General features: G+C 34.6%; 2 protein-coding genes across 2 annotated transcripts; both read right to left on the bottom strand.

The window, feature by feature from the left end:
- Window positions 1–723: 723 nt before the first annotated feature.
- On the bottom strand, window positions 724–41,585 carry LOC137387688 (uncharacterized). The gene is made up of 4 exons (XM_068074175.1): window positions 41,390–41,585; window positions 22,474–22,645; window positions 4,515–4,632; window positions 724–1,380 (listed from the first exon to the last, which is right to left on the bottom strand). The coding sequence occupies exons 1-4, from the start codon at window positions 41,455–41,457 to the stop codon at window positions 1,169–1,171; spliced, it is 570 nt and encodes a 189-aa protein (XP_067930276.1). The 5' UTR covers window positions 41,458–41,585; the 3' UTR covers window positions 724–1,168.
- A 2,364-nt stretch (window positions 41,586–43,949) lies between these two features.
- On the bottom strand, window positions 43,950–45,064 carry LOC137388461 (uncharacterized). The gene is made up of 3 exons (XM_068074947.1): window positions 45,057–45,064; window positions 44,678–44,946; window positions 43,950–44,587 (listed from the first exon to the last, which is right to left on the bottom strand). Exons 1-3 carry the CDS (start codon window positions 45,062–45,064, stop codon window positions 43,950–43,952), a joined length of 915 nt encoding a protein of 304 aa, XP_067931048.1.
- Window positions 45,065–60,948: the final 15,884 nt, after the last annotated feature.

Here is a 60,948-nt window from a genome sequence, read left to right as displayed (position 1 = left end):
AGTTTGACCAAAACACAGACACACATTACCTTACATAAAAATGTGTTAGCCCAAAATACAGTACCATTGGTGCAGTGTTGAAGGATATCATTAGCAGAAATATGTATAGGTTGCCGTTCACAATATTTCTTTCATTCATCATAAACTGAGAATTAAAAAAATTTGAAACTAAGATTTTATGCTGTGTTTTGTGACGAGTAAAAGTAAAACTATGCAACTGGTTCATTTTTAGCACAATGATAGCCTAGCTTTCTAAACTTATTGTGGCGAAGTTTTGGATGGATCTGATGACACTGCGATCCATGATCCTTGCTTTTGTATAAGCATAAAGGTGAGTTGTTTTAAAGGCTTTTTGATAGAATGAACAATATTTACGAGCAGATATAAAGTATATAAATCACCTTATTGTTAGTGCACAGGCAAATCATAAAGCTGGTGGGCAATGTATAATATTGACCAATAAAATATTCCCAGTGATATCAGTCTTTTAGAAATGGATATGAGTGGCAACATGGGACTGCACTGACATCTTCATTTTGGCGCACATCAAGTAACATATTATGTTATTTAGGACATCACTGCCCGTGATATTTTTTCTGTCAATGCATCACATGTAATTATAAAAGAAAGGTTTTGCTTATTGAAAATATAGAATCGAGTGAATTCTTTTATGACGACAGTGAAGACTCGATTCACTTCAATTATTTTTCAATTCCTACTCAAGCAAATGTGTTATCTCGGCTCATCTCTGAAGTAAGCTATTATACTCCCACTACTAATAATAAAGATATAGCTGGCAACCTGAATTGTACAAAGGTAAATGTGAAACAGCTTTATATATGTATTATTGCATTATATTGTATATATGTACTATATATGTATTTAATTTTAGCTTTCTGATGACTATATTGGTGAAATATTATCAGCAAGCGTACACCACTTCTCAAGATCGTTAAAATCTATTCCTGGCAATTTACCAACTATTTCATAAATGCTATTATGTGTCACATCTGACTTGACTTAACCGGGTCAAGGTCACTATAACATTTGACAAGCACTAGTATACACTGTATAAGTAGTTCACGCTAAGGAGGAATAGTGGCAACACTGTAATCACATCTATTACAGTGTTAAAGTGTCAGTAATGTGAGATAATTGGCGGGAAAGTTTAAACATCTGGTAGGCGCTTGTAAAGATGCTCTCTTGATCTGTTGAGGTTGTGGAGTAGAGTCATTAGAGACTGGAGTGTTGGGTCAAGCTGACCGTCATTCTCTAGGCATTCGTTAGCCAGCTCGTAGAGGTTCTTGCTCTCATCCACTGACCTCTTCTCTCGTAGTTTTGTGTGCACACAACTCTTGCTGATGTCTACTGTAGTAGGACCTGAAATAGTTTATAATAAATATTTACGATTTCTAACGTTACTGTTATCGGGTTGCACACAACCTTGTTGGAGTTTGAAATTTTTGGTTGTTTCAATTTAAGGCAGGCATAAGAAAAACTTTTAACAGGGGACAAATTTTATTTTGAGAACCAAAATAAAAATGTATAGATTCGCATATGGTAGCCTGCCATTTTTTCATTGATTCAATCAAGAAATGCCTTCTGCATACTTTTACCGCTTTCTATTTAACAGTTCATACTGAAAATAAACTTTTGTTAAAGGTTGACTTGCAACAAAATTTACATTACAGTTATTTGGTATCAAAAGATTCACCATGTCTTACTCTGTTGTGTTGTAGGTGCCAAATATGTGGAAATGTGATTACAAGCTCTTAAAAGCTCAAAAACGAAAAGCCGCCATAGATTGGAATCTGTTTATTTCTCTGATGTTGTCATTACATTTTGGTTATTGCCTTGTCACGTGATGTTCTCACGTGAATTGAAAGGCCAATAAAAAGCTCAATATAAAACTTATCGTAGCACTTAGTTTATGACAAACACTTCGGGTTTTACCGAAGACTCTGTATCAAATATAGATGCTCGCTACTTTACAGTTTTGTTTCGGCTTGATCTAATCGTCAAGTCGTAATCTGATGATGTGACCCAATACTCTGTAAATAATTTTTGCAGCACTTTTCGATTATCACAGGTGACCAACAGGCTCGTCTTGATTATCAGACAATGATATGTACTCCTTCGAGGTAAGGTTAAAAAATTAAATGAATTTTTACGGTAAGTTATAAGATATTACTACTAAAAGTGATAGCATTACAATGACGATAAAATAGATGCGTAAGAACAATAGACATGGTTTTATTGAATGTGTGAAGTATATTTGTGAAAATATTTCGACGAATAAAGTTGCATGAAAGTGTAAACAGAAACCATCTCCCACAACTACATCACATTTGAGCAGCTTTGGAAAGAGAATCCAAACTGCAGCGGTCTCGTGTGGCTGCGATTAACTGGTCGGTTTTTAGCTTTTAACAGCTTGTAATCACATTCCCACATATTTTGCACCTACAAAACAACAGAAAAAGACATGGTGAATCTTTTGATATCAAATAAATATAATGTGAATTTTGTTGCAAATCAACCTTTAAGTTTTTTTATCTTACAACAAAATAGAATGAAAAATCTTTATTTTTTTTGTCAAATATTGAGTCATGTAATGTTTACAGCAAGGACCCAAATTAAGCCGTTATTCATACCAGGAGGCGGCGGGATCGTGCCCAAGACAGTCAGTCCAAAGATTTTAAACCCGGATGATTTTGTAACCATTGTCGGGAGTTAGAATCACGCTTATTGCCAAAGCATCGCAATTCTTCACAAAACTATTCAAGATTGTCACAATTTTTTCAGATTTTAGCTTGATGTTGCAAGTTGCTCTTGCAGTTTTTCACTGTGAAATCAAATATAACAACATTTAATACTGAAGTTGATGAAATCGACAATGATGATTCTAATTCAGGCATTGTGGTCTGTAGCCTATATATATGATTGGATTTGCAGATATATTTACATATAGCATAGAAAACTCAAATAGAAACTTAAACATGTGCTATAAGCATGCGAAGGTTTTGCACTCTATTGTTAGCTGTATTTAGAGACTAATTTATTAGCATACCCTAGGACACTTATGTATTCGCCTCATCTAACTTTCGCGGAGTCGTCCTCTTGCGAAAATTTCATGAGCGAAACTAAACTATCATAACGAACGAGCGAAAACGTGGAATTAAATAGCTTTGTTCATTAATAGTCCAAGAAACAAATGGCAGCAAGCAATCAAATTGCATTATCAATCTCGGCCACACAATTCTACCTGCGGTTTACAATTACAAACTAGTCCCAAATTGAAAAAATTTTTCTTACTGGTGAACTGAACCTGAGGAATCTAATTATGTTTGTTCCACTGCATTTATTTTCACATCACTATATTTTCGCACTCATCAGAGCTGCGAAATTAAGTTGCAGCGAAATTTTACTTTGTATGCTACTCACGAAACTAAATACTAGCGAAATATAAGTGTCCTAGGGTATGTGTTCCTCTTCAAATAATACAGTCCGCAAAAATGCATGACAAAACAACTTTCACAAAATATGACTCCTCGAATAATGTTGTCCTGAAGGGTATAACAATCTATTGTAATCAACTAATACAGTCACATCTCGACATCAGAGCTAAATGCTTTTTATGACTGAGCTCGTATGTCAAATTTAGCTATGTTATCAGTTATTTCAAAGCAATATTTCTTATATAAAATAACTAAATACAAATTATTCATTCCATATGATGAAAAACCACTTTAAAACGGGATATTATGATAGAAAATGTGTATTTAATTGTTGTAATTCACTACCTATACTCACAAGTTAACATATAGGTACCTATTTAGTGGTTATGATCTGCAATAAAATGTCACAATACTATGTACAGTCCTGTGTGGAGTTCTTACCTTTGTGACAAACTGTGACTAACTGCGGTTCGAGAGAGACTTGATAGCAACTCATTTGGTACACTAGACTTTTGTGACGATACGTAGCATAACATAAACCATGAATTTAGTTTACTCCAAATGCATTTAAAAATAAGTTTTAATCTTTTGATTAATCAAACTCTAATTTTGTCTTCATTCAATTTTGTTATGAGCTTTTTCTGGTTTGGCACTTTTTGCTTCGCTTTCACGGTAATTTTTAGCCGGCTTTTTTAAAACTTTTTTAAATTGATTTGACACGAAAGACCAAATGATAATGTTCTCGTAAGCGGTCGCTCACATACTTGACCACGTAATGGACATTGAGAATCGGCTCATATCTCAAAGTTTGCTCATGTCTCCAGACAGAAACTTTCTCGAAGTTCTGCTCGATCACTATTTTTTTATAGGTTGAGCACTCGAATATCGAGGTATGACCGTAGTTTATAACCTGAGGCCACTTAGAATATTTGTTTAAAAGTATGTAAAAAAATTAAGGTACTTCTGGATTGCGATGGAGCTCAAATGTATTTCTGAGTAGGTCTATAAAAGTGAGCTACTAATCAGATACAAAAAAGAAATTCACTGGCTTTCACTTACCTTCATGAGTGCAGCCCTTATGAACAACATCCTCCAGATATCCCTGGACCTTTTTACTGAGTTTAGGATAATCAACAAGACAGCTGTCCAACACTTCCCCCATGCATGTCTTGTGCGACTGAAATATTCATTGACTAACATGAACTGCCGAAGCGAATTAGAGGATGTTGAAGATTAATAGTACTAAAGATAAACCTACTGATTTGTTTTGAGCTCTCGCACAAGTACTTACATGTACTTGTTGAAAGATTAATATCTTTAACAGGAAAATGATGGACATTTCACAGCTACTAAAGGAACAAAAATACTGGCATAGGAGTTGGTGAATATCCTAGAATGATTTGATGAAGTTGATAAACACAAAATTACATGCGTAACTTTGGTGTGATTGTGTAGATGACAGTAGAAACAACAAATGGCTTTTAAAGAGGATGACAATAAGTGAGCAACTTGACAAAAAGCAAACCCTTATTCAAGTAGTATACATCAACAAAATTTGTATTTAAACATGTTCAAGTGTTAGCTGATAACTGTAACTATTATGTCAGTATATTGATCATAAGTTATTTCACTTACTAAGAACTAAAAAGTTTGACAATGAACTGTAGCTGTGATAAGTTCCAGCTAAATCTGCTGGTTGGTCAATCACAAGCAAGTATAAGAGACTACTGATCGAAGCCATATAAAAACACTAAAGACAGCAAATGAACTAACATAACATGATGTTAGTATGGCAGCCTTCTTTTGCTAATTGTTACACCCCAGTATTTGTACATTTTTGGTTTTAGCTAATTTTTTAATTTTTTTTAAAAATAATCTAGCCATTCTATATTTTAAAATTACAACCAGTTACTTAATTATTGAATTGTAACAATTGTATGCAAACACCTAACAGATGTTCATATAGTTTTATACAACTATATCCAACTCAGTATGCAGGAGATTGTAACATACATCTGCCTCTTTACAAACAGATATGCACGAATGATGAATTTCTATGCCACTAATGAACCACTATTTTGCTCTAACTTTGTGTATTGCTAAACCATACTATCTACGCTTATTAATCTGAACTAAGCCACAGGAAACTGTTATGACTCAATGATTTCATGGCGACTCCACCCAGTTTCCCTGACTACCCTGGCATTACAATGAGCAATGCTAGTTGAAGGTAGCTTCTACTTGCTCAACCGCTGTGGTGACAGACTAGTAGCTTTGTTACATCTAAGATTGCAAATCAACATCGATTTAAAGCTTTGACAAGTTACTGCGGGTAGCAGCAAAAGCCAAATTATTAATTTACGAAGTAAAGAAAGTTGAAAAGAAAGCTTTTAGCTGGTAAAACTGTGTACAGAGTGTCTTCGACCTATGATGTTGATCTGTTCTTAAAACACGATGTAACTCAAACTTCCGTGTAAGTCAAAAGATCCTGAATAAATTACGCTGTACTCTTATTACAATCTAGTTTCACTTTCATAGCGATGGACTTTAGTTCCTTTGATGCACCACCCTTATGTTTGCCTTGGGCTTTGGAATCACAATGAAAGTTAAAAATAAAATAACTCAAACAGGCGACAGAGCGAGAACTGTCAGGCACAACCAACATGGTGTATCACTGAAAGTAAGTGATGCACTGAAGTTGTCTTCCTCCGCCACAAGCTCAATAAAGTATGTCATAAGCGATGCTTAAATAAATCTACATTAAATATTATTTTAGATTTTATTAGATTTTATTTTAGATTTTATTAGATTTTATTTTAGATTTTATTTTCATGGGGCCTGTTCGTAAGCTCGAAACAGTGTAAATTGAAATTGCTGTAACTCGAGGACTCCCTATACCTGTTTTGTGTCCAACTATATATATTTATGTATACAAATATATATATATATAAATATGCACTGATGAACTACATAAAGCTGCACTACATAAATATGCACTACATAAAGCCGCACTGATGAGGCTTCAATAGCCGAAACAGTACTGTCTGTAGCATGAGTATATATATATATATATATATATATATATATATAAATATATATATTTATATATAATATATATATATTTGCATCTAGAAAACTAATTGTTTAAATGTTGTAGATGATCTGAAGATTTTTTCATGCTCCAAGAACTTAATCTTTGAAAAGTTTCTTGACAAAGAAATTTGGTTTTTGTACATGTGAGTAAAACCTACTAAGCAGACAGAAAACCGTAATGTGACTCTTTTTAATGGATAGTTAGCACAATCAAGTAGTGCTTAATAGTTTTTAGCCTTCTGACTTGGGCAAGTACAGAGAAAACATATCATAGATTTTTATGGGCTGTCTCAACCTTGTAAATTATAAACACAGTAATGACTAGATATTCATAGATGTTTCAATCTACTTATTCTATGAAGTTTCAATTAACCTTTGGTAGTTGATCAATACTTTATCTGTTTTACTCTATGTATTGCTCTATGGATTACTCACCCCATGGATTGCTCTATCATTAATAAAATTTTATGAGCTAGTGCTTTTACATGATCAAGACCATCAAACAAAAATATTTTTTTTTACGAGGACATAATTAAATGTTCAGTAAAACCTGATATTTGCCAATGAGGCAATATAGGTTGTCCTATGTTTTGAATCTCAAAGTCTATGAAAAAGATTTTAGTACCAGATTAATCAGCATAAAATTTTACATCAGATAATGCAATACAAACAAGTCTGTAAATGCGTTGCGGAATGAGCTAGGACATTTCTTCAGCCCTTCCCTTACTACCATGAGTCATAATTTCAGTGTATTCCAAGTCGGAAGGGTTATCGCTATTACTATAGCTAACAATATTATTATTGTTGTTAAAAATAATCAGTGTTTCTAGAATTATAGGCAATAGATAATCTCCAGAAGTCAATTTATTTACAATTTGTGAAGTTTTGATTGCTATAGCGCGTCCGACACCAGTGGTCATTACGAAAAATAAATTACGATAAAAAATTAACGCGTTTGCATGATGAAACTCAGTTTCATACCCCATGTTTACAACCCAGGCTGTAAAAATATTTTTTATTGGCTCAACACATGCAGAAAATTATTTTCTTTCATTCAAGTACAGACTTGATAGGCTAATTAACTAACAATTAATTAATCAGAAATGTTTTGTACAAAGCGTACTGTAGCTGCATTAAGGTCCGGCCACACGTAACGAATTATTTGTTCAATCTGACCGAATTCACGAATTTCACAGAATTCACAGATTTATTCGGCCGAATACCACAGAATCGTCTGAGCTGTGCATGCACACCGAATTCGTCAACGAAACGCTTTTGATTGGCTAACCAATTTTTTTAGCGAGCACGACTCTAGTAGCTTTGACAGGTGGTATAGTCCAAGACACGTACGACGACACACAATAAAAGTATCACCGCGATATGACTTGATACATACGATGCAACTGCCTATATGCGCTAGAGATAGCGACTGTTTTTGCGACGGAGCTTTTGCTGCATAAAAAGAAATTATTATTATTGAAAAAGAAACAATTTATAGCTACTAAAACATAAGAAAATACTGGATACACGATGAGAAGTTCCTGCCATGGTGAACCAACGAGAAAGAACCAACAATAGCACATATAGGCAGTCGCATCGTATGTATCAAGTCATATCGCGGTGATACTTTTATTGTGTGTCGTCGTACGTGTCTTGGACTATACCACTTGTCAAAGCTACTAGAATCGTGCTCGCTAAAAAAATTGGTTAGCCAATTAAAAGCGTTTCGTTGACGAATTCGGTGTGCATGCACAGCTCAGACGATTTTGTGATATTCGGCCGAACAAATCTGTGAATTCTGTGAAATTCGTGAATTCGGTCAGATTGAACGAATAATTCGTTACGTGTGGCCGGACCTTTACACGGTTCTTGACCATACACAAACACATACACAACTCATGGTATGCAATGAGTTGATGATAAATATTTCTGACCGTGTAACTAAACCTGTTTGTAAAACATTTGGAAAACCTAACTGCATTGGTATTTTCCGGAAGCAATTCGTCAAGTCACTGAAATTGACATTCTGTTGATCTCAAATAATAAATGACAGTTTAAACAACTTCAAATGTTATGCATCATGGGCAAACAATGAGCTGAGAGAGCCGCTTGCGTAGGTCAAATATTACTTATACAAAAAATTATTTTAACAATTTGTGGGAGACTTCACCCATGTGTCAATAAGCTAGCCAAGTGAAATTTTCTCATGAAATTTGCACAACCATTTAACAATCAAATGTGCAACATCAATAGTTGCACTTCCTTTCAAGTTTGAAAATAATTCCTGAAGTGATCTGAAAATACAATATAACAAACGTTTAATGGTGTTGAAAGTGTGTTAATAAAAATCTGACTTCAAGCGAATGGCACTTTTTATGGTTTACATTATCTTTAATGCGCGATTAATGCAAAGGTGTATTATTTTATTATTATTATCATTATTGTTATTATTGTTATATGATTATTACTTTTATAATAATTGTATTTTGTGTGCATTTACTGAACTCTATCTGTGTTGTGTAACTTGTGTTGCTACGAAACCAAAGCAAAAACCTAACATGTACATTTATATTCTTTTATTTTGCTATAAAGTTGCAGACTTGCATAGTTGACCAAAATAAGCTTTCCCATTTTCAGGACACTAATGAACTTGACTTAGTACAGCGAATGCTTTTTGTATTGTTTCTATGTCTTTTAAAATTGCAAGCACTGTACTGAAAAATTGTACTGAAAAAACTGCTGAACAGCACATTCAACTAAAAATAGAGATTATACACTTAACATAGGAGAGCAGAAAAAACAGTAAATGTATATAATATATCCTTCATTTTCTTGTGACGTCATTCTATCGTTGTCTGCCATCTTTATGGACAACTTTTATTGTTAAAAACACAAAGCTTCTGCAATTATTTATTGCATACAATGCTTTTGTTTGCAGTTTTTTTATTTTAGTATCAAAACAACACCAAAATACTATTAATCAAGAGAATGACGATTGTTTTCTACAAAGATGGCGGCTTTTCGTGGACGAGCGCCAATGGGGTCATGACGTCAAAAAAAGATAGATTATATATAAAATTTACTTAATTTATTTTATCAATATATTAATATAAATATATAAGCAAATCTCAGAGTTTGTTTGTCCCTTCATCTGTCATTGCTGTGACCAGTTATAGCGATTAAAATCTAGCAACGGAAAATCCACTTGGCGCTGGAATTGAACTCCCTACAATTACATTCGCATGTACGCACACCTAACCACAAGGCTAAGCCGTTCTTATCATGCTGGATTCTTTTTTTGTGGTATCCTTATTGCACTAAATACGCACTTTTTACTATTAATTAATATTACATTTTGCGTTTTTTATTTTTTAGAAATTCTTTTGAAAGCTTGGTTTTTTACCGTTACCTATTGTTTTAATTTGTAATTTTCAAAAGTGACGTTTCATATTCAAATGTCTTGTTACCAGCTTCTATTTTTGGTTTTCCTCATGATCATCGCTAATAACTATTCAATAGAAAACTTTTACACGTGGACTGTTGTATTATCTTGAGTCGGAAATGCATCTACATCTTATCTTCATTCGGTCAGACAAAGTATCCGACAAAAACAGTCCGATATTTCATTTTTACATTTTTACTAGTATCTACTAGAATTCTCAATGTCGTATATGTTAAATAAAAATCAATTTTCTATTCAAATAACTTTTTATTACTCAATATATTATATTGAAATACTAACTGAATGCCTGGTGTTGCTCGAGCCATAAAAAAGTCTTTGGACAGACAATTTGCTTTTTTATTGTATATATATATAATGTAAGTATACTATAACAATTTAGTAATATATTTTAGTAAGTATATATATTTATATTATATATTACTTTTATTCGGCAGTCCATAGTTCCAGTTTTATTGAAAGAATTTTTACATATGGTGCCACAAAAATAAAAAGAAAGGTATTACAATATGGTGAAATGAATGCAAAAATGAAAATATATCCAAGGAAGACTTGAAACTACTGAGCTTATGCATAAATTTGCTCTCTTTTGATAAAAGATTGGAAAACTTTGAAATACAATTGTTGAGTGATTGTTTGGTGAGATTTGCAGTTGGAGTTATTTTACCTCTTTATTGGTTAGTCAAAACTAGGCAGACACCAGAGCAGCTACTTGCATTTACATTAGATATGCTTTGATATTTGCCAATTACTGACGCTCTGACTTTTTTTAGATATCCAAGGTCTAAAAAACCCAATGAGTGGGCAACTCCTGCTTAACCATCTAGTGCATTTGGCATTTAACCAGGTTGGCAAATAGTCCAGTGCATGTGATGATGCTGAATTGTAAAATATCAGAAAACGGCCAGCAGAAGTTTTTTTGATCATTTAAAATGGTTAATGTAGCATAAATTAACTAAAATAAAGTTTTTGGAATCTGAAAACTTGCCATTTCTAGTAGAAATGTTACAAAATGTAGTTGCACTATTTCACAACGCGCAGTCATGATTTTATAATTACTACGCCATGTTAAACAATGCGCTTTACTATGAGTAATCCGGTTTGTTATTATTAAAGAAAGTAGTGCGTAAGCCGCATGCATGTTTGCAAGTTGAAATGGAGAAAAAGGCTGCTAAATCATCAGCTTTTCACTGACTGAAATCAGAAAATGACAACTGTAACGTGATTGTTTTATCATCAAAGCGACTCGCCACTGCTGAGTCATATGCTCAGCAATATATTAACTATTATCTTGAGCCACAAAGGCGTTTATCCAGACTCTATTTGCAACGATCTTCTAAGGGACTAAGAGCATCGTCATCTTCTACCACTACCAACACCTCTCAAGATATCACTATCAGCTGCCATGAGAAATGCTACAGCTATTTCACTCACAAGAAAACATTACAATCAACTCAAAGGAGAACTGAGGTGATTTGAGTAATGCTATCTCAAACAACAATCTCCTTTGCTTATAGCCTTTGGAAGACACCATGAGAGTAAAATAAAGTTGTGTCACTCTGGGAAAACATTCAGAAAGCAGAAACAAAAGCAGAAACAAGCTACAAACAAAATTTCCAATTTTATTTAAATACATTTTTATTTTGGATTTTTCGTTCATTCAGTATTATAAAAACGATCGTTTTTGTTTTTCAAAACGGCTTTTTTTTGTTGCTAGCAGAGACCAATCTATTGTAGTTTACTATTAGTAAAAAATTAAATGAAAAAACAATAAGCTAACCAGAAATCAGTTTATAAAAAACGTTCGCGTGGTGACATAGTAGTCGCTCTGCCCACCAGCGTCAGTACCGCAAAAGGGTTAAGGCTTATGTATATATGAGATGCAAATGTCAAAAGTACAAAATGTTGTTCAAATGTACAAAAGTCTAGTGTGTATAAGTAAAATGGTCTGACTCAGTGTTATCAAGTTACCTGGTTGAGAACGCGCCACCCTAGCTTAGCCTTTCATTCCATCATAATATAAACCTATTCTTTGCAAAAATGAAAGTAAGTTTGCACATTTTGCGTAATATCACCACAGCCAGAGACAGACCCAGCTGTCAATATTAATGAATCTCAATTGGAAAATGAGAGTATAGGGGAGACACCTAGGCCTGCTAAGAAAAAATGAGTGGCAAACCAGCGACCAATCTTACCTCCAATATGTATTCTGTGTCAGAAGGAACGCAAGTACAAGACTGGATGTGTAACCACTACTATTGATAAACTCTGAACAACCCAGTCCAAAACTGCAGGTATGTCAGTGAAGAATGTTTAAATAACCTGTGATGGCTGATTTGATCTAGTTGGTTTGATGGCATAGTATTATTATGGCGATATCATCCGATTTTGACCTACTAAAGGTAACCTGTGATTTATGGTATATGTTTGAGTTGTGCATCTGGTTGTGCTATTTTTCAAAGGTAAACTCCAGGACTGTGCAGAGATCCTTGGAGATGAACGTCTGCAAGCTGAAGCTATCCTTGAAGCTGGTCTGCTTAATGTATAACACCAAGTGTCTTGCTGCCAATGATGCTCGCTACCACCTATTCAAAAGCAGAAGTGCTGAACAAATGCTACCAACAAATGATGATTGTTTTCAACAGCACATCAAGAGGGCCTGCTACCAAGCTGCAATACGGCTCCGCTGCCTAGATGCCAAGCCCAACATTCCTCCACCTCAAGGTAATGGCTGGCACATGACTAAAGAAGACACACTAGAAATAACTTGGTATCAGAAATCTGTCATACCACCACAAGTTCTGAAGACGGTACATTGCAAGTGCAACAAAAATGGCTGCCACCAAAGATGCTCATGTAAGATGGCCAACTGACCATGCTGCGACCTTTGTGGCTGTACCAATTATACAGAATGCACTAACAGGGGTGTGGAAGAGGATGAGGAGGATGATGATGAGGAAGATGAGAGCTAAATCCTATTATTAAGTTATTAATATGTATTGTTATTTATCAAATCTCAATAAAAACCAAAATTATTTGTTGAAGTTGTCTCCCTTGTGTCTGTAGAAAATACATTTAATAGCATAATGCATTTATTCACTTGTGTAATAGTTCAGCGACTAGGTATGAAATACATTGATATAATCACCTTATATATAAAACAAAGTTAAATAGTTGTTTAAAAGCCTTTAGGTCACCTTAGACTGCCACGCACACAGTACATGTGTAAATGGCAAATGTCGCCGCCAATAAATTTGATGCTGATTGAGTATTGGCAAGGTTGGCCATTCCGACAAACTGAATTTCTAAAGACATACATTACAGCTATCTTTTCGAACAATCAAATCCTGCTCTGCTTTTGGTTTCCTAAACTAAAAAAAATTCAACAATTCAGCATCACATGCACTGGACTAAAAAGAGACACTGATCTTAACTTAGCATATATACAAAGTTCAATCAGATGGTTATCCTAGAGTTACGACATCTATTTGCTTTTTGCCAGTGATTAGCACTCTAGTCCAGCTGGCTCCTAACTTGTGTATAATTTAGCAATTGTGTGGCGACAGGAACCACATACAGTGTATTTGTCCTTAAACGTTTGAAATACTTAATGGGGCTTTTTAACACTAATTGTACTTTTAATCTGTCAGAAGGGTATTTAGTTAAGTTATAGAGAGGTACTATGGTTAGATTACAGAGTGGTGCTATAGTTAGATTACAGAGTGGTGCTATGGTTAGGTTACAGAGTGGTGCTATGGTTAGATTACAGAGTGGTGCTATGGTTAGGTTACAGAGTGGTGCTATAGTTAGATTACAGAGTGGTGCTATGGTTAGCTTACAGAGTGGTGCTATGGTTAGGTTACAGAGTGGTGCTATAGTTAGATTACAGAGTGGTGCTATGGTTAGCTTACAGGGTGGTGCTATGGTTAGGTTACAGAGTGGTGCTATAGTTAGATTACAGAGTGGTGCTATGGTTAGGTTACAGAGTGGTGCTATGGTTAGGTTACAGAGTGGTGCTATGGTTAGGTTACAGAGTGGTGCTATGGTTAGGTTACAGAGTGGTGTTATGGTTAGGTTACAGAGTGGTGCTATGGTTAGCTTACAGAGTGGTGCTATGGTTAGATTACAGAGTGGTGCTATAGTTAGATTACAGAGTGGTGCTATGGTTAGGTTACAGAGTGGTGCTATGGTTAGATTACAGAGTGGTGCTATGATTAGGTTACAGAGTTGTGCTATGGTTAGGTTACAGAGTGGTGCTATGGTTAGGTTACAGAGTGGTACTATGGTTAGATTACAGAGTGGTGCTATGATTAGGTTACAGAGTGGTGCTATGGTTAGGTTACAGAGTGGTGCTATGGTTAGATTACAGAGTGGTGCTATGGTTAGGTTACAGAGTGGTGCTATAGTTAGATTACAGAGTGGTGCTATAGTTAGATTACAGAGTGGTGCTATGGTTAGGTTACAGAGTGGTGCTATGGTTAGATTACAGAGTGGTGCTATGATTAGGTTACAGAGTGGTGCTATGGTTAGGTTACAGAGTGGTGCTATGATTAGGTTACAGAGTGGTGCTATGGTTAGGTTACAGAGTGGTGCTATGGTTAGGTTATAGAGTGGTACTATGGTTAGATTACAGAGTGGTGCTATGATTAGGTTACAGAGTGGTGCTATGGTTAGATTACAGAGTGGTGCTATAGTTAGATTACAGAGTGGTGCTATGGTTAGGTTACAGAGTGGTGCTATGGTTAGGTTACAGAGTGGTGCTATGATTAGGTTACAGAGTTGTGCTATGGTTAGGTTACAGAGTGGTGCTATGGTTAGGTTACAGAGTGGTACTATGGTTAGATTACAGAGTGGTGCTATGATTAGGTTACAGAGTGGTGCTATGGTTAGGTTACAGAGTGGTGCTATGGTTAGATTACAGAGTGGTGCTATGGTTAGGTTACAGAGTGGTGCTATAGTTAGATTACAGAGTGGTGCTATAGTTAGATTACAGAGTGGTGCTATGGTTAGGTTACAGAGTGGTGCTATGGTTAGATTACAGAGTGGTGCTATGATTAGGTTACAGAGTGGTGCTATGGTTAGGTTACAGAGTGGTGCTATGATTAGGTTACAGAGTGGTGCTATGGTTAGGTTACAGAGTGGTACTGTCATGCAAGTGCCAAGTATTACTGGTACTTTGCCAACAAACATTATGCTTTTTAGCTAAAGCTTTATACAAGCTAATATTATATAGTACTGTCTCATTATAGCTATTAATAATGCTTGTAGCTTTTTACAAAGCTTTGCTATGACCAAACATATAAATACTTGAGTTTTCTGTTATCAAATCAGTTGTCTCTGGAGTGTGCAATAAACCATTTCTCTAATTTAATACTCTATTTAATTGCTTCTGTGCAGAAACATAACAGAAGCTAATTAAATAGAGTGTGCAATAAACCATTTCTCTAATTTAATACTCTATTTAATTGCTTCTGTGCAGAAACAATATGGGAGAAGCTAATTGGCGACAAGGATTTCTCTTTTGAACAGTTACAAAGAGTTTTGTTCAGATTTTATCATTGATAAAATCGATACAAAGAGTTCTAGTTTATTACAAGAGTAACTGTTCAAAATTGCACCACTACAATGGCAGAAGTAGCAGACCTGATCAAGCTAATGCAGAAGCAGCAGGAGGACCAGAGACAGCAGCAAGAGGAGCAGAGAAAGCAGCAAGAAGAGCATAGACAACAGCAGCATGAGGAGTTCAAGCAGCAACAAGAGGAATACAGAAGTCAGCAAGATGAAAGAATGGAGGAGAATAAGAAACTGATGGAGCTACTACTACAAAACCTACAACGGAAACAAGAAACAGCTGCAACCGCTGTTCCAGCCTTCCCAGGTTTTGACCCAACAGCAGAGCTACTAACAGATTACATAGACAGATTCAACACATTCATTTCAGCAAATTCTATTCATCAAGACAAGATTGCTGGCACTTTTCTCACCAACCAACAGCCTACACTCTACAAGCAGCTTAGTAATATGGCAGCTCAGCTTTCAACACCCAAGCAGATCAACGAACTCAACATGGATGAAATACTGGAATTTCTCAAAGACCAGTATGACCCTAAGCGCTTCATTGTTAGAGAGCGTTACAAGTATTGGAGTGACATGCAGAGGAAACCTGGAGAAACTATTCAAGAGTTAGCTGCCAGAATTCGTCAGGATGCAACTACATGTGCCTTCATAGACATTACAGATCCATTAGATGAGGCTCTCAGAACAAGATTTATCTGCTCTGTAAACAATGAAGCAGTTCTCAAATCTCTCTTCAAGGTCAAGGACAATGAACTCAACTTCAACAAAGCTATACAGGTAGCACAGGAAACAGAAGAAGCAGCTAAAGTTGCCAAAGAGACAGTTTATGGAAACTCGTCTAAAGTCAACAAGGTTGCTCAACAGAAATCAAGATACAAACCAATCCAGAAAAACAACTCTACACCTGACAAGCAGAAGGAAGGAAAGCTATGCTACAGATGTGACCGAACTAACCATACAGCGGATGACTGCAGATTCAAAGCAGCCACCTGCAACTTTTGTTCTAAACAAGGTCACATAGAAAGAGCATGCAAGAAAAAGAAATCATCTGCAGCAGAAAAACCAGTAAAGATGATAGAATGCACATCAACCAAGATGGTGAAACTTGCTGAAAACATCAAACTGGAGGGAGACAACTTCACACTTGAACTGGACACTGGAGCATGTGACAACTTCATCTATAAATCAATATGGGAGAAGCTAGGAAAGCCAAACCTAAAACCTACTACAGTTAACTACAAATCAGCCTCAGGACATCTCATAGAGACGCTTGGCAGATGTGAGCTAACTGCCCAATTGGATGCACAGAAAGAAGTCAGACTACCATTTGTGATTAGTGCTGTACAAGATCTCAACCTACTAGGAAGAACTGCTATACAGCACCTAGGCATCTCTATTGATGACAAGCTACAACAGAACCTTGTATCAACAATCACAGAGAACCAGCCAGATGGGAGGTTACAAATCAAGAGTAAGGAGATGTGCAAAGAATTTCCAGAAATATTCAAAGACGAGCTAGGATGTCTCAAGAACTTTGAACTAGAGATAAACTTCAAACCTTCAACAAAGCCAGTCTTCTGCCGACCCAGACCAGTTCCTATTGCCTTGACAGAAGAGCTCAACCAAGCATACGAAGCAGGTGTAGCTAAAGGCATATGGGAACCAACTCAATTCAACCAGTATGGAACACCAGTTGTACCTGTACGCAAATCTACAACAGGTCAAGCTGCAGGGAAGATCAGAGTATGTGGAGACTACTCCAAGACTATCAATAATCAGCTAGAAACACATAGGAAACCTATCCCACTACCAGAAGATCTAATCAGAAAACTAGGTGGAGGCTATTGCTACACAAAGATTGATTTAGCAGATGCCTACAATCAAATATTGTTGGCACCAGAAAGTCAACGACGACTAGCACTATCAACACACCGAGGAGTACTACTACAGAAGAGGTTGCCCTTTGGCATAAGCTCAGCACCAGGGTATTTTCAAGAAATCATGGAGCAACTGACACAAGACCTCCCAGGAGTAGCAGTATACCTAGATGATATACTAGTGAGTGGAGCCAATGCAGAGAGCCATCTACAAAACTTACGTCGACTTCTTCAAAGATTAGAAGAAAGAGGGCTCAGATGTAGAAAAGACAAGTGCTGTTTTGCTCAACCTACAGTAGAGTATCTGGGACACAAACTCTCTTCAAAGGGAATCACTAAAGGAAAGAAGGCAGATGCAGTACAACAGATGCCAGTCCCAACAGACTTAACTCAGCTAAGATCTTTCTTAGGAGCTACACAATTCTACAGCAAGTTCATACCCAATCTGTCACAACTCACAGGACCATTGCACAAACTGACACGCAAAGGAGAGACCTGTAAGTGGGGCACTGAACAAGAAAAGAGCTTCAACAAACTGAAAGATATGCTATCAACTGATAGTGTCTTAGCACACTTCAACCCAGATCTTGACATTGGAATCTCATGTGATGCTTCAGAAACTGGACTGGGAGCTGTACTATTTCATCGTTATCCTGATGGAAGTGAGAGACCAATAGCCAATGTTTCAAAAACACTGACCAGCACACAGAGGAAATATGGACAAATACAAAAAGAAGCTCTCTCAATCATATTTGCTCTAAAGAAGTATCACCAGTACCTGTATGGTCGACGGTTTATCTTGGTAACTGACCACAGACCTCTTCTCACACTTCTAGGACCTACCAAAGGAGTTCCAGCTCTAGCAGCCAACAGACAACCTAGATGGGTTCCAGCCATTGTTACTAAGAGATATGGAACTTGTAGTCTCAATGTCAAAGTGGTACCAAAGGGACCTACTTGGAGAAGACATGTTGAACAACTCAGACCAAGATACTCAACAGAAGAAGATCAAGACCCTGGAGATAAACCTGATATAACAGAGGAGACAAAACTGCAACTACCAGCCCCTACAACTGTAACAGAGCAACCTCCGTCTAGAAGAAGACCACGCAACCCTCGTCTACCTGATGGAGATGAGTATAGCAGAGACAAACCCCGAAGGTCTAAGAGAACCAGAAAGAACCTTTAGCTTAGTGAGGAGGTGTCATGCAAGTGCCAAGTATTACTGGTACTTTGCCAACAAACATTATGCTTTTTAGCTAAAGCTTTATACAAGCTAATATTATATAGTACTGTCTCATTATAGCTATTAATAATGCTTGTAGCTTTTTACAAAGCTTTGCTATGACCAAACATATAAATACTTGAGTTTTCTGTTATCAAATCAGTTGTCTCTGGAGTGTGCAATAAACCATTTCTCTAATTTAATACTCTATTTAATTGCTTCTGTGCAGAAACATAACAGGTACTATGGTTAGGTTATAGAGTGGTACTATGGTTAGATTACAGAGTGGTGCTATGATTAGGTTACAGAGTGGTGCTATGGTTAGGTTACAGAGTGGTGCTATGATTAGATTACAGAGTGGTGCTATAGTTAGATTACAGAGTGGTGCTATGGTTAGGCTACAGAGTGGTGCTATGGTTAGATTACAGAGTGGTGCTATGGTTAGATTACAGAGTAGTGCTATAGTTAGGTTACAGAGTGGTGCTATGGTTAGGTTACAGAGTGGTGCTATGGTTAGGTTACAGAGTGGTGCTATGGTTAGGTTACAGAGTAGTGCTATGGTTAGGTTACAGAGTGGTGCTATGGTTAGGTTACAGAGTGGTGCTACTTGTGTACCAGCCTTTGGAACTCGTACAATGTTCAGGCTTATTCATGGCTTGTACAAAAGCCATACATCTTAAACTAGCAGAATCAGAATCTTTCAGAATCAATGAAATCAGCTCTAAAACAGTTTTAACTAGATTTTTGTTTATCAAATTAGTCAAGTTTGTACCATAGGCTCATCTTTAAAGGCAGTTTGCAGTAGGGGCATGTTAACGGTTTCAGTATATAATAGAATATAATGAATTGAGACATTTAAATAACTTAGCGCTTCGTGTGAATAGTAATCCTAACAGCTAAATAAATATTACAACACAGAAAAAAGCAAATGAGCTACTGTTCTGACCACGGTAAAAGGTTTATGACAATACCGTTAACAAATGATAGATTTTACCTCAAATGTCCAAATAAAATAATTTTGTAATAGCCTATTAATTTATTTTATAATAACGGAATAGTTCTAAGTTGAGTTCAATTTGATTTAGATAGCGAGGTTTAATTAGACTTGGAGGACAAACATAGACTTGAAAAGCTGATGATCAAGATTAAAATGGTTGAAGGTGAAATCAGGAGTTTCTTTAATAAAACACATAATTAACCCATAGTCTTTTTTATTTGTATCAAAATGTTTAGCTTTATCAAAAACATACTCAGGAAACACGAAAAAGAAAACTTGACTGTTTGAAAAAAATTGACAAATAAAAACTTGGCAATTTTGATTGGTCCAGTAAAACCATTAGTGAAATATTTATTAACTAAAACAGACTGACGTAACGGAAGGTAGCTGAAAGAATATTCCTAATAAATTCATACTTTTGGAAACAGTGCAAAAAATGTTACAAAGTTGTGTTATTTTACAAAGCTTCAAAAAAAGTTTAGCTTTGCAACAGCGTAAATGCTGTGTAAATGTTTCACGAGCAATAACAGTCATTCAGAAATTCAGATGTAATTTTTGTACATTCAGCTTGCTCTTCTTTGTAAATGATCATATTAAACTATTGATGAATCCGATTTTGAAATTTATTGTATGCATGAGTGTGGCATCTTAGTTAAACTCTGTTTTTATAGTGCAGTGTGAGATATCATAAGCATTATGAGTAAGCCTGTAGGTTGAGGCAACTAAATTCTCGTTCAGCAATTAATTAAATAGCTACCTGCCTAGATTGCCATCAAATGACTATAAGCTATGATATATAGCTATTAATATCTCTTCAAGAGAGAGATGCACGGCAGTATAAAAGTTCAAACAATGTTTGTTCCAACAAAAACATATTTTGTGCTCGGTTGTGCTCATAACATGCCGTTAGATACAAAGGCTTTAGATCTTATGCTAAGCTCGTTAGAAATCAGGTTAGTTTTATGACTAATGAAATGCTAATTTAAAACTAGAGCAATACAAATGCTTAAATGATAGGGATGCTTTTGGCTTCCCAACATGAGCGACTTGTAATAATTTGGGTTTGATTTGGAATTATCCTCTTTCCATCAACTTGTAACTCTTTTGCTAAGGAACGCCTTTATAATGAATAACCTTAATACCTATACAAAAGCATTGATCACCTCTCACAGAGTTAATAGAACAACCCACAATTTTTTCACAAGAAATTAAGGATATTAGGTTATTATTTTTCAAAAAATAAGCCAGTTGGTTTTCTTTCCACTCAAACTTCGCAGCATAATATTGTGGATTCAAAATTTGGTTATTTTCAGCTTATGTTGGTTGAAAAAACTTTGTAGACAGCAACTTTAACGTGTTACTGCTAGTAATATTCTTCAACATTGATATTCAGGTATTTCTGATAGCCATATTTTTATATTAAAACTGGTGATCTAAAACCACAAAAAAACAGCATTTTTCTTTTGCATCCGGTTTCATGAAAATAAAAAAAGTGTCTCTCACTTTTCAAATGCATTGATTCTTAGGTACAACTTTCTGCTGATTTTAAAAATTTTACATTAAAGCTCTGTGACAGAACTTTTAGCTGTTACTGCAAAAGTCCGCAAAAAGTTTTTCGGCATGAACAAATTCTGTCAGAGAGAGAGAGCAAAAAATGTTATAGCCAAAGAACTATGAATATGCAATTGAGGTTGTAATTTTTCAAAATAAGTTGCAGGTAATTATATTATAAACAACCTGATCATCTGCTTAACTTATTTGTTATGCAGCAAGAGGTCAGTTACCATTTTCTACAAACATTACCAATATAGAAACATCTTACATAACTCCGTTATAACGACCATTGCGAGACCCATTCATCATAAATCTAACTAACTCTTCAATAGCTGTGAAGGGTATGTGATTAGAATTTGAACCCTATATGCATGCCCTACGGCGCAGGGAAATAAAGTCACCCAAGTAGACGGTTTTTTAGAATTACTATAACTGTTCCTCAACCACAAGCGTTAACCTACAGCAAAGACTTTTGTTGAGCTGCAGAACAGAGTACAAAGCATTAAACTGTCTCATCCATATAGTGATTACAACTGACATGTTTCACACCGGGTATCAAGACCTAGGGCTTGGCTTGGACTTCCAGAAGTATTAGTTGCAACTTGCTGCCAGCTTTTCAGAATGCTTTTGTATTCCTTTTACTTCTTGGCTAACACTGTTAGTGATATGCCAATGTTTGGAGTTTTGGAACAGGTTGCTGGAATTGATAAGCGATTTGACAAAGAATAAAGAATGATTGAAGCAATGTTATTTTTTTCTGGGTTGTAATATTTATTTAGTTGTTAGCATTACTATTCACAAGAAAGTCATTTGAATGCATCCTGTTATCATATGCTGTCATATACTAAAACCTTTGGCATGCCACTATTGCAACTACCTTCAATCATGAACATGTGATACAAAGCTTGTCCAATTTGTCTGACAAAAAAACCAGTTAAATTATTTGAGAGCTTATTTTACTACTCTGATTTTGCTAGTTTAATATGTATGGCATCGGTACAATTCATAAATAATCCAGAGTGCAGTTTAAAATTCTAAATCTAGTAAGTTGGTATAAAAGTTAAAAAAACATTGGCTAAGCTTATTCTCTCTGGCTTGTTGCTAATAGATTGATTGACGCAAAGCGCATTCCTGAATGTTGGTGAGCTGAAACATCTGTCTCTATGACTATCTATGGCTATAGGCACAAATTAAGAAACTTCTTTGTCAATCGTAACAAAACACAAGTTACTCACCGACAGCACTTCACACCACAAGTCTTGCTTGTCTGATGTCAAATCATCTTTGAATGCAGCGACAGCCTCTACGTGATTTTGAAATTTGTTCTCACATTTGGTAAACGCTGCCTTGCTACAAGCATGTTTGGTGGGTCCCAAGTCTTTTAGAGACAAAGACATCTCCAGTGAGCTGCAAGAAATATAAATTTACCTTACTAAAAGTAAAATGAAAGAACCCACGTTTTGGGAAACATCTTGCTTTCTCACAAGATGCCATCAGACACAACTGCTGAGTGTTCAGTGTAGTCTATACAGCCAGTAGCAAGGGTGTAGTAAGCATAACTAATGAGGATTTAATAATGTTTATTATTATGTTTAAACAAGGAGTGTTAGTCAGTTTCAGAACTCAATTTTCAACCCTTTTAATCCTGAAGGCCAGTATTCTAGCATTGCGTAATGAGTGCCAAAAAAACCCTGACAGTCGGTGTGGTGGCATCCATGTGGCTCTGTTTACAAATGCTGTCTTTAAGTAACAGCACAAACAAATTTAATCATTGAAATAGGCGTGGACTAAATTTTTTATTTCCATTTTTACTTGTTTTCAAATATCTTCATCAACTTCCATCGCTATTATAACAACTCACAGAGGCAACATTTCGAAAAAAATTGTTGCGACACATTTGTTGGTATGTGATAGATGATTGTGATGCGGATGATAAATTTTGTGGTGCTAACAAGATTTTCTCTGATTATTTTGAGATAGAAAATGGTGATGAACATGTGCTCAATACTGTATACACAATATTATACAGCAAACATTTTAAAAATCTGTAAAAAAATGGTTTTAGCCTAAAAACTGTGAAACAAAAATTTTATATTTGGTAACATTTGCTGGGTTATTGGACTTGTTTTCTGGTGTTTCACCATTTAATACCATTTGGTTATGAGCATATTTAGATGTATTTAATAAAGTTTTCAAACATCCTACTGCTTGACAATTTGCCCCGTGATACTGACCCACATCGATGAAGGCGGCCAGGGTTCAAAGAGTTAAAGTAAGTTTATGGTAGGTTTGAAACCTATTATATTAGACGGAAATTTAGAAGTTTTTGATTTTCATATGCGCACCCATGCATGGGGATACACATGAAAAACTATTAAAGAAATACCGATCATAGAATGTGGTACAAGATAACCACCTGGTTAGCCTTAACGGGTGTTCATAAACCTAAAGTTATTTTCTGTATGCCAGTTTCAATGATATGTTATGAACATAGTAATTATTACTTTATGCATTACCATAGAATGAATCCAAGAAAACGTTTCTAGCATATACATATACCAAAATTGTTTGTTAGATGTCAACAGTTCAATTATCGTAGCCTGAAAACATTAAACTGTTCATATAGCCTTGGGCCATTGCTTTTTTTGATGCATTGCCACTCATGTGCTGTACAACAGTCAATGGACTCAGTCATTGTATAACAAATCGAGGCAAAAAGTACAATAATGCTCCTAGAAATTGTGGGGTATGCTATTAGACTGAGCTCCTCATATGAGTTCATGTACATAGAGCAAAAGGTTGAGATCTCATTGGTCAATGTTTAGTGAGTGCACAGATGCACGCATGCATGCATGTACACGAAAACACACATATTATCTATCCATGCGCCAATGTGTCTAACATAATACTAGAACTTTGGGATTTGTGGCTCATGCTTCTCATTGGCTAATTCTGTGAGTGCCCAGTGCATTGCACATTTCTAAAAATTACCAGAAAACTAAGCTTGTCATATTATACTAGTCTGTGACAGTCTAGTGCAGTGGTTCTTAACCTTTTTCATCGCATTTCCCACTTTGACAAACTACACTTCGAGATTTCCCCCTCTCTAGCAGCCGAAAATTGTGGTATTTTTGCCACTCTCAGATTGCAAGAGGAGGCTTTTCAGGATAGCATTTGGTCATACAATCAAAATGAATCAATTATTAATTGAACTGTGATAGAAATCATATTTTATGGATAGCTTGTCATGATATAATGTTTATTTATAGAAAAATAATGCTCAAGATAAACACAACAATAGAGTAATTTAATTATAATAAAAACAGCACAGTACAAAGTTAGCAGTCATGATCTTCGTGGGCCCTCTGCTGCTGTTTATTTTTATTAGCTCTGGTATGTTTGGTGTATGCTTCTGTGATGCCTCAGTAGTATAGTAGTGATGTATAGCTGATGCAATGCAGACTAATTATCCAATAAGCTGTTTGATACATCACGAGGCTTGGTTTCATATTAATACAGTTGTACCCACAATAAAAGCATATATCTGCATCATGTATGTGGTGAAAACACAGTACAACAGCTATATCTTTGAAATGGGTGTAATCAATATTCTCAATCTGAAGCTTGAGAATTTCCCACCTCAAATCCTCAAATTTCCCACTGGTGGGAAATTTCCCAGTGCTTAAGAACCCCTGGTCTAGTGCATCGTGAGAGATCATCAGGTGTGTAATTATAGGTAATAAATATGTTTACAATTATTCTGCATGCTAGATGGCATTTGAATGGTACAGATGTCAAATGTGGGGCTGGTAAGCTGAATGCCATGAGTTCAATTCTGTACAAAGCAATCTTTTACCCCAACCTTTAACCGTGACCTTGGCAGACGGATAGACAAGTTCTTACTATAGCAAATATTGCTTTGCATTTAATAAAAGATGCAAAGAGGCAAGGGAAAATGAACTCGAGTTATAATTTTATTAAACAGTTTAAAACCCACACAAGTATTATTGAATACTGATCCTGTAAAACGGCAAATAAAAGTGAAAGCAATTGCTGTGAAGACGGCAGCAACAAACACTCGACTAAACTATTATGTACGCAGTGCACAAAAATTTTACAAAGTAAAAACACAAGCAGAAGCAGGAGTAACTTTCACTATACAAATTGCATGCTATTTAACGATATTCATAGATTCACCAGCGTTATCGATGTTCATGTTGTTTTTACCTAAAATAATACTCCTAGACTGATGCAGACGAGAGTGGTTGTAAAAAAGTTTCTTTAACCCCGATAGTATATGATATCAATATTAATATTATTTGTTGCTGTTCAGTATTGAGTTTATCACCTATTATCACAATTTATTACATTTTTCTGTTTATGACTCACTACTCATAATGCTGATGAAATACTCGTAGAATTCTTTCGTTAGTCTACCAATCACTGACTACGCTCGATCGATCGCTAATTTCCGTGCCAGTTGCTATCAACATCTGTGACCTAGCACATTCCTTTCACTGTTTCTATAACTGTATTGCTATAGAAGTAACTCCCTGATCGGTTGCCCAGCGGAGCCAGTGTAGTCACATACACAGATATTTGCAGTTTTAGTGCAAGTGTTGCCCTTGTGGAACCACGACTAGTGCAGTAGAACAGAAATAGTATTTAAATTTTATGTACTTGAATAATATTCCTATTGAATTATTTAAGATTAGTATGCAGAGCCAAATACTAATTACAAAATGCATGCAAGTCAAAAAAGATGAAAAAAAATTGAAGTAAAAGAGAGAAAACATTGACACTTCAAAAGTCTTCCCCCTAGACGGTAATGTAAATGACTTTACCTTCTTTTGATATTACTGTCTTGTGGTACACAGCAACACAGTGACCATGCCAGACTGAAACAATTTAGCCCTGTCAGCTCACCACAAAGTCAGCTATTAAACATGTTTGTTTATTGGCTGATAGAGAAAAAAACTTATACAGCATACTTTGGTTCACAAAACTTATGTTTTAAATAAAGAAAGATTTCCGAGGTGTTCTTGCTTAATGAAAATTGTAGTTTAATGTTTAATTGTATTGGCTAAATCAAACAATAAACAAATCAATTGTTGTTGTAACAAGCGCCATGCCCGACAGTCTGTCTGACAGTTGGAGGCTGGGGAAAAATATTACGTAATAATTTTTCAAACTCATGATTGTTGGCATAATGGGTCGACGCTCTAACAACTGCACCAGTCTATCACTTTCAGATTTATTGGAATACTTGTGTACATACTTATTCTCTGTGATTTTTTGGCATAACTCAAGATCTCCCACAACACATTAAACTGCCAGGGTATTAGTTGTTAATAATGGCTGGTATGAGTAAATTCTAGTGTAAATCAGTCATTTTGGGAATTAGTTTGTTTCACTTTGTTCAACATAAGGTTTGATTCACTTACCTTTTCGAGCAACAAATCGCAAAAAACATGTCTAAAAACAACCCAAGCACAAAGTGACATGTGATTTACTAAAACAACATTGGTTACAAAAAATTTATCCCCAAATTAGTTAGTGTCAACTTGTTTTGAGTTTTTTCCCACAGTACACTGCGACCACCAAATTTTGCTCATCTTAAAGAGATGATATAAGCATAAACTGAATCAGCGTGGAGCCCACATTCTGTGAAACATGTTTCTTTCTAGCAAGATACCGCCAGATACTACCTCTGAGTAGTCAGTGTAGTCTATATAACCTTATATAATATATAAGTAAGGAAGTAGTAAGCATAACTAATGAAGATTTAATAATGTCTATTCCGTCTCTTGTCAACTCTTTAGCCTGAATAGATTGTAATATAGTTGAAAGCTTTGTAATTGATATCATTGCTAATAGCTAATGCAGAAAATGGACAAGCTTGTTTGTGCTCGAAGAGTGCACTGCTTCAGCTATTCACTGCGTCAAGTACAAATCATTTGAACTGGTGACCATTTTAAAGGTTTTGTCACATAAAGTTCTAGTAGATTTCATCATAAAGTTTACATAATTTTTATCCTTTGAGAGTTTGTTTTGGGTGATCTCGCTGCCAGGATGTTCCGAGATTAAAATGGCCAAAACTTGATTGCAGTTAAAACACTCAGACAAACAAGACACACCCAGACATCTAGAAAATTACGTTAATATTTGTGTTTTTTGTTGATACAGTCTTTACCTTAGCAAAGCATCAGCATAGGGAACTCATATGTTTACACAAAATTTAGAGAAAAACAATATAGGACAGATTCTAACCAATCATCTTTAAATCATTTGAGACATCTATAATAGCAATTTGTACAAAGATATATTAAAAATTTTATTCCAACAATCATCAGCAAAACCACTGTAGACTCAAATACAATAACGGATGCTATAACGTGCGGGACAAACAGGAAATGCGACTAGTGATGTTATTCTTTGGAAGCCTGGGCATGCCTTTTTGCTGAACATTTTATCCGCGATTAAATTTTGCAAATTTTATAGTCTTGAAGCATTGTGGCAATAATATCATTTAAAACAACAAGCAGTATCTTAAATGATACTTTTTAATAACATTTACTAGAATTTAACACGGTCCTCTTCTAGCAAGGTTAGTTAAGCTAATTGACTAACCTTATTTAGTCACTAATTACCTAGTAACTAGTGACTGACTATAGTCAGTAGTTACCTAGTACCTAGTGACTGACTAGTCACTAGTTACCTAATAACCAGTGACTGACTTGTCACTAGTTACCTAGTAACTAGTGACTGACTAGTCAATAATTACCTAGTAACTAGTGACTGACTAGTCACTAGTTAACTAGTAACTAGTGACTAACTAGTCACTAGTTACCTAGTAACTAGTGACTAACTAGTCACCTAACTAGCTTAGTTAAGTGACTAGTCAATGTGATAATTTTGAATATTTAGAATGCTGTTTGGATTTTGCTCAAAAGTTGCACAGAGAAAAGACATGAGTGACAATTACATTGCCAGTAAAAAAATGATCAGCTTTTTATGTATGTGGGAAGGCTTATGAGAATGCAACAAAGAAAAGACAAGTATTAACATAGGCAATCTTGATAAATTATTCATAACAATAGGCAAAATTAAGTTCAACTAAATTGTTGTCAAATATTAGTCTGCAAATTCAAATGGAAAAGCATTCTAGTAGCTGAGCAAATACTTTTACATGACGTGGGCAGTAGTTCTTTGCTCTTGAAACTCATAAAAGTGTTTGCTATAAATATTTTTAATAATTGACAACCTAAACCAATCTTTAGAAAAAATTTGGTGCAAAATTCTTTTTTGCTATTTTTAAAGTTTTATTCTCTCTTAAATTCAAGTATTTTTTTGTACTCAACCTATCTTTGAGTTCTCATTGAGTCAGCAAACCATTTGAAGAGTTTATTTGCAGAGCCACATGAAGGAAAGAAGTTAAACTATGCATCAACTCTTTTTGCTTTTATAACGGTTTGTCTTAGACAAAGAAACTCATCGTGGGTAACAAAGTTAAGAGATTCAACCAAAACATTGCCACAATAAATTTAGGATAATGGGTTACCATGTTGCCAAAAAAGATCGAACCAGTTAGTCTTCTTTTTACTCAGAGTTCATAGCATAATATCGCTGTTTCCAAATTTTTTCATTTTCATTTTAGAATGGATGAAAAGAAAAGTTGTAGACAGTAACCTAAATTTAATTCTGCTAATGAAATTTTTTGACATTGGGCCTCAAATATTTCTGATGACTATATTTTATATTAGAAAGTAGTGATCTGTGTTGTGGTGAAACTGCAACAATGATAAAGCTTTTTTGCAGATGGTTTTTCTAAATCAAAAAAGTATTAAACATGACTTTCTTTGTCAGATACAGTAAGTCTTGTGCAAAAACCTCAGCTGATTTCAGGTGATTTTAAATGAAATGTCACTAACTGAAACTTTAAGCTTTTAATGCAAGAATACCAAGGCAATAAGAATACATCAGCAATGATTTTTCTTCATGAATTAAATCCATTGAAATGAGCATAATATTTTATTGAGAAATTGTTGAATTTCACTATTGTTTAACAATAAAACTGAGCTTCCTTTCCAAGTTGAGCTCATAGTATTAACTCATCTCTTTGAAAAATAACGTCTGAGCTAAAGCAAATGCCTCCATATCATCATCGACCCCCCAAAGCGGCATTACATCACTATTCATCACGCCTCATCCTTTTAGTGGAATTGAAGCCATAACAACCAGGAAAATATGATGTGAATAGCTTAAGGATGATACTATGATTTGTGACGATGAACGGAAACGACACACTGAAATGAAGCTATTGACAGAGGTGATAATGGCGTGAAAGTATTATTAACTGTTTTTTGGTTGCTTAACTTCAACTAGAAGTAATGATTCACCATCAAGTTCTTATCCGAGGTCAACTGTGTGGTTGCTAGGAGACAGAAATAAATCAACAAACAAAGCAGTTCATCATTCTGTTACAAGCTTACTTTACCAACTGTGTCTCGACCTATTTTTCGGTAAATCGCTAGCCTCAACAAGATTTTCAAACTTTATGTCTAGTTAAATGGAACAGTTTTGATTTAAAAATGGTGCTTTGAGGCAATAAAAAGTTTCTTGCAGTTGTTAAGTTTAGACCGGTGAATCAGGACAACAATGATTAAGCAAACGGCCCCGACGCAAATTCGATATCAAGTTCAGTGATGCTTGCAAAATTTTTTGGACGCAATCACAACACTTCTGTTTCATCATCATCATTTTCATCTAGAAATCATCTTTTTGTTTTTCTAACTTCTCTTTTGTAGCTCACTTTGGAAAAGTGAAGGTTTGGTAGGCTGATAAGTACAAAAATTACCATGAAACAAAATTAACAATATGGCATCAACTGGCAGCAAGTAGAGTAATTCATATGAGTTTTGAATTTTACAACCACTTGTCAAACTGATGAAAATATCAGTGTAACCAATGCAATCTGTTCAATAATTATCTCTGTTCAATACACTTGGCTATTAAACAGAGTGTTGCAGATCCTTCTGGTAGTTTCCATAAGTACTGCAGCAGTCGGCAGCTCCTCAACTAACCAAAACCCACTGGTCGCTGATCAGCTACTCCTATGGTTACTTCTTCTCTTAAAATGAAATTACTAGCTATTTTAAACACATACACTAATCTAAATTAGTTTGTTTAACACAATAGACTACAGTGCATCATCACCTTACAACACTAAAATTGTACACATTAACTCTTTCACTACCACAAGCCGATGTATCGGCTTTCGTGGTAATATAAGTACTGACCGTAAGCTGATGTATCAGCTTATCAATAGAGTTTCACTTTTCTTTTTATTACGAAGCCTACACATTAGCTAAATTCATCAAATTTTTTCTCCAATGAAACAGCCTTGTTACCAAACACGTGCAACTAATAGAAAAATCTTTGGTTCAACAATTACAACAATTCGCAACAATATACAGTGAGTACAGATCGTGAACCGATGTATCGGCTTATCAACAGTGTTTCACTTTTCTTTTTAGTATGGAACCCACACATTAGCTAGATTCATCAAATTTTGTTTTGAATGAAACAACCTTGTTGCCAATTACATGCACCCAATAGAAAATCTTTTGGCTCAACAATCCGTTTTCTAATTATTTTTCAAAATGGCAAAACCAGATAGTTATCGTCATGGCGATAAGAAACACACCGCGTTTGTTCAACGCAAAGAAAACGACAGAAAAGTTGCGAGAGTGAGATTCACTAAACAATTTTATACTCATCTTGTAGAAAATTTTTTTTTGATTAAGATGTGTTTTACAGTAAAACGATATCTGTTTTTATTCTAGAGATATTGTTTAAATACTAGCACTATATAAGTTTTTTCGAAAATCCTTTGAATCATTTTGGGCAGAATAATCGTTCGGTCAGAATTCAATGTGGTAGCAAAAGAGTTAAAAGTTAGTAACAAAATAGTATATTAACCTCAATAACTCACAGTCTATAGTAAATATTAAACACTAAAATGCACAATAAATTCAATATCCTTTCACTCATGCAAGATCAAGCCCTTAGGAAACACGAAGAATGTTGAACTAAGAGAATGAGAGCATCGCATCGCTTTCAGGCATTGTGAGAAAGATTTTGGCAAATAATATATTGACACCTTCATGAATCAGCACACCGACCGTCAGGTTTCAATTTTGAGAGACATATATATTTATGTAGTATGGTGAGGAAAATGCTGTACTGAGGGGACAGAAAACTGAGCGTTCCACATAGAAAGGCAAAAAAACCATAAAACCGGGCGCCGTAACCAGGAAGTCTGCTGTACTTCAAACCATCAGTAATACTAAGAAACTATAAGATTATGTAAGTTTATGATATGAGCTATATTTGGCCTATGGTAAGTTAAAAAGAAAAGATATTCCGATGAGTTTTGATAACATTGTGGTGCTTTCTGGATTTCATTCTTTTATCCCTCTGAAGTACTTATAAAAAAATATATTCATCTTTGAGTAGCATTTGTGTGTCGACTAGCAAATGTCAAGGCCTTTTGCAAATTCATATTAGAGTTATTCTCTCCATGCGCATATCAGCGATATGCAAATAAGATGGTGCCTTCAGATTAACTGACTTCTTAACTTATGTTGTTTCCTTGCCAAGAAAATGTTGGTAGGCAGCCAATAAAACTACCCTGTAAGCTGACACTGATATGGCAGACACTACGAATATACATTACCTGGTGTTTATGATATCTGGACTTATGTTATTTCTAATGAAGCATGTCAGCTAAGTATATCCTACTAGGTATATGTCAGTTCCAAGTATTTGTTATGACATGGCCAGCTGTTTTGGAAGAAGATGGCGAGTTTGTGCAAACACATAGGCTAGTTCTTGAGGCGTTGTTACACCAAAATGATTTATCGGAGCTGCTTCCACTCCGACAAAGTCTGTTTGGTGTAAAGCAAAAAATGGTTGTAAAAGTGGCTTTGTTTTTCAGCCACTAAACACGAGATCAGTGAAATGCTGTGTACTATGTTTGGCCATTTTTGATAGTTGTCATTGTCGTAGCTCAACATGAAGTTGACCAATCATATCTCACAATTTTAATAGCAGTGACAATACAAGCAAATGGACTGAATATCCATGTTGTATTTCATTGGCTAAACAAAGTGACCCATTTTGTATAGTCAGAGTTAAAGCTGGCTTGGTGTAATACCTTTGCAAAAATGTGTTTCAAATTTAGACCAAACTCAAAGTCATTCAGTTTTCGACTCTTTCAATGTAAACACATCTCCGACAAATTGTCCTGGCATAAACATAATTTTATGCTTGCCACAGAGCTCCTAGTTTTCAGCCGGGCTTTAGAATTGCTACGCATCAGAATAAGGCGTTCACATACTCTACAGAATTAAATGACTAAAACATGAACCTTTGCCAACTTTTCTTGTATTAGATAACAGATTAATCAAATCACCAAAAAGAAAAATTTGAAGCGCATTATTTTTAGGCAGCCTTCAGCATTTATAAACCTTCCTGCTGTCAACTTAACCTGCTGTTAATGCTACTGACAACCCTAACTAAAGTGGCACTTAAAACAATGCTAAATAAAATTGTTTTAAAGACTAAGTAAGCGGGCTGTAAAAAATGACTTGCTGAAATTGAATATCTCTGGTAAACAACCAAGCTATACAGCAGTTTGTGTTTCACTTCATAATAGTTCATAAAACCCACTTCTGAATCAAGACATCCTTTTCATTTAAAAACCTCGATTCAATGGCAGAGCCAGTATTAAAATTTTTACTTCTGATTCCTGTTTAACTTTTAACATTTTGAAGCCTCGTTTTGCATATACAAGCAAGTCTTCTGATCCTGGATCGTATTAACAACTTTCCATCGACAGTGAAAATCACTTAAATTAACACAATTCCTTTTGAAATCAATATCATTTTAAAGCTCCAAAATTGTAGAACTTTAAGAAAAAAACATAACTGAAGATAAACATAAAAAAGATAACTGAAGAAACATAATGATTGCAGTACAATGAGTCTAATAGAGTGTGCATATTTGTTATGAATAGAACAACAAATAGTTTTAGCTTTTGTTGCTGAGAAACTTTCTAGTTTTGTCTGATTTTTGTCTTTCATCACCAAGAATTTCAATCAGTCTGTCATTAGAAACTAGTGTTCTGTTAGCAGCCATTTTTCATTTCAATTAAAAGTACCCTCAGTAATTTATTTACATATATCTCAATACCTAATATTGATTGATTAATAACTAATAAATAACTAATATTTTATTTAGTCTAAAACCTTAAGATTATGCTGAAAATGTATTATGGACCAAGTGATCAAAATTTCAAAATCTTACGTAATCTGAAAACACGAAAAAGTGAAACGTTTACTTGGGCAAAGGAACAGGTAGGCAGACAACTCCCTGAATTATCTTGGCCAGGGCTTCAGAGTGTGAAAGGTTGTTGAGCAAAATCAAAAGATTTAGCTAGTCTTTAGATGTATAAGTACTAAAATGTTTATACATATCATAAATAGATGGAACATAATTAATTTTTTGGAATAGCCTTCAGATGTATTCCGCGTGTGAACATTAGTACCTCATTTCCTGTATAATCATTGCAAAGAGTTGTAGCTATTGATTCTTTGCAGGGGATCAAGAGGTGTAATGAATGTCACAGTAAAACTCACACTAACTCTACTTCATTTAAGCTGTTTTAACTTTGTTATTCAGTAAGCTGTTTGAGAGACTCATCTTACTACCTGTACAGCAGCATTCATCACGTATCATAGAATTAACAAATCCACCCAACAATGGCCACAATAAATTTAAGATAATTTGACCAAACAGAACAGTTGGATTTCTTTTTACTCAGAATTTACAGCATAAAATTGCAGTCTCCAAATTCAATAAGTTCTGGTTTAAAATAAATAAAAAGTAAAATTTTAATGAGCGACGCAAACATATTTCTAAAGCCCACGCTAGTGAAACCCTCCAACCCTGGGCCTCAAATAGTTCTATATTAAAAAATGGTGTCTGCCTTTTTGACAGACACAGCATTTTGGCAAAGACTGTAGCATTTTTCTTTGGTGGCTCGTTTTACTAAAATAAAAACAAATATTAAACATGACTTTTTACTTCAAATGCATCAAAGATTTTAAGTGTATGTCTGCCAAAAATATTTTGACAGATCACATGAAAACAAGCACATTCTGAAGGGAGCATTATTACATCAGTTGAGATCGGAGATGAAGATCTGACGCTACGTAAAAGTAAATAATTGCTCAAAAACATCTGTTTTGTCTGAATAAAAAAAAGTTAGTCGACTTATTTTACGTGAATGTGTGAAATTTATAAACGAAAGCAGCATCAATCCGCTGCTGTTGAAATATTCTACACATTTAGCAGTTTGAATAGTTGAGTAATTCTGAAGCATTATAAGTGTTACAAAATGTTTTGACATGTAACAACAAACATAATTTTGTTGCTGATTACCAATACTGATAAAGGGTTATACGTACATAAGTGTTAACTTATGTAGATTCTCTAGCTATATGCCAGCAATTGCTAACTTAAATTCTCTACCTATAGTATATGCCAGAAATTGCTAACTTAGATTCTCTACCTACAGTATATGCCAGCAATTGCTAACTTAGATTCTCTACCTACAGTATAAGCCCGAAATTGCTAACTTAGATTCTCTACCTACAGTATATGCCAGAAATTGCTAACTTAGATTCTCTACCTACAGTATATGCCAGCAATTGCTAACTTAGATTCTCTACCTACAGTATATGCCCGAAATTGCTAACTTAGATTCTCTACCTACAGTATATGCCAGAAATTGCTAACTTAGATTCTCTACCTACAGTATATGCCAGAAATTGCTAACTTAGATTCTCTACCTACAGTATATGCCAGCAAGTGCTAACTTGGATTATCTACCTACAGTATATTCCAGAAATTGCCCTCAACAATGCATGTGAGTTTTCAAGCATTGAATATATACATGGTCAAGTCAATAAACTACACTTTATAAAAGTCTATATAAACCCGCCATTCTTAAGTTCAATGTAGAATCACCACAACAATCCACTCATTTCCTACCGCTAAAGAAAAGAATTTAACTCCCGACAGAATTGCAAAGAATACAAACCCAGCTTATGAAAAGAACCAACGAAACGGAACTGCTATATTTAGAATGAGAGTAGTGAGGTTACAGTATGCATGAACAATACCCTGATATCACAGTTTTCTTTGAATATCGCTGTGCCATGGCTCTACTTAAAATAAGACTATGTACGGATAGCTTACTGCAGTTTGTGTTGTTTTATGGACAAAAGTTCAACATTGTAACATTGAAATGCGACTTTTTTTAGACAAAATCTACCAACTCACTATTTTTACTAATGGTGCTTATGTATTTTGAATTTTCAATGATTAATTAAACAAAAAACATATAAATTTGGCTAGATAGTACTGAGGTTGAAGGTTTGCAAGAAGTATACTCAACTCAACCTTTTCACTGTAGAGAGCCATATACCAGTACTTTAGCACCTATACATAAACTTTGACCATGGATTGTCGAATTAATAGATTCCCCCAAAACTTTGAATAATAAATTTCAACAAGTTTAGGATATTGGGTTATGACTTTGCCAAAAAAAACCGGATCAGTTAGTTTTTTTTGCCCAGAATTCACTGCATAATTTCGGTCCAGAAAGACAAAAAATTTGTATACAGCAACACAACCTTATTTCTACTAATGAAATTTTTCAACATTGGGAAAATTCTTCAACATGGGGAAATTCTTCAACATTGGAGAAATTCTTCAACATTGGGGAAATTTTTCAACATTGATGTTTCTGATAGCCATATTTTTATATTAGAAAATAAGGGCCTGCATTTAGGTCAAACTGCAAAAAGATAGCGTTTTTTTGCAGCTGGTTTCACTAAGCTAAAAATATACCAGACATGGCTTTTGCTTATCAAATGCATTCATTCTTGTGTAGAATTTTCTTTCAATTCCAAAAAACTTTAGATTAAAGATCTATAACAGAAGCTCTAGCTTATACAACACAAATACCAAGTGATGTCAACAAAAAAACTTTTGACATGAATTAATTCTGTCAGAATGACCAACAAAATTTTTGGTGAAAATGTTATCTTCCACTTTCACAAATACTTGTCCTAGTACTGTACAGTCTGCACAAGTAAACGAAAGTGTTAACTTAAAATAGCGCATGTATTATTTAAAAAAACTAAACGCTTTTTTTGATGAGGTATCTACAACTAGGACTATAATCAGCTTCTGTCAATGACAAAAAATTTGAATATTTTATTTTATATTTATTTGATTGACATTCTAAAACATCAATCTTGGTAGAACATAATGGTCTGTTGGTCCGTGGAAAAAATTTGTATTATCAATATTTTGTAATCCATTCAACGATATCTCATTCTATTAGATTGCAAAACGTTGAAGAGACTAGGCTTATTGTGGTGATTATGTTTCTATGTAAGTGCTGGTAGGAGACATTGTATACTTGTATTTTTCTTGCTGTAATCTATTCTTCGTAAAAGCATTTATTAAAAGAAAAAAAAATTCTCTTGTGCTCAAAGATTGTCCACCATATTTATTCCTATGCAGAGTCAGCATATGATAAATCTTAGGGTTGACTTCTTTCTATGAGCATATTTTCTTAGCAAGACCTATCTGCCAAATTGTAATGCTATTCAGGTAGCCCTCACTTAACAATGGGATTACATTATGAAGAGATCCCATTATTAAACTTATCACCCCTTTTTTAGTCTTGTTGCATACGTATATGCTATTTACACTCTACTGTACCTCACCTTTTTTCTTTCTCTAAATTCTATTGGATTTTTTAGTAATGAGTGTAAACATTTAAAAAGTAGGCTACATTTAATTTGAGAGTTATTTTCTCATTTAGCTTTTGCGCCTGTACGAGTACGTAAGCATATGTTTGTCTACCGTAGAGTACACTGTCGTAGGTGTTACACTTTTTTGTCATGTTTCCTTTTTAGGCATTTCCTTTTTTACATAGCATTTATATGCATCATAACCATTGTTTGATGGTACTTCAAATATGCCAGATATTATCCTAATATTTGGTATGGTATACGCCTAAATGGTAGACATTAGTCTAACAACTGATACTGTATACTGTATAAAAATAGTGTACATGTGTAATATCTATATATTCACGGTTACTTTAATGGTTTTAAACAATATATTTAATTTATTTTTATTCTTTAAACATAGTTTTGATCATTTTTAACATACCGAGTAATTAATTAAATTAATTACTCGGTAATTAATTAAATGTAGTAATTAAATGTAGTCAACTACATTGTAATTCTGAGTCGTCTTTAACAGAGGACTACCTGTATTTGTACCGATAAAATTTCCACCAAACCTAAGCTAATATGATGGTAATTATATTAGCAATATATTACCACTAAACTTTAGTCAATATAATTCCTGACATAGAGCTCTACCCCTGAAAATTAACCTTTAGCTATCGCAACAGTAAAATGATTTGAAAAGCTTTATTATTGGTGGGATCAAAGGCTAATAGACTTAACAACTTAACTTATGAAAGGTTATGTTTAGGCACCCCTTCAAGCGCCCCTTCAAAAATTGAAATTTTATTTTAAGAGATGGCCACACAAGCTATTGCTTGCATTAGATGCTATACATATCATGGGTGCTTGTTGTTGCTTGGTTTATGATTATCCTAAATTCGTATTCAATTAAAATAACTGGGCTATACATCTGCCAATAAAGCTATGAAATGCTTGCAAACATTATTGGTAGCAAAAATTATTCCAAAGCAGCCATAATGTTTATGGAACGTTTCTGTTTATTGCCTATAGCATTAACCAATGACAGCAAGTCTTAGAGCAATGCCTTCAAGCAAACATCAACAAAACTAACTTAATGTGAATTCCGCAGAAAAAGCTTCAACCACGAAAGTGTCTACATCATAGCAAAAAATGGAAATTTTTAGCTATTCTATATACTATTTGTTTTATGAAATTCATGGAAAGCTCTCAGCATACCAATTATTAATACATGTAGTAATATAATGGGTGGTTACTCACAAGTAAACTGTACACCATAAGAATAAAGGCTAACCAAAACACCATCAATTATGTGTCAAGTAAACCGAGCTCTTCACATTCCAAGGCTCAGCAATAACAGACGAACACCATCAAGTGCAGCTGGTGTCCATGGCAGGCACTTACAGATGGTGTCTAGCACAAGCACTTGCAGCTCATGTCATTTCTCTGCCTTTGTTTAGTAATCAACTAAATATAGAGTAAAAAGTATTTTTTTTGCTGTGACAGACGTAAACAACTAACAACTAAAAATGAAATGTATTTTGAGCACATAGAGGATGAGCGAGTTACAAGTAAAAAAAACTTGCCCAAACACTCAACCATGGTAAATCTTATTCCATACATAGTTCACCGACAGCAGAGTGTGTGCAAGTTATGGAGTTATCTGCTGCTGTTTGAGCAGAGCGCAGTCAAATATGCACCAGTCAGCAGTGATGACCTGATTCTGACACTCACAAAAATAACACATAGCACAAACTTCATTCTTGAGAGAAAAAGAACAATATTGGCGTAATCAGAGAGATGGCGGGAAGGCTCATTGCTTTTTGGTGGTGATGCTATACCTTGTTTGCCAGATGCAACCAAACTGAATTTTTGTTTTTATGGTGCAGAATTTAATTTATATATACACATACATGTATATATGTGTATATTTAAACGTATATATATATTTATATATATAATAATAATAAGGGCATACCTATACGTACATGTATATATATTGATCGAAACACTAAGAAAATCAAAAATGATAAAGAAATGGCACACAATGCACCAACTGCAGATTAAATTATACTAAAATGTAATATATAAGAAATACTTAGCTGTTAGCCCACTTACTAAAATTAGTTTCAATACGTAAACCAGTGGTATTATGAAAATCACTTGATGAGAGCAGATCTATATCTGTTTGCAACAAATTTGTAGTGAATTGAGTAAAAGCTAAATAATATTTTTGTATATTATATAAGATTGCATCATATTGTATTATCTTATGGTGTATTATATATGTGCACATGTATATATGCAGCATATATAAAAATATATGCGTATGTATATATAAGTAACTATATATTTTTAATTCATTTATTCAGACCAAAAATTTTCTTTCAAGACATCTGAAAGAACCTATCGAAATATATAAAGTGTTGTTCTAAGTTTTCCGATAATTTGTGTCAGTTTAAAGCTTGTTTCTTATTTTGCTTCATGATAGTATCAATTAAGACTCTTCTAGTTTGATCACCTGATGAAGTGGTAAATGTTAGTGACACTGATTTGACACTATCATATTAATTGACAGCTCTTCTAGTTTACCACTTGAAGGATCAATTCATTTTGAGTCTATATTGAACCTTCCTCCAATTGATTTCAGAAATCGGCTGTAATCAAGATTTTACCGACTACACCTGATGAGACTGCTTATAATTTAGTTGTTTTAACTGAACACAAAGGGCTTTTACTTTAGTTTGGAATAGATCACTTGCTTCGACAGCTCAAGTTTTTATTGAACTGTCTTACTAGGTATTAAAGATACATATGAGTAGAAACAATCATAATATAACAAACTAGAAAAGTATTTGAAATGATCCATATCCCAACATCTCAAAAACAGGCATCTAACTGTTGCCCTTTTTATGGTTCTTGTAGGACATAACTTAAAAAACATTTATGTTTGAAATGAAGTTCAGACAAATTAAATGTTCAATAAACTGTTCAAGCTCGTGGGATGGCATATAAAAAACTATGATTTGCTGTGATAACATCTACAAATCATTGCTGATCAGTTGAAGTTTTATAATTTTACTTTTAAGTATTTGAAGCCTGATTGCTAATTACTGTTTACAGCTAAAATGTGTACCATAGCATAACCTATTAGTGTACTTTATGCAAACTAAACTATATAAACCTTTTTTTTACTAAAGACTCAGATTCTATAGTTATGCTGGGACTACAGCAATAATGTACTACTCGATCTACAGTCTTCTGGCAAACTACTCACTAGCGTAGCAAACGTGAAGTAAATTCATTGCTACGCTGCTCAGGGTGTTGTGATGGCAGCAATGATAAGCTACGTTCATTGACCATGAATCAAACAGATAGATGATAAGGACTTGGCAAACAAGCCATGACGTTTGTATCGTGCGGGATTTACTTTTACTACATAGCCGCCTTCAAAACCTTAGTATTCTTTGTAATTGCTTGCGAAATCCAACAGAATCTGAATGAACAACTGACTGAAAGAGGTAAAAAGATAATTTGTTTTACTTCAACCTCATCGACCACAAATCTCTAGTGTTTGGCTACTTAAACCATCTTATCCTAGGTTGTGGCAACTACAAAGGTACTAGCGGTCTAGGTTTGAGTGGGAGAGCTTTACGACAACAGCAATACTTGCGCCTCTAAAAGGAACCAGCAAATTTTTAGAGGCAACGATAAGCTAAAAATTGTGAAGGGATTTGTTTGCACTGGAACTCAATTTTAAGATGCTTAAAATGGAATTGAACTAGACAAGTAACAAATGACTTTACAAAAGCAGCAATATTTACTACCTGTTTAGGTGATTTGAAAAGCTCTCTTTTATCATGTATTTTGAAGTTCTTTTTAAATACAAGCTAGACAGAACCTCGAGTCAATAGGAAATGGAACTTCAGAGTCTGTTGTAGAGCTGTTGAAAAATGTTTAAACATAGTTTTAACTTTAATAAAGATGAACAAGGCTGGTTAATGAGTTGATGCAAATTGTAGTGTGCTGGATGCCATACTAAAAGCTGTGAGCTTGAATCCAGTTCCTTGCATATCTTTTTTTAACTTTTAGCAAAGGCTTTGGACAGATGTACGGAAAGATGTACAGATGTGACTCTTATTATAGTAAATATTAGAGAAATTTTTTTTCTATTCACTGCATCACAATTGAATGAAGTTTTTATGATTTTTAATGTAGAACACCAAGTACAACAATGGAGCGCTTTGACAGCCATCTTTCAAGAAAGACTTACCCTTTTGCCATGATGCCTTGTAGCAGTATGGCACATCCGAGCAGTGTCACAATTTGAAGACAATTCATGCTTGCTGTAGTAGAGTAACTGTTGTTTTCACAATATCTTAGAGTAGAAGCTAATCCAGAGGTAGAGTAGGTAAAGGCTACTAAAATGAATGATGCATTGGGAGTAGCTGAGAGCTATGTTATGTACCAGATTGCTATGATAGATTGTAGGCTTAATGATCCGTAGCGGAAGGCGGGATCAGCGCTCCATCTGCACTGTAGAAAAATATTTATTTTACTGATAACATAACATTTGTGGGACTACTGCACCTTCTACCACCACCTTGTGAAACTTCACAGCTATAAAATGAATGAAAAACCTGAGAGACCTTTAAGTATCACCGATTTTAAACAGCTGATATTTGTCTGTATGCCATGATAATCTTTTTCAACATCTTGTCATATATAAAAAACAAAAGTAAGGCATGATGATATGATATACATAAAAGTGAAATAATGCAGTGCAGTATTTAATGGGTTGTGCTTGAGTTATACAATATAGTGCACCAAATCTAAAAAGTGCAATACTATTTACATGTAATATGAAAAAAAATGCAGTACATAATAATATAATGCACCAAAATATACTAAAATATATAACAATATAAAATAATATACCATAATAATATATACTGTAATATAATATATTATAGTATAATATATAAATATATATTGTAACATACTGCAACATATTGTAACATAACACGGTATAACAAAACAATAAAATATATAACACACATTTGCAGAAATAGTATTCAGTTGTTCAACAATTTTATTGAATTAAAACTTTTGCTATGCTGGTCAGTAATGTTTGTAAAATACTCATTAATACTTTTCTAATATTTCCAAGGGGTAGACAGCTGCTTAATTAAACATAAAGTTTAAAAGTTAATTAGTGTTTACGAATAAAGTTTAATAACTAAGATCAGCAACAAAGAGTATATCACTCAGGCTAGCATGGCAATCTTTTTTACCACATGTTACCAAAAACAAATTAATTTTTGTATGAGTTGTTTGATTTCATTAAGTGAACAAAAGGTACAAGGCAATTTTGTTTTAGTTTCTTCTAGTAGGACATTTGTGAAACGGAAACCAATCAAGTGTGAAAGTAATGCATCTTTTCCTCTAATAAACCTATGCTTATCATGTGTTACCTCCCCTTGCCAGCCCCCTGTGAGAGAATCAGCCTATACCTAATCAAGCGTATTTCCTTTTATTCATTTCCTTCCACCATCCTGCCTGAAATGCTATCCTATTATTACGTGCAGGCCTGTGTAATTGTGTTTGCTATAATTGTCAGTGCTGTATAGACAAACGTTGATTAAAAATGTCAATCTGCAAAGTAATTTTTAGCAAGCAAGGCCATTTAGTGCATTTATCACTTTCTATACTACAAAACTGATTCTACTAGGCAAAAACTTACAGCTAAAGAATTTATATTGTTTTAGGTCGAAGGTAGGGAGGTCGGGGTAATTTGTGCCATTTTGCAGTTTTTTCACTTTTTCGCTCTCCATTCCCACGAGTATCTGTCAAACTCATTTTGAAAGAAGTTTAATGTGTTTGCCACGATTAGATTAATTCCCATAACCGAAGTTTCGCAAAAGTTGCTATCACACCATTTATAAAGAATCATGTTTGGTGGCACAAGTTACCCCGGGCATGGGGTAAATTGTGCCGTCTGTACAATTTACATGGGGTAAAATGTGCCGCTACTGAAATACACAATTGTGTGTCTCGAAAATATCTGTTTTTATTATCTTATATGTAAACATGAACTTTATAATGAATATGATTGTCTGTACAACAATACTAAATATTTACTGCAATTAATTATTATCAATTATCAGTTATCAATTACATTATTATATAATATCAGTAGGCCTACAGTAGAAAGCACCTATTATACTTTACTGAATGTCAAAACCAAAAAGTTCAACACGGAACAAGACTTTGCTTGCTGATCTTTTTGCTCCAACAACATTTATTGGTTGTCCTAACAGTAAAATGACTTCATTGGCATCAGTTGTAGATATATCATCTTTATCAAGAAACGCAAAGGAAGCTGCTGAGCCTTTTACCTTACTCATGAATTTCATTAGCAGTTTATTATCCCCTTCAGAAAGGATATCTCCGACATAATATTTGAGAGAGCGTTTGTCAGTTTTAAATTTTACCAGCGCATACTCTCCTGCTTTAATCGTAGCATCTGAAACCAGCTCTTCTATTTGTTCTACCTCTTCATCAGGGCCATCACTGTCACTCTTGACAAGTTCTTTTGACAATACTTCCTCTTCTTCCTCAGAAGAGTAATTTGCTTTTCTCTTGCAAAGCTTTTTCTGTGCAGCAGGCTTTGACTTTTGGCGTTTTTTGCTCTCCCGCTCTCTCATTCTTTCCTCCAGACGCAACCTTTCTGGCGTGTCTGTTATGATTGCAGACTTAACCTTACGTAGATTTGTCACCTTTCTCGAAACTGCCTTTGGCAGCGCAAGTATTTGGTCAGGAGTTATTCGACCTTACAAATTAGAGGATACTGATTCAGAAGATGACAGTTGTTTAGCAGGTGTCTCTGGCAAAGTGATTGGTTGAGGATCCTGGAATGAGGTGGATGGCAGAGGATCTGTTGACCAAGTTGATGACTGGCGCTCAGCTGAAGAGGTAGACAGCTGTGGCTCAGCAAGCGAGGTGGATGATCGAGATTTAAAAGACAGAATAGGTAGAACTGGTGTGTTGGTTTGCGGCCCACTTGTCTCAGGTTGGGTGTGATTAGTTTCGGTTACAAATTGATCAACTAATATCGGTTGGTCAGTGACACTAGCAGAAATGAAATCATGACCACCAAATATCATGGAATTTAAAGGGTAAACACCGGTGCATCTAAATGCCGAGTTAATATTCTCCGCAAACATACTTTTACTGAAGGCTGTTGCTGAAAGGGCTGTCATTTCTTTGATGGAAATATTTTGGCTGACATTAAATCTCATCCAGTCGTCTATTGCCTTATTAAGATAAGTCTTTAATTGGCCAAACACACATCGATCTAAAGGTTGAAGTTTGTGGGATGTGTGTGGAGGAAGGGTTAGCAAATGTATTCCTGAGTTTCTACAGACGTTGATAGCCTGGAGGGAAACATGGGAGCAGTGATTATCGAGAACTAAAAGAACAGGCTTGTCTTTAGAGCAGCGGACATTCGAGAAGAAGAAAGGTAGATACTAATTAGCAAAAAGCTCAGTGTTTATATAACCGGTTCTGTCTGCCACACCCTTGACGCCTGGTGCACAACCATTCATTAAATCCTGTTTCATAAACACTCTGGGAAATATGTAAAAGGGTGGAATGTGACTGCCACTAGCACTTATGGCACAACACATGGTGATAAGTTCTCCACGTTCTCGGCTTGATGTGGAACCTACTTGCTTTTTTCCAGTTGTTGAAACTACTTTACCCGACACCTGAACTGTCGTAATTCCAGTTTCATCTGGATTGTAAATGTCCTGGAGAGCAAACTTGAATCTGAAATTCAAAGTACACGACTAAAGTAGTCTTTAAGGGTGGAAGTTTTATAAAAATTCATGAATACAAGAGGGAAAGAATTGGAATTAAATAAGGAGGTAAATTTATACCTTGACATGATGTCTGAGAGCTTGTCGAAGAAAGTGGCAACAGTCACCTTGTTGAATGCAGTTTGATGAGCTAAAGATGTAGCTTTTGGTTTTCGGATTGACAGCTTGTTCGTTTGCATAAAGCCACTGAACCAGTCTAAACCTAAAAGTACAAATCAATTGTGAAAATAAATAATTGCCCTACTACCGAATACATAAACTTTTGTTTAAACCAGTGCTTTTTCAGACAAAAACAATGGTAATTAATTGATCTTACCAGCCATGCATCATCCTTAGTCCAGTTAGGTGGAGTGTTAATGTTGTTAGCATTGGCAAAGTCAAAGGCTAGGATGCGACACTTTTTTCTATCAAGGCCATGGAAACAGCTATCGAGTGCCTTTATATAATTTGCCAAAGACTCCTCGTCTTCACTCAAAAACATTCTGTGTGTTGATTTAGCCAAATCATAGCCTTTTAGTCCTTTTTCAAGGAATCTTTTCAGTGTCATTCTAATTATCCCACACACTTTGGAGGCACTCCTAATGCTTCTGTGATTCTCTTGTACCATGCTAGCGGCTCTGTTCAGCTTCTCATTAGTAATAGTCTCTGACTGGTTAGTTTTTGTTTTATATGTGCACGGCATTCTGTCAGTCAGAGATGTTGTGATAACTAAAATGTTAAAAATGTTAAAGTTGTATACAATATACATATATGATTTAGGTACTTATCAACCCTTCACTAAACAAATTACAAGTGTAACCAAATAAAACAGCGATGTTGGGTAAATTGAGCCATGGCTCAAATTACCAAATTTGAGCCATTGCTCAAATTACCCCAATGAGGTGGCTCAATTTACCCCTACCACTCATTTTGAACGGAAATCCATGCTGAGAGAAAAATATTCATGTAATATATTCATACACACATGTGAATGTAAATGACACAGCACTAAAAAGAAGCCACACACTCAAACACAATCATCATAATTTACTTAAGAAATACTGCAGCTCAAAAAATGTGGCTAGAATTTACTTTTGACAATAAAAATCACAAAATTTCAAATATTTCACTTACCATGAGATTTGGAGCTGAGAAACAGGAAACAAGATGTCTGAAAGTAAAAGACTGATGTGTGTATGAGATGACAAGTCTCAATTTGAAATATATTTTGTTAAAACCTGGGTGGCACTAATTACCCCATGGTACAAATTACCCCGGCTTCTCCACTTTAGTGCCGTCTGCGACTTCCTTTTAGTGCCTAAGGCGTAGATATTTGCCCCTTGATGTTCTTAGCCTATCTCTCACCTTTTTGTTTGACTACCAGATGTCTTCTTTCAAATGCTTAGATAAAAAAGTATAGGTTGTTCTATTTTCATGCATACTTTGACCTCTTTTGTCCTACTAGTGAATAACACACATAACTCATGCATTTATTAAAATTTATAACAATATAAAAAATTTTGGCAGATAAAATGATTTTGAGTTTTTTTCTATATTTTAAATAAATAACTTTACATATGTAGCCAAATGAGTGAGTGATGAGTTATTTCATAAACTGATATATATATATACGACCTTGACTTTTTTTATTACTGGTAAATGCCGTTCATAGCTCAAAGCAAGTTAGACTATTGGACAAAACTAGAGAATTATAAAGCAAAGTTAAAAGTTAGAAAAATCTCTATTTGTGTAACGCCGTTTTATAATGTTCTATACGATGCCAAAGTGTTATTAGTAAACATAATGGCATCACAATATCACAATTTAAAGTGAGTTTATAGTCAAGTTTGGTATATGACCTGATAAATAGCTGGAAACCTACAGCAATTATATTTGAATGAAATAGCTCATTCAGAGAAGAGTTTTGCAGCTGTACATTTTTAGTAAATATGTGAGTTGCTGTAGATTTATGTCAATATTACAAACTGGTATAGAATGACTACTTTGGTCATTATAAAAAGAATTTTACTAACCGTTTCAGCTGGTATGATATAGAAACTAACCATTTTACCATATGATGAAAGTTTTGAGCAATAGCTATTATCGAAAAAAGAATGATGAGAAAATATAATTGACATTTTGACATTGTTAGCTGCAGTGGGATAGCAGGTCTGGTTTTTACAGCAACTTGAACAGCGCTCTAGGTGGACCTTCTCATACTGCGTTAAAAGTAGCAGCCAGAAGGAGATCCGGAATGACAGATGGAAAGCCTGCTTAAGAGACAGCAGCAGTTGGAGAACTCAGAGGAGAGAATAGAGACCTGGCTTTGTCTATCAAATGCGGACCTCATGGAGAAGCCTAGTATGAAGAGAATCAAAGAAAGGACAGGCACCTAGTTTGTGGCAAGTCAGACCTGACCTCTTTGAGAAACCTAGCTTTAACGAATGGTGCACAGAGATGCTCAGAGTGCAGACCCCGACACAAGCTTGCTGTTTGAAACCCTGGAGTGGCTGAGGTTGGTGCCCTGGGTTTTCGGGCTAGCACACCCCTTCAAAACCCTCTAGTACAGCGGTATGTAGAAGCTGAGTATTTAATCAGCTGATTTAAGAAGTAGCTGACGCCAACCAATAAATGGTCGAGGTGTCCTTGCTTCACCTCAAGGAAGCACTGAAGGATAAAGAAGAGGTGTGACTGTATTAAAAAGATATGACTCGGTTACATTAGTAACAATCAGTTTTTTCGTTGCTGCTTAAGTAGTTACCATAGTTTTAGTGATTGTGTACTTGAGAAGATCGATCATTACAATCACCAGATCTACACTCTGATTCGAAATCACTCAGGTTTAAATCCGATCCATTGTGTTCAGATTCGTCCATAATGTAGTTTATAGTTTGAGCAGAAGAGTTTAAAGTGTTTTGATGAAGGATTCGTAAATTTTTTAGGAACAACGGTATAGCCTATATATATTATAAATATAAAAAAAAATACACATATATATATATAAATATATATGTATATATATAAATATATATATGTATATATACATATATACCCACAGAGGTTTATATCTATAAAATCTCAGGTCTCTGGTAGGAGACTCCCCGCCTTTCAAATGAATAAACGTTTGAAAAATGTTAAGATTTTTGCATGAATGGGATGGTTATAGAGCCTCAAAAAACAAAATGTTTCTCATTGACTACTTCAATGAGCCTAATAACCAAGGATGTTAGACAGTAAACAAAAGTAGCCTATACCGTAAGTCCTCATGCTCAAGCCACGCGGCTTATGCTCAAAAACAGACGACTCACGAAAAAAAAAGTAATCCTCCAACAAGCCGCCTGCAGCATCTAGCCGCCCTTACCAACAAAAACCGCATATGCCCACAGACCGCGGCTAATGACTGAGGTTTTGTCGTCCTTGACCCCTTCAGGACCGAGAGTGGTGGTCGAAGGGGTCAAGGGTTATTGACTAAGAAGTAATAGGTTGCTTCATTTTACAAAATAAGTAACAAAACCGTTGGAACACATATATTTTTCTTTTAATTTAAGTTAAGATTGCACAACCACAAAAATGGTGCTTTCATGAGAAAAATTAGTTTCTTCATCTGTGAGCTTTTTTTTCTATAATTTTGCAACTCTCGTCTTTTCAAATTTCAACCTTTGACCAGTTCCAGCTCTACTACGTTCCTTCTTACTCTATTTAGCCTGTAGCTCTATGATCATTCTCTTTGTCTAAAATTAAATAGCTATTCATGATGTAATGATATAATATAATTTGATGACACTAGTATAACAATATAAATAAACAATAATTCGAATAAACGATTGCTAGAAAACTTTACTTTTCTAACAAAAGATGAAAAAAAGAACTGGTAAACAATGGAAACATCAGTTAATTTTATTGCATCTGTTTTTTAACCACAGAAACTATGATTCAAGTAAATTCTTTGTACTCATATTGTGTTATTAACCCATCACATTTTAGAACTGCATTAATTACAATATATATCTAAATGTAGCACATAAATAGAAGTTTGTTTAGCTGTATTGCAGTCGTGTTGACTTTTGAATAATTGATAACGAGAACATTGAGGTCCAAAACAAATTGCATCTGTAAGTTGTTTCAGCCAGTATTGCTGTTAACAGTTATAACCTAGTTATACTTGCTGTATGACTTGTAGTTGTATTAACTTCGATGATAAAATTTGATGTCATATTTCAATACAGTTACAATTCAATTTTCATATTCTAAACAGGCTTTACAGAGGCTTTATAAACTTATCTTTAACGCTTGTGAGATAATCATAGGCTACCGCCAATGCTGTACCAATCACTGCTCTTGCAATCTTTGCTGTCGTATGTATTTAAGTAGAAGGTAGCATAAGCTGTTAATCTTACTTTGCTGTTGTTCGTGCTGCCAAATAAAACACTTAAGTTATTATATCATTTTGGTGCATCTACGTTCAAGAACGTTGCTAAAATAAGCAAACAGCATTGTGTTGTGGTTTAAGATAAATTGTTAAAATGTAAAGTTCAGACATTAAAACAAGGTTACAAAATAGATACAAAGAGCATAAATTGAATAGCTAAAAGACTTTTCATGAATCGGGCAGCAGTTTGCTATGAGTGTTGCTCTTATCATTGTACTCACAGGTTGAATGATAAAGAATCTTTACTTTAGGAGATTCTTCATAAAGCGCTAATTCTACTGAGCGCTGACTGAGCGCTGTCCGAGCGCTGACTGAGCGCTGACTGAGCGCTGACTGAGTACTGACTGAGCGGTGACTGAGTACTGACTTAGTACTGACTGAATACTGATTGAGTACTGACTGAATACTGATTGAATACTGACTGAGTACTGATTGAGCACTGGCTGAGTACTGACCGAGTAATGATTGAGAATTGATTGAGAATTGACTGAGTACTGACTAAATACTGACTGAGTACTAACTTAGTACTGACTGAATATTGATTGAGTACTGACTGAGTACTGACTGAGTACAGACTGAGTACTGATTGAGCACTGACTGAGCACTGACTGAGCACTGACCTAGCACTGACTGAGCACTGACTGAGTACTGACTGACTACTGACTGAGTACTGACTGCGCACTGACTGAGTACTGACTGAGTACTGACTTAGTATTGACTGAATACTGATTGAGTACTGACTGAGTACTTATTGATTACTGACTGAGTACTGACTGAGTACTGTTTGAGCACTGACTGAGTACTGACGGAGTACTGATTGAGCATCAACTGAGTACTGACTGAATACTGACTGAGTACTGACTGAGTACTGACTGAGTATTAATTGAGCAGTAACCGAGTACTGACTGAGTACTGACTGAGTACTGACTGAGTACTGAGTGAGTACTGATTGAGCTCTGTATTGAATGTTGACTGAGCACTAACCTAGCACTGACTGAGCACTGACTGAGTACTGACTGACTACTGACTGAGTACTGACTGCGCACTGACTGAGTACTGACTGAGTACTGACTTAGTATTGACTGAATACTGATTGAGTACTGACTGAGTACTTATTGATTACTGACTGAGTACTGACTGAGTACTGACTGAGTACTGTTTGAGCACTGAATGAGTACTGACGGAGTACTGATTGAGCATCAACTGAGTACTGACTGAACACTGACTGAGTACTGACTGAGTATTAATTGAGCAGTGACCGAGTACTGACTGAGTACTGAGTGAGTACTGATTGAGCTCTGTATTGAATGTTGACTGAGTACAGACTGAGTACTGACTGAGCACTGACTGAGCACTGATTGAGCGCTGACTGGGCGCTGACTGAGTACTGTATTGAGTCAACACAATGAAAAATGTTACTTTTGTATGTCCATTCATTTTGAATGTTGGGTGTTTTAATATGGTGCCATGCAACAATTTTTTAAAACTATTTTTAAGTTCTGAACATTTTCAAAATACTTTTAGGAAAAATAGCCCAGTCACATAATGTAAGATCTTGCTTACGGACAGCAGCTCGAGTTTTTGATCAGAGAAAGGAACAGATTTAAAAAAATGAATCATCTGTATTCCTGAATACCTGTATGTAGTTGGCTTGTAGATTTTTCTATGCTGAGATGGTAGGTATTCTTAAAATTATTATAATTTTAATAATTATTTAATTTTATAATTTTAATGAGCTGCCATAATAATTAGGGTAACGAGGGTATAGCATGGAGCTCCTGACAAAGAGTGCTAGTGGTTCGGTATTTGTTTGTAGGCATCACGAGGTGGAATAAGAATCTCACTTCTTTACAAGAACACTATTATTACTTCAGAAATCTTGGAACTTTTCAGCTTCATTGTCTAATACAGCCCAAATTTCGTAAAGCACTATTAAATATTGACAAGCAGCCTAGCTCTAGTTCTGTAGGCTAGTCAAAATGAGGGTATAAGGCATACCCACTCAAAAATTTAAAAAAATGAGATAACAGGCAACAGCTCTTAGAAATCTTTTACATTTTACAGGTATATTACACATAAATGTTTACCCTAAGGTTTGACATTATAAGCAGTTAAAGTGCATTAAACCTTTGGCAACACGAGCGTATCAGTCAACATATTAAAAGCACAATGTTCATTCTTTTTTGGTGAGCCTTTCCTGTATATTATTAATAGTTTTCAGCACCAACCTTCTGACCAAAAGCACCAAACCTATATAAATCATTACTTGTTACAACAGTAATTCCACTATTTTATGTTTCAAAAACAAGTTTGATGTATTTAAAATTGCTCTATTTCTGACCTGCAAACTATCTTTTAGGGAACAAACTATTGTAAGTATTATCAAAACTTTTTTAAGCTATGTGACTAAAACACAACGAAATATGTTGTAAGCTTATTTAGAATTATTTTATTAGTTTAAGCAAACTTTAAGAAAAGATAAAAAAAACATTAAATATAATCAAAAAACAGCATGGCAACAAATTGAGTTGATTTAGAAATTGAAAAAACAAATATTTATGCTGTCCTATTTAGTAATATTCCAAATATTTTTGTCATGTTGCTTTTGTCACTTGCTATTTTGATACTTTTTATTTGCTAAAACTGAAGTTGTTCTCCCTTTTGATAAAAGTTACTGACAACTCTTGAAATACTTGATAGGAGCATTAAGATTCATTGAAGGATTCTACTACTAAGAGCAAATAAGGCAAAACCACATATTGCATATGGCTCGTACGCCATGTATGCTTTAAAACAATTACACAGTTTTATTACTATTAGCAAAGATGACTCAACACTAGTATGTTTGCCAACTTTTAGAATACGAAGCAAAAATATTTACCCGTTGCTTTTGCAATAATGTCTGTGCACCAATGAGTTAAAGCTTTAGTTATATTTTATAATATACATATCATATAATATATTGATCTTACTATATTATATTACATTATAATATACATGTAATTAATCGATTATTCATATTTATTATGCATTTATAACATTATTATACTTATTGATATCTGGCTAGCTATAGTTTAAGTTATTAGGTAAAACATGTGCTGACAACTCTAACCTTTGAGAAACAATTTAAAAGCGATTGCAATAAATTCAACTGAATACATGTTCAAATTAGAAAAAGTAACAAACTGATAAATGAAAGTCGTTTATAATTAAATCACTTTGGGGGAAATATTAAAATAATGTTGGATAGAATCTTCACAGTTTAATATGAAGTCTAGTTTGGTCACTATTTGCATTGCAAGTTACCTGCTCAGTAGCTGCCAAAGCTAATAACAATTCACCTCTAGTTCTAAATAGTGTGACGGAAGAGCATCTCGAACGGGGCCGGTGCTGGCGTGATGACCGGTTGCCGCGCCGGGCCGAGCCGGGCCGGGCCGGGCCTCTCCCTTATGATCGGAGGTCTGGCCGGCGATAGAGGGCAAAGATGACTCGGCAGTCCATGGGTCACGTAGGCAGAACGAAGAATAAAGCGTTACGGCGGGAAGCGGAAACCGCAAGGGGGCGGAGCCAAAAGACGAAAAGATTATAAAAGAAAAAGCGTTTTAGGAAAGCCTGCAGAGCAGCGCAGCTCTCTGTATACGATAGACATTGTGCATTGGTACTTGTTTATTCTTTATGTATGCATGCTTTGACCACTGTTATAATGATGCAAATATATTTATTCTATAAATATATGTTTATGCTCTGATAACAAGTTGGTTTTCTTTATTTACTCAGCTTGTGGATAAAGTGAAGGTGGCACGGTAAAATCCTTCAGAATAGTATATTACAGCAAGTTGTTTACTTTGCAGGTTGTTGTTTATCTGTTCATCAAACACTCCGCTACAGCTCTCTATGCAATTAAATTGCTTGACCTTGACAGCAACCACTTTTTCGGAAAGCGCAGCAATAGTTAACAAGGTAGGAATAAAACTTAGCTGCAGCCTATTGTAATTTAAACACAGACTTAGCAGCTATGTAGCTATTGTTTGTGAAACAACGCAACTGTTTTATCATAAAATTAAATTGAGGTCATGCTACAAGCCGTTAATACAAAAATCAGAATGGTGTATCTCTCTCAAGTTGGTCGCACTGTGAAATGATCACATGAAACTAGAGCCAGCAGTATTATAAGGAGTTGTTCAACTCTAAACTGTGTATCAGCCATAGCGTGTTTATATTTGCTATTAATAGGCATAAAACTTCTCTCAGTTTTGTAAACTGATCATGAAAAATGATAAACATTTAGTTGAGTAAAAATTTATTTACGACGGTTAGGTGAAGGTCTTTTAGACTGTAAATCAAACGACAATTAAAAACTTGCCACATAAACAAACTGTGTATCTGGGGTTTTTCAAATTTTTGTTAATAGTCAGATCATGTTCAATCAAATAACATATCAATGCTTACAATGTTATATTTTGCACCTCTTCCATGTTCTAAATGAATTCTGACACTGAAACCAAATTATAATCTGAAGGATTGAAAGAAAACTTTATTAAACTTTTATTAGTTATAGAAGCTTCTGAAGCATTAATATTTAATTTATTTTTAGTGAAACTTTAAATTAGTAATGATTCTATCCCAACTGTTTGTAAGTACCTCTGTTTCTTATCAGACTCTTATTCTTGTTCTTACAAACTCACTTAACTTCTAACAGCCGATCATTTTCATCCGTGTTTGTGGCGATGACTTTCCTTTTTCTGGCCACCAAAATATCAAAGAGGAGTAGTTTTACAGATTAGAGATGACAGACATACATTTACTTTTCATTTTACTGCTAACAGAAAAAAATAGTTTGTTTGCAGTTTCGTGATTTTAACTGCTGATTTTACGTTTTTTACTTTTAAAGTCACTAGGTGCTTGCTATCACGCTTTACTAGTGAATCAATATGTTTTGAGGTTAGATTTTATCGCACGCCATATAATTATAAGAAATATGCATCAAAAGTCAAAGGTTGTTTAAGTTGTACTTGAACAATAGAAAACTTATTTCTAGTTAACTGCACCCTTTGTTATTAAAGTGACAAAACTAGCTTTTTAACAGATATTTTCATAACTTGTTTGGTTTGCCGAATTGAATAGACCACTTACTTAAATAGTTTTGTTTAAACTGCTCCACTAATTATTCTGTTAAAAACATCTTGGCACAAACAGCTATATGAATAGCCTTCAAAGTATTCATTGAGTGCGGGTATTATAACCAAAATTGACTTCTGATCAGTGTAAAACACAATTTCTTTGACATACGATATAAAAATTGAGCAAAAATTAAACTGGTATTTAACAAAATTTTCATCTATCTGATGTTTCTTAAAACAAACAGTTTTTACATACCCTTTTTTTAGTAACCCAATTACACTTCTTGCATTTTTAGCAACCTGTATTTTCACTTTGCAGCTAGATTTATTGATTCTCTATCTCAGTAATTATAAAACTAAATCAAGAGAGTTAAGGTGAATTATTTAAATTTTTTTTGAAATATTTCACTCTTTTTAACAGTATAAATGAATGCATATAGTTATGTATATGCATTGAAAAAATCAGAGTGTGAAGAATAAACTATTTACCTATTCAATACATAAATATATGCATTGAAAAAATCAGAGCGTGAAGAATAAACTATTTAGCTATTAAAGTATTACAAGTAAAAATGAATTGACCTTGATAATGTAATTTGGTAACAATGGACAAGAACAGTAACTAATACCACAAATGCTGGTAGTAGATTATTGAAGGTATGACATATCATTGCTTTGTAAAATGTAAATGAACCGCACCAAGCAAAACAATAAAATCAAGGCAGCAGTTTGATCACATGTTGACTTCATTTCAAAATCCCAAATGCATTGTTCATTTTGTAGCTACCCTAAACAAGACATTTTAGAAACCATTTTCCAACATTTACACTCTAAGTGCATATTTTTTTATAACCATATCATGAAGAGGGTTCCAAAAAACATACAAGCAATCACTAATTTTCATTGCAACTTTTTCTGGTAACATTAAAAAGGATGATACTCATAGAATTTATTTTAAAAGTGTTACCGAAGTCTACAACTTTTAGGCGTTACCATTTAAGTTACTTGTAAAATAGTTTGGTTAACACTTTAAAAGTTACTGCAGAAAATTCAACTGAGTTTATATGCAAACTTTAAGAAAGAAAAACAGAAAAAAGAGAAACACTCGCACTTGAATCACATTTGAGTCAAACTTTAAGGCTTTTGTAGTACAAAGTGTTCATAATTAAACATGTAGCCTAATTTCCCTCAATAAATGTCATAAGGTAGAGCTCACATCTCAACCACCCTACTATTGCAAGTACATTAGCATCACGAACACTCTTCAATGGCTTTGTTTATACAAAATCTATCGAGATTGTTAGTATTATCTTTGGTCGGTAAAACAATTACCAGTTTTCGGAAACAGTCTAGCCTCATGCCTTTAAACTACACAGGTTGAGGTGTAAAGAGTGTCCGATAAGCGCTTACAGATAATAGGTACAGGACACAGCTTTTAAAACCTTGTGCATCTTTTGTGTCAGCGATATTTTTTTTACAAGCATCAGACATTGCCCAGTACAGCAAATACTACACAAATACCAGCATGACTAGGTAAAACATTTCAGATCTAACATGAAAGTTCTCTTACCGATAGTAAAACAAATAAACGAGAAACGGTATCAGAAACGTTTCCTCCTTCATATGTAGCTGGTAGCATGGGATCAAGCTCAATTAACAGAAAAATATTGAAGGCTACAAAATAACTTCAAAATAAGTTTGTAGACACAAACAGATTTAAAAGGCACTTTTCCACTGCTAACAAACTGTCTTGAAGTGCAATTATATTGGATTGGTTCTCTTTGGGAATGGAAGCTAGGGGCAATTTCTGAAAATATTCTTAATAAAGTAAAGCCATGCAACAGAGGTTTACCCACATTATAACATATAAGCATGCGTAGCTATTCGATGAGCCATCTGCTACAAGTTGTCATACCGAAAACTTTTTTAGGGTTGCCTGAGTGTTCTCATTTACATTGTTGATCACTCGGTGCTATTTATTGCAGGTGATTATAAATGTGGTCACTCAAGTACTTATCCAATAGTTACTTGCTTGCTAGTAGGAAATGCTTCAAGTATGGAAAATATTCTACAGAAACTGATCATATGTTTATTACAGTATTATCTGCACAAGGCTAGATACATGTACAAAGAGAGTCACACACAGTCCAGTCAACAAACCATATTTTTGAAAACTATTTTATATGGGAAGATTCCATCAAATGCCATTGTTCAAGTTACAGCAGATTCTATGAACTGAGTTGTGACATGTGTTTACATTATGAGATACCTTTCTAACTTTCATCGATACTTTTGACCAAAATATAGTAATAACGCTATTGTCTATTAAATATTTTTAAATATCTATTTTATAGAACATACAAAGTTATTTAGTCATACATGACAGTAACTTTGTGTTGATATGGAGCTGAAAAGCCAACATTTCCGTGAAGTTGTAAATTACTGGTTACCAGTTCATAGATTACTCTGCCCTGTTCATAATGCTAAAACTGTTCATTACATGTAGGTATGTACATGTAGTTCAAACAAGCTATAAAAGGGTGGCTGATAAAATAAAATTTAGTGACCAGTTCAGCTTACTTTTTCACCAGAAATAAATTCAAAATTTAGTTACACTCCTTTTTTGAACCCCTTTCTAATGTTTGGATTTTTAGTCATATGATACTTATCCACCAATTTCTTGTTTAACATATATTCTACTTTGATAAACTGCCTCACGTTTTCTTAATTGTGATAAGGTTGGTTTTAACACTGCTCTCATTAATATCATCAGCAGCTTAAAATCTTTACTAAAGCTATTTACGGCTAGCTTCTTTTAAAATGCTTCTAGACAGCATCATGACAACATTAGACAATGTCTCTATTTTTAATTATACTACTCAGCAAATAAGCTTATGAGTTTCTATTTAGACTGATGCCCTGCTCTGATAATAAAAAATGAAATTTGCTGCTATTCATATGATGAACATATTTTAAACTTTCTCGCTGGTAGAGCCAAGAAAATCAAAGTAACAAAAATGTCACACAAAAAGCCAAGTGGTCAATATAAGACAAGAAAAAAACACTAAAAATCAACAAAATTACACTCATAATTCATCAACAGAAAGAAATAGCCTGTGTTGTAACTTTATTATTTGCGGTGCAAGTAACCTGCTCAGCAGCTCTCAAAGCTAACAAAAAATCATCTTCAGTTGTAAATAGTTTACTAGAGCAAGTTATTTACTTAGGGGGTTGTTTATCTGCTCATCAAGTACTCTGCTATATCTCTCTAGGCAATTAAATTGCTTGACCTTGGCAGCAACTTTTTTTTTACATTTATCAGGAAAGATTTAGTACTCTACATGTTTATGAATCAACTAGAATAGATTAAACAGTTAAATATTTAGATTATTATAATATATTAAGAGAATCAGTGGTTAAAATCCAATGACTGCTATAATAAATACCAAAGCCTTTTGAATATGAACTTATGAATTAACCTCAATGCTTTGAACTTATTCAAAGAGCCCAGCAATAGTTAACAAAGTAGGGAGGGACTTGAGCTGCAGCCTATTGTAATTTAAACACAGACTTAGCAGCTACGAAGCTATTGTTTGTGAAACAAAGCAACTCTTTTATCATTAAAATTGATCTGAGGCCACGCTACAAGCAATTGATACAAAAATCAAACTGGTGTATTCCTCTCAGGTTGGTTGGACTGTGAAATGATCATATGAAACTAGAGCCAGCAGTATTATAAAGAGTTGTTCAACTCTAAACTGTGTAGCAGCCATAGTGTGTTTGTGTTTGCTATTAATATGCATAAAACTTCTCTCAGATTTGTAAACTGATTATGCAACATGATAACCATTTTAGTTGAGTAAAAATTTAGTTACGAAGGTTAGGTGAAGGTCTTTTAGATTGTAAATTAAACCAAAATTAAAAACTTGCCACATAAACAAACTGTGTATATGAGGTATTTCAAATTTTTGGTAATAGCCAGATCATGTTCAATCCTTTAACTGATCAATGCTTACGTTTTATTTTGGACCTCTTTTACTTTCCAAATAAACTCTGACATTTATACCAAACTAGCTGTGCTACCCAGCGTTGCCCGAGTAATAAAAAAGGTATTTGGACTGAAAATTGATTTGTATTTAACATGTAACAACATTGGCCATTCTAACTTTCAAACTACACATATGAGAGAAGTGTTTTGTATAGTTGAAATAAATTAAAAGAGAAAATAAAAACAACTGTAAAGGTTTTCCAACTTTGTCAAACAACTGTAACTTTTAAACTTCAAATTGTGAGAAAAATTTTTTGTGAGGGACAACTAAATTTAAAATAAATAAAACAATTGTAAATACTTTCAAATCACGGTAAATTTAAAATTTCATAACTTTCAGCGAAGTATACATTTTAACAACGTACAGTGGAACCTCGATTCGAAAGCTGAGTTGTTAGAGATCCGAAACAATTTTTCTCATTAGAATGAATGTAAGTAAATTTTAATCCATTCCAACGTGAGAAATCAACTTCGGTAAAGTATTTTACATTTTACACCATAAACTGTACTGCATACTGCATACTATCAATAAAAACAGGTAGATATAGATCATGTTTAATTTTAAGGTTTTTTATTTACGATAATAAAAAAAAAAAAAAAAATAAAAATTTTGGATGTTTTTCTCTTAAAACATCCAAAACATTAAAGGTAAAAATACAATTACAAAAATTGCAAAAATTGATAATGAAACAGCAAAAAACTGCAACAGATCAGTTACATCAAAAATCGTAGAAAAAGGAAAAGTATAAACAACAACGGCACGTTTACTTCACATCTTTGAAAGAGAATCCTCCTCCAAAACATTTTAGGGTAACTCGACTGGAGGGGTTATCTCTCTAGCAAATCTATTTGGTAAATCTTTTTGTTCCAGATGGTTCCTCCTTTTTTGTAAAGAGTTTATAAAGCGTAAATTGCTTTTCCGTTTGTTAACGAATGTTTTCATGCTATTTCCAGAGCTGTTCCAATTTCAATGCGCATGCTCTCAAATTTATGTTCGAGATCCGAGACGAACAAATCTCAAAATCTTTGGTGTATAACCGAGTTGATCAAGAACCGAAGTGTCCAAAAGCAGTTCCACTGTACATAATCACTACAAAAGTTGCTAAATTTTAAAATCGAGATAACTTATTGTCGATATCGTGGGGCCGAATAAATTAGTCCTCACGAAAAAAGACGAATAAGCATCGCATTGCATATACTTAGGTCGCAAAATATTTCTGAACAGAAGCATCGTAAATCGTGGATGCAAGGCTAAAATGATTAGCACATGCATAGTGTATCCGTTAAATGAAAACGTATCTGATCGCTATGGTGTTCTAGCTCAGTGGTAGAGTGTCTGCCTATGAAACTTGTCGATGTGTTAGTCGTGAGTTTAAATTCATCCTTACACGAAATTCTTAATATCAAGATTTTAAGATCTATAGCCGGAATGCAGGCAGACGACAGAAAACAGACGACAGACATACTTTGAGAAATATATATATAGACTATACTTCAAAAGGCTATGAACAAACATTGTTGAAATTTCACTAGTTCTGGAAGCTTCTGAAGCAAAAATATTTAAGCTTTCTACGGTAATAACTTAAACGTTGACTTGCAATAAAACTCACATTACAGTTATTTGGTATCAAAAGATTCACCATGTCTTACTCTATTGTGTTGTAGGTGCCAAATATGTGGAAATGTGATTACAAGCTCTTAAAAACTCAAAAACGAAAAGCTGCTGAAAATTGGAATCTCTTTATTTCGATGACGTAGTCATGAAATTTGGTTATTGTCTTGTCACGTAATGTTCGCACGTGAATTGAAAGGCCAATAAAAAGCTCAATATAAAACTTATTGTAGCACTAGTTTATGACAAACGCTTCGGGTTTTACCAAAGACCCCGTATCAAATACAGATGCTCGCTACTTTACAGTTTTGTTTCGGTTTGGTCTAATCGGCAAGTCGTAATCGGATCATGTGACCCAATACTTCGCAAATAATTTCTGCAGCACTTTTCGATTGTCACTAGTGACCAACAGGCTCGTCATAATTATCAGACAATAATATGTACTCCTTCAAGCTAAGGCTAAAAAATTAAACGAATTTTTACGGCAAGTTATAGGATATCACTGCTAAAAGTGACAGCATTACGATGACGATAAGACAGACTCGTAAGAACAATAGACATGGTTTTATTGAATGCGCGAAGTATATTTGTGAAAATATTTCGACGAATAAAGTTGCATGAAAATGTAAACAGAAACCATCTCTCACAACTGCGTCACATTTGCGCTGTTTTGGAAAGAGAATCCAAACAATGGCGGTCTCGTGTGGCTGCGATTTTCTGTTCGTTTTTGAGCTTTTAAGAGCTTGTAATCACTTTTCCACATA

The sequence above is a fragment of the Watersipora subatra genome, chromosome 2 (genome assembly GCF_963576615.1).
Source record: "Watersipora subatra chromosome 2, tzWatSuba1.1, whole genome shotgun sequence".
Taxonomy (NCBI): domain Eukaryota; kingdom Metazoa; phylum Bryozoa; class Gymnolaemata; order Cheilostomatida; family Watersiporidae; genus Watersipora; species Watersipora subatra.
Note: the sequence above shows the minus strand (reverse complement) of the source record. Positions and strands in the feature narration are given on the sequence as shown.

What these genes read in the sequence shown, in the direction of transcription:
- LOC137387688 (XM_068074175.1), bottom strand. Translation starts at nt 41,457, where the DNA reads ATGAATTGTCTTCAAATTGTGACACTGCTCGGATGTGCCATACTGCTA. An exon ending in TGTGGTGTGAAGTGCTGTCG is followed by an intron (nt 4,633 to 22,473) that starts GTGAGTAACTTG and finishes TGAATATTTCAG; the next exon opens with TCGCACAAGACATGCATGGG. An exon ending in TAAGGGCTGCACTCATGAAG is followed by an intron (nt 1,381 to 4,514) that starts GTAAGTGAAAGC and finishes AAACTATTTCAG; the next exon opens with GTCCTACTACAGTAGACATC.
- LOC137388461 (XM_068074947.1), bottom strand. An exon ending in GGGTGTGGCAGACAGAACCG is followed by an intron (nt 44,588 to 44,677) that starts GTTATATAAACA and finishes CTGTTCTTTTAG; the next exon opens with TTCTCGATAATCACTGCTCC.